This window comes from Mytilus galloprovincialis, chromosome 4, assembly GCF_965363235.1.
Source record: "Mytilus galloprovincialis chromosome 4, xbMytGall1.hap1.1, whole genome shotgun sequence".
Taxonomy (NCBI): domain Eukaryota; kingdom Metazoa; phylum Mollusca; class Bivalvia; order Mytilida; family Mytilidae; genus Mytilus; species Mytilus galloprovincialis.
Window position 1 is genome coordinate 12,523,607 of NC_134841.1, and position 57,747 is coordinate 12,581,353.

General features: G+C 32.8%; 3 protein-coding genes and 1 long non-coding RNA gene across 4 annotated transcripts; 2 read left to right on the plus strand and 2 right to left on the minus strand.

Moving 5' to 3' along the window:
- The first annotated feature begins 395 nt into the window (after positions 1–395).
- LOC143070969 (uncharacterized) lies at positions 396–1,070 on the plus strand. Its single transcript, XM_076245067.1, has one exon. It carries the CDS (start codon positions 396–398, stop codon positions 1,068–1,070), a length of 675 nt encoding a protein of 224 aa, XP_076101182.1.
- Positions 1,071–7,464: 6,394 nt separating this feature from the next.
- On the minus strand, positions 7,465–11,233 carry LOC143071383 (protein fem-1 homolog B-like). Its single transcript, XM_076245637.1, has one exon. The coding sequence runs from the start codon at positions 10,917–10,919 to the stop codon at positions 9,027–9,029; it is 1,893 nt and encodes a 630-aa protein (XP_076101752.1). The 5' UTR covers positions 10,920–11,233; the 3' UTR covers positions 7,465–9,026.
- A 3,079-nt stretch (positions 11,234–14,312) lies between these two features.
- LOC143070971 (ceroid-lipofuscinosis neuronal protein 6 homolog) lies at positions 14,313–33,623 on the plus strand. The gene is made up of 8 exons (XM_076245068.1): positions 14,313–14,478; positions 15,343–15,445; positions 16,260–16,358; positions 26,768–26,956; positions 28,096–28,151; positions 31,984–32,106; positions 33,309–33,375; positions 33,549–33,623. The coding sequence occupies exons 1-8, from the start codon at positions 14,399–14,401 to the stop codon at positions 33,621–33,623; spliced, it is 792 nt and encodes a 263-aa protein (XP_076101183.1). The 5' UTR covers positions 14,313–14,398.
- A 3,781-nt stretch (positions 33,624–37,404) lies between these two features.
- LOC143070492 (uncharacterized) lies at positions 37,405–38,394 on the minus strand. Its single transcript, XR_012976545.1, has 2 exons — positions 37,716–38,394; positions 37,405–37,456 (listed from the first exon to the last, which is right to left on the minus strand). It is a non-coding gene; the product is annotated as an uncharacterized LOC143070492 (long non-coding RNA).
- Between the last annotated feature and the right edge of the window lie 19,353 nt (positions 38,395–57,747).

Genomic DNA, 57,747 nt, shown 5'->3' on the forward strand with positions numbered 1-57,747 from the left:
AACAGGTAGAGGACAAGAACAATGAAATAGAAAATTTTATTAAGGCAACAGATATTGCTAAGTTCTTTCAAGAAGTTTTCCAACTTGAGAATTCACTATATATACCCACACCAAGAACCAAATCATCATACAATTCCATTCCAAAATTTGTTCCAGGGGAGATCACTCAGTCTAATGTTGGAGTCCTACAAAATGAAGTCAGTCAAGTTAAATTAGGTGTTGCGCTCCAAATTATTTCAGAATATCAGACTGAACTTTCTGTTGTAACAGATATAATTCCATGTTCTGACAGGGCAATTTGGATGAATTGTGATACAGATGAAAAGTTAGTGAAAGTAAAATCTGAGGGAAATAATCTCAACATAGTATCTTCTTTCAAGGTCAATATCTATAGTATGGCGATACTTCCATCTAATGAAATTCTGCTGTGTATAGAAGGAGAATCAACTCTAAAACAACTCAATAGTATCACTGGTGAATTGACAGACGCTATGTATAATGTGAACCCTTTTGTTTGTACTGCCGTCCACATTACCAGTGGTAATGAAGTAGTGGTAGGAGGCAATGATGATGAACTAGGTAGAAGAGCCGTGTTTGTGATGAATGAGAATGGAGACCACGAGACAGTGTATGAACATGATCAACAGGACCAACCTATCTTTACCTATCCACAGAGCATTACCAGTACCAATAATGGGAACATACATGTGGCAGATAGTGAGGTGGATAGTGACCGAGGTAGAGTGGTGGTGTTAGGACAGGGAGGTGATATAGTCAATATATATACAGGACATATAAATATCAACAGGGATATACCATTCACACCTGTTAGAATAGTGACAACACCCAGAGACAATGTTATTGTAGTGGATGTAGGCACAGAGGTGTTTCATATTTTAAATTCTACAGGGAAACTTTTATTTCATTATGATACCAAGGTTATGAAAAGAATCCATCCATACTGCCTTGCCTTTACACCAACAGGGCAAATCTATATAGGATGTTCAAAACCCACTAGTGGTAAAGAAAAGGACTCAAGGCTTTATCAAGTGACATTATCAGGCTGTTAACATTAAAAAATATAATGAATAACTAACCTGTATTTGAGTTTAATACATCCAATTTATTATAACAGTTTTTATGCACAAGACAATTTTGTATAATTTCATAAAATTATTTTCTACTAAAGAGACTAATTTTGAAAATCTAAAATACACATTTGGAGAAAAAGAAAAAAAAAGATACACAGTTTGAATTGGTTTTAAAAAAAACACACAAATAAGTCCTAACGAAAAGTGGTCATGTCCTTTATTCTAACAAAACCTACTTAAAGATGTCTATAAAACTATATCATTTAATGGAGATGTACATATTTTGGTCTACATGTGTGTTCACTTTACCTGGACCTCCTTTGATGGGCAAGTGATGATGGTTCAGTTTCCTAGATGAGGTCTATTTCTCAGATACTATAAGCAATGGGTCAATAAAATAGTGTAGTGATATTCATCTTACCATGTTAAATTTGATTTTAGTTGGACCTTTTTTCAGATACTTTCTACTGAAGCTTGTCTGACAGGTTTTATCTCCTTTTGTCTGACAGGTTTTATCTCCTTTTGTCTGACAGGTTTTATCTCTGACAGGTTTTATCTCCTTTTGTCTGACAGGTTTTATCTCCTTTTGTCTGACAGGTTTTATCTCCTTTTGTCTGACAGGTTTTATCTTGCCTTGATCAGCAATTTCATGATTCATTTGTCCAGGTTTAGTTTTCAAAGTTTGGTCTGTGTCTAAGCTTAAAGAAGCAATGGGTTCAACTATATTTGGTGTATGGCATGCTAGTCCGAGATAACTCCGACATCCAACAGCCGTTGGACATCAGAGTAATCTCGGACTAATGGCATGCTTGATGGATGAATGGATGGCTGTAACTGTCCAGCAGCGAATTTAAAAATACATATTCATGACAAGAACAGGTTAATATAAACCCTGCTTTATACTAGACTTGACATACCAAGCTGAATTTTTAAAATGCTTGTTCAGAAGGTTATGAGGAAAATACAGGAAGCAGGTCATCCTAAATTATTCTATATATATAGCTAGCCAACCAATCTTTGCTCTTACTCCTTAATGGTGTTTGATTCATTGACAACCACCACATACCAATTTTAACTGAGTTTTACTAATGAAAACAACGGGAGGCTAGCATGCTACAATGTACTACTGGACCACTGAGGGGCTATGTGGATGTGGTAAATGTCATTAGAAGACCCTTAAAGGCAACAAACATGATTTAATCATGATTAGTAAAGCTGTGTGCACTCCTGTGTATAATGCAATAACATAACATAAGACAATTAACAATACATGTATTTATATATTGCAAAAGCCAAAATCCATAACTATCGTTTTCATTCCTTAAACTTACAAAGTTATTGTTTTTTATAACTTTAGTTCCATGATTTTGTCTTGATAGGAAAAGGGGAGGTTTGTGAGCATGTAAAACTGATTTACACATTACTTCAACCACAATCTGTACTAAAAGTAAAATTAAGATAATCCGGACAATGAGTTGAAGGTTGTTCATTAAAATAAGAAAATGAGGTATGATTGCAATGTCAGAGACACTTTCAAACCGACATCAAATGATTTAAAACAGTGGCGGGTAGGGGCCCACTGACTGACCTAAGAGGGGGCCGCTCCAGTCATGCTTCAGTGATTACCTATATAAGCAACCAATTATTTTCCCAAAAAGGGGGGGCCCTGGTCCCCTCGCCCCCCCCCCCCCTAAATCCGCCTCTGTAAAAGGTTATCAACTAGTATAGGTCACTGTACGGTCTGACAGTGATCAAATCCTATCCCGCTCAACAAGTTATAAAAGGACCTAAATGAAAAATTTAAAACAATTCATGCAAATGTTTGTATGTCTATTTTTCAGAGAAGTTGGTTGTTGCTATTGTTCTTTAATATTGAAGATTAATGTATTCAATATAAACCAAATATTTTGACCTGTCATGCAGAAGGAAATATCTTAACAGGAATATTGGATCATGGTCAGGAGAAATCACTGGCTGTTTATCATTAATATTGCCTACTCTTTAAAAGACTGAGAAGACTTAACATTAAAAGTAGACAAAGCTAGAAAACAAACTAAAAACAGAATACCACCGTTCAACTCTTCCACATACTAATGTGCCTGTCACAAGTTAAGAACCTTGACAATGGTTGTCATATCTGAGTATTCCATGGAATTAGTTGTTGATTTCACTTTTGTCCGCCCCTAAAACATCTATGATAAGAAGCCTTGTAATTCACTTATTAATTTCAAATATTGACTTGAATGCTGTGAAGTCAGTATGATATCATTATCATGATTGTTGGGTAAATAAGTTATATAAAGATTACAAACAAACACACAGTAGATAAAAAAACTTGTATTTATAGACACTTATTCAATAAATTACAATTTCACAGATTAACAGAATATCATACAATTTACAATCACAACAAAAACATTTTAAGCTTTAAGCTCTTAATTAACAATGACACACTAAATAAAAGCATGCTTAGCAGTGGCAAATATTTCAGGTCTATCCAGGACAAAACAATAAAATGATGACAATGAAATTAATAACTAATTCATTTACCATATTTACAATCCATTCTATAACTCAACTGAAAAATGAAGCAATTAACTTTTATTTCGGACAAACAGCGGATCCAGAAATTTTTATAAGTCGGTGCCCAGTGACTGCCTTAGAGGGGGTCATGCTTCAGTGATTCCCTATGTAATCAACCATTTTTTTTCCAAGAAAAGGAGGGTTGGGGGCCTGGGCCCCTCTATAAATCCAAGTCTGGTTGGTAGACAAGTATATTCATCAGTTTCATGTACAATATGCATGCATTACTTTTTGCAACTAATATATTTTCAAATGAAATATTTAGTATGACAAGTACTAACCTGTATTATTGCATACATGTACAATGATATACAAACAAATTGGTTAAGAAATTAATATTTAAAAAGTAGACAAAATCAATAAATTCCATGACATTGGCATGGATATGATCTAAAGAAGGGACCCTTCACTACAATTTAGTGTTTACCAACAAAGATACAGAGGAGGCCTAGGACTGAAATATGGCTACATACATACAATGAAACATGGATAACAACATCAAGCCAATAACAATAGGGTTTTGATCATGATTGCACTGTTGAAATCTCAACAATCATCTTAGTAAACAAATAATTAACTGACATTACATTAATGTTCAGGCAAATAAGGAAGACAACATATAGTAAAATGACTCATTACAAATGTTACATGAATTCCACTTAACTCTGTAAAGTATCACTTGTCAAAATACTCCTTAAAACTATAAGGAGATGAAATGATTTATGTAGATACAGATAATTTTATCAACAATTCAGGTGCCTTTTGAAGGTCAACTTAATTACAATGTAATTACTCATAACACAATAAACAAACTTTACAATAAACTAACAGAATGGTAATTTGGTTCATTAGAAAAAAATGTACTGATTGTTACTTTTTTGTGTATAAACTTTTTAACTTTATCACTAAACAAAATATATGTCAACATTTATAATGTATTTTTTTATTAAAAGTATCTAGATTTGGACAAAGAGAGACAACTCCATCATTCTTACATGTAAATTTCAGATGTAATGAACCCTGATTTGTATATGTACCAATCTGTTTCTATAATAAAAAAAAAATTGGACACAGGAAGAAATCCAATATTTTCTAATAACTTACTGACAAACAGTTAATATAATTTGCTTCATTAATTTGAAATTCATGATCCAAAGGTATAAAATTGAAATAAAACAAAACAGCAGAAAATATAAATCACTTTAGTGCAAAATACCTGTAAAGTAAAAAAAAAAAAAGAAGATACTCTTATAAGAACATACGCAATCATAATAATGTATTTCTCAGAGAATTTTGATGAATTGTTTCTAATCTGCCTATGCATAAAAAAAAACATGTGTTTCTCCAACCCAAGTTTGTAAGCCTAACCTAAAGATTTTTAAGTCATTCTTTTACAAACAGTTCTTCAATCAGACAGTTTCCCCTGTTGAAACCAGTTGACAACTTCATGAAAAAGGAAAAGAAAATATTTGCCTAGTACCAACATTATGTCAACTCTACCAGTAATTGTGACTTTATCTTATTAATGGTGGCCATAAAAAATATGTTGACCATGGTGGCCCTAGATGTCCATCATCATACCCCCTGTTGCTTTTTTAATACACAAGGTATTACTCAAAAACTAGTCAAGGATAAAGGGAAATTTTGTATGCATTGAAGTGTTAAAATTATATAACTTACAGGTCATGTGACAGTGTCTCAGGTAAAAAATATGTGTTTGTCAAATTTAATAACTGTGATTATGACAGGAAATTCAAAAATAAAATGAAATAATAAAATTAGTTGAACAAATTGCTTAATAAAAACTAATTGTTTCATTACTATTGGTTTTCATATAATACCTTTTAAATATTTTTTAATCAATTTAAGTTATTTTTATTTTAAATGTATTAAGTCTATTTTTTGGTAAGTGAAGAATAAATGAATATCATTTTCAACTGCAAACATTTACAATGCCTAACTTTTTCTATTGAAAAGGTGTTTCTCAAATTAATTTTCTAAAATCAAAATGGTTTATTATTGTAGATAGACTGATCTGCATTCAACATTGTTTAACATATATATGTTTATAATTGTCTGAAGACTTGTGTTAAAAAAAATTTAGGCAATTCATTATTTCTCTATCAAATAAAACATAAATATTAGAAATACTCATTACAACAAAATTTGATAATATTTTTATTGTCATATGATATTTTAAACATGATCCATAATTTAGAGGTTAAGCATTTCTTTTACTTTTTGTTCTTGGGTAAGAGACATTTTTATAAGAAGGTAAATAATTTCCAAATTGAAATAGATTATCTACAAATGATCTAAAGCTGTTTTGTTAATTTTACAATCGACAAAGGACTGTTCTACATTGACCAACAAGTGGTACAGTTTACATATATTCTATCCTTTCTAGGAATTATATATTGTCCACTATTTTCTATTTCCAAATTTATGACCAACAATTTTCTACCTATAGACAAAATCGAGTTTACAGTTTTTATCATAAGTTTTTATTCATAGATTTTTCTTTAAATAATTTTTTATTAAGGACTTTTGAAGACTAAATTCATTCAAGTCCCTACAATTATTAACTTTATTTAAATTATTCTAAAGGCCTAGGTTGAGTGAAATATTCTTTTCAGATGTATACCAAGAAAAGGTATCATGCCAGTCCAGCACTTACAACAATATAATACACAGAACAAAATTATGATTTAATTAATAGACCATAAAAGTGTCACCATCTTTAGAAGAGCACTTAATTTTTTCTGGAGACAGATTTGGACAGAAATTAACCAAACTGAAGATAACATATTTAATAATTTTCAAGAAGATTTCTTAAAGTAATTTCTTTTCATAAGATTCACTTTATTCAGATATATATAAGAACATTTTCATCATGATTAGCATTTTTAATGAACATCTATCAAAATTTGATGATGGTGGGCATTTGGAAAATAAGTCTAAATTCAGTGATGGTTTGTGCACAACTCTTGTTTTGAGATTTGAAAATACTTAGATATAACAAAATTATTTTTTCCTAAACCATATATTATGATACTTGCAGTTTTCCTGAATAATATTAGATATTATCAAAATTTATTGTAAAAGGATTGATATTGATCATCTTAGTTTGTTATGAAACTGACCTGTTTAATTACTTTCATTTTAAATAAAAATCATTTGCATGATTATTAGTTATTGATAATAGTAATAATTCATTTATTAATACAAAAAAACCCAATTGCATCAATGTACATCATGTACATTAACCTTTCACTAAAAACAATTATTAAAAGTCTGTTTATCTCAAATGCTAGTCAATAACTTTATCTTTCACTTTTTGCCATTTCTTCTCAAGATTCTTACCAAGAAGAAATTAAAAGAATAAGAAACAAAAAAGAAATAAAAAAACACATCCAAAAATGAAAAAAAACAATTAGAAAAATAAAAAAATTATATAAATTAAAGACAAAAAATAATAATAAAAAATTACAGACTAAAATAATATTTTATTCTACATTTTCCAAAAAAGTTGAAATGTCAATTTTAAAAGAAACCTGAGTTACCTGTACAGGTAAATATAAATGAAACATACCAGCTGAAAACTTCAACCCTGATTGATTTTAACAGGTAACATAATAAGACAAAAAATCTACCTATGTTATGTTTTATGACCCCCAATAAATGGCCAACATCTCAAAATTGAATACCCCAATAAATGTTCACCATTGAATGTTGACCATGCAGGAGGGTGGACATTACTAAGAGGATGTCATGGGTTGTACTGTACAATGTATAGTGGAAACACATATCATTTTTAAGGTCTAATTTTCATAGTTTCATTTAATTTTTTTTATTTTTTATTACCACCAAATAAGGTACTGATACACTAAATAAAGTACACAGTGAATTATGATATGACTTCACACAGATCTTCAAATAAACTTTAATGGAACAAACAGTTTTTTTTTTAAATTACAATATGTAAACTGTATTTTATTCAGTTTATGTAACACAAAGGGACACGTCTTATATCCTGCTTCTGGAAGATCAGATCCTTGTTTAAATTCTCTAAATAAGACTATCTTAACATGCTTAATAAAAGAGAACTATTGTTGTTGAAGCAAGTAGATGATAAACAATGTTAGTTATCTACATGTACATGTTTATTCTTACAGCCCATTCCATTGAGTTTGTAGGTATAGGTAATATCATGAAGTCATTTTAAGATTAGGTACTAAACTACCCTTCTTTAACATGTTGAAGAGTAGACTAGTCTGACAGATAACCAATATACAAACATTGTATATCTGTATGTAGGACTATGCCACATTGTACTTCGAAAGGAGAGTAGTATACCTTACCTAATAATGATTTCAAAGTTCAGCTAGCAAGCAAGCTAACCAAAGAATAGACATTACCTTTACATACACACGCAATGCAATCGGCCATAACAGTACTAGTCAAATAAATAGTTTGAATTCAAATAATTGCTAAATGGAAAATAAAGTTGATCTCTCTCAAAACATTTTTTTTGTAAATAATCATGATGAGTGACAGATGACAAACATAACAAAACAAACAATGGTTGTAAACTAAACATTACATTTGTGTATGGCACATACTTTTTTATAAATATACCATGTACAAAAATGTTATCATGTACACAATTACTAGTACATTTAGTACAATCTATATAAAAGCTAATTAATTTGGAAAGAAAATTTACAATTTAAAATTGGTTCTACAAAAAATATGGAAACTATGCTCAATGTATATATGCAATAATCAGTAAAAAACTTTTTTGATAAACAATGTACCGGGTAGTTTAATTTACAGAACATTATTCTGGTTTTTAAATTAAATCAAAATCAAATACGTACAAATGTATACAGAGTTCACACTTACAATTATAAAATAATGCATACATAATTAATAAAGTGAGATACATGTACAAATGTAATACCAAATCTAAGTTGAAAAAGGTAAAAAATCAAAGCACAGCTGCAAAAACACAGGGTTTATAAATTTCCCCTCCCCCATTTGCAAAAGCATGGTTATACATGTACAAATGATGTACATGTAAGTTCAATGAAAGAATTTTTTTTCATTTGTAATAATACAAATCTTTTTTACAACTGAACTTGAATCTTACATTTGTCTTATGTACATGTAATTAATTATTTTAATCAGTTCCAATTTATAAAATTTAGAGGTTGAATTGTCTGATCCATTATTTAATAATTTGACAATGTTTTCTTTTTTAAATGTTTGGTTTTAAATATATCAGGTACATTTAGTCATTTAGTATATACATTCCTCGGATAAATTTGGTTAAAATCTTGATAGTTTTAATTAATGCATAGCTATAAATTCTTCCAAAAAATCTGGCACTAAATCCTTGAACGGAACCATATTTTTCTGAATACACCTTGCAGCAATGCACTTGAGAGAAATTTCACTGTTGTTCCTCATTATTGAACATGCCACATCAGATTTTGAGCATTCTAATGGTGTTTTCTTCTCAAGATTACACATATCTGTATGAGCACCATTCTTTATTAGACTAAGCATACACTGGCTTAGTGTATCAGGATCATTGTGTCGGACAATTATATGCAATGGTGTGTTTTTCTGACAGTCAATGACATTTGGACAAGCTCCACATTGCATAAAAAGTTCAGTCAACAGTCCATTAGGAAAAGATACTACTTCTTCAACATGAAAGTCATCCACCATGGTTGCGGAATCTACTGCCATATGAAGTGGAGTATAGTTGTTTTCTAATAGAGGATTAAGTTTGACAAATTTGTAAGTCAAGGCCTTGAGTTTTTCTAATTCTTCTTCTGAATGATCACAGTGAAGAGCAATAACTAAAAGATATAAAGATGTGTGAATATTAATTTGAAACAATTCTTTTGCTGTTACATTTTCCACATCTAATACTAACTTCTCTGAATCAAAAACAAGTTCATCTACAGCCTTTTCAAAAACCTGAGCCACAACTGCTATTGCTAATTTTTCTCCAACATGAATCATTTGAGAGAACACTTGAGCAAATCTCAATAAATCTTTCGAAACAGAACTCTTATTCTTCTGACGCAGTTTCAATGCATGAAACCACAACTCAATACATCGACTAAACCTAGCACTATCTGCGTAGACTGCCCCACGATATATCAAAGCACTAGCAACTTCAGGATTGTCTTCACCAAGGATTCTTTCTTTGACAGTTAGAGCCTGCATGTGAATTGCATTACGATGTCCTTTGATTTTCTGTAAATCTTCTAAAGTTTGACATTCCTTAACATTCTCATATGCAGGGACAGGTGGACAATATTCTTTATAAATAATGTTATCTGGATCACTATATCGCACATGCATAGCTTCTTCAAAGTATTGGACAGCTTTGTTTAGGTCATATTCAATTTTGTCATTTGCATAAAAAGCTCCTAATAGTTCTAAAGCATCAATTTTGTCTTTTTTAGTGCAACTAGGTAAAGAAACCATATAGTCAACAACCTCAAATTTTCCAGCCTCGGCAGCAACTAACAATGGAGTCATTTTATGATCATTTTCAATTTGTTTTGCCCTATAGTTTATAAGTTCTTTCACAATACTGACATGGCCACATTCAGCAGCAAAGTGTAAAGCTGTTGCACCACAATGAGCAACAGTGTTTGGATTACCCTTCTTTTCCAACAAATACTTCACTACCTCAATGTGACCTTTGTAGGACGCTATCATGAGACAAGTATTACGGTAAGTATTTGGGAGACTGATGTCTGCCTTATGTTCGACTAAGTACTTGACAATCTCTAATCTTCCATCAAAGCATGCAGCTCGTAAAGGTGTTGAATTCGTTTTAGTTGGGTGATTAACATCGGCACCGTTTTGGATCAGTAATTTAATAATTCCAAAATGACCAGCCCCTGCAGCGCACCAAAGAGCTGTAGCTTTATCGATAGTGTAATTTTCGAATTTGACAGTGCCTGTTTGTTCTATATCTACATTGAAGTTTGATAATAATATAGATACTACTTTTTCGGACCCATTTCTAGCCGCAATAATTAATGGTGTAGTTTTCTGTTCGTTTTCTTCAGTGACGTGATTAAGAACTTCGTGAATAATTGTTTTGTCTGAATTCCACAGCATGGCGAAAATACTGATAGCCATACCATCTCTTGCACAAGCATACACCTTCGCTTTCAAACTTTTTACTGCTTCTTCTGTTATATCCTTTGACATCTTTACCTTTTAATGTCATCGAAATCTTTGAATTTAACTTTACGTGGGAAGGGAGAGAAGCGATCATTGCATTGTGATATTTGGTGGTGTAGATAAATTATGTCTTTCGTTTTCGGGCATGACTCTAATTCGTAGGCTTCTTACAAGAGTTACAAAGAAGAATGAACGAAGCTGTAATCATTCAACATTTATCTAATTTATGATTTCAAGTAATTTCAGAAACATACAGCCGAGCACAAGTCTATCTGGTATTATCTGTGACATATTTGTCTTCATGTTGGCATTGTTCACCTTGAATCACACAACAGAGAGATGCAAATGGAATGTTTGTGTATCCTTTCAAGGGGCACTAACTACGATATACAAAAAAAAAAAAGGAAATTGTTCAATCATTAATAAAAGTAAAATAGTGAAATAATTATTCGCTTTTACCATCCAGTATGGTTCAATTTGGTCAAAATTAATAAGCTAAGAAACATTGCTGATAATTATCCACATGCTTGCAAGTCAATAAATTAATTCTACCTCATTGAATCCGCATTCATGTTACCTTCAATTTAACCCCTAGCTAGAGATGGATTGCGCATGAATCAATTATGCGTGTTCAGACTGTTATCAAAAGAAAAAGTAACCATAGTGTCTACATTGATAATGAAACAAAGGTAAATGATCGTAAACCATTTGAATGACTGATTTAATCCATAAAAACTCATTCTTATACAGATAGAGCGATGATTTACATATATATTTTTACCTATAATATGAATTTAAACAGACCTAGAAAAATCCGATTGCACGAGTTCGCTATCTATTTATATCTATATTGATTTTATCGATTATATAACCATCGGCAGTCTTTGAAGGTCAACTCGATAGTTAATTAGATGGTGACTTGGCTAAAATACACACGGAACTATGATACATATTATCAATCTCATGTCTTGTAAATTGTATATTTAAGACTCTTTATAAAATGGATATACGTTTTGGTATGTTATAAATCAAATTTGATTGTTTAAGTCAAATCGGTGTACATGAATTTGACAGACAATGCCCCTTATAAATCCTTATAGTGGTCCTTTTAGGATTGACCATGATATAGTATGGATGGCATTGGTGTGGTCCTGGTTTGAGTGTCAAGAATGTGATGGATTTTTAAGGTTCCAGAACCTTGGATCATGATTCCCCCCTACATGTCAAATGACGCAAACTGCTTATTTATTGATATTGAAATATGTGAAATCTTATCTTAAACCTGTGACTATTATACTTCACAGGTTAACAAAAAATCAATCATTTCAATCTAGGTTTAAATGATTCATGTTACATCGTGATCATACTAATGTCAGAAATAAAGGATATCTGTTATCCAAAAAAATTAACATTTGTTCATTTTTTTTTCTCGTGTTTAATTTCACATTAGATAGTAAAGATTTGATTAACATTTGAGTGGCAACTGTATTGTTTCATGTTCGAGCAGTGTTCAAATTCATATTGCTCATTTTGGGTTTTACCTTACATCAAACTATATATCTAACTCAGAGGTGGATTAAAAGTCATGTATAGTATACACATCGTGATAAAATGATAAAATGTACCGTTGGAAAAAAGTCTATAAAATTTAGCAATGCATCAGACAAAAGTTTAAAAAAAAGTAACAATCAATAGGAAACATGTCACTGAACCAACAGGAAACATTACTCTGACTCCGTTTTCACCAAGCAGTATTTTCTCTTACAATGTACTTCCTACTGAACGGGTTTAACCATTTAGTTGAGAACCAGAAAATAACAATAATAAAGTCGTAAGTTTCAACTGACCGGAGATTAAACCCATGGCCATGATCTCCCATAGGCACAGCGAGCGCGTAACCACTAAAATCCCGAGCGTTACAATTAGGGACCCGCGTACCAATTTGTTCTTTCTTTACTTCATCAATGATTTGCCGAAGTAACTTCTACAACTTGTATGACCCTCCTTGTGTATACTTAACGTTTGGCTTTAATTCTGATCTTTCATGTTTGAAATGTTATTCCTTTTTTTCACCCTAGACGTGTCCGTTTACAACAAATCCTCGGTTGATCTGTATAATGACACAACCTTACTATTTCAAAATAGCAGTCGTTTGAGGGATCAAATAGGATTACGTTAACGTTTCTATTGCAATTGAACCAATATTGCGCGGCAATGTTTCTTTCTACTACACGTTGTTACCATTAACAGTTCAAACCGTTAACTGTACATGTATGTTTGTATGTTTTGTTCAGCATGAGAGAGTTGCGACTTGGTCAGATAAATTCGCTTGGAGTGCTGTAAAATTTCTTCTTGATCCTTCTTTGCTCGGTAAAAAATTAATTGCGATGTTTATGTTTGCCACCTTTATAATTTTACAAGAGCTTGAGTCATTGTATTTAGACCATTTTCTTCAATACACGATTGATCTGTTCCTCTCGACATCCAGAGTCTCCACCACCATTGCAGTGGTTATACTTTCTTCTCCAACTACCATTTGGTGTGTTTAGTTTATTTTAATTTGACATGCATGGATTGTTTAACTATAGCCGCAGGCATTCGATGTGTAAATTAAGCCCCCCCCCCATAACAGTAAGAAACTGAATGAAATGAAGAAAAAAAATCAGGATAATAGGAAATGTGTAGCAACAACGCGACGTCAATACAATTTCATTAAAAAACGCCATTTGCGAGAGATATTACGACTGGAAGTACAACTGCTAACAAATCGTCGGATGTCACGGCAGATAGGTTCATGCCAAAAATGTTTCTCAAATACTGGGATTCCACAGAATCCCCATACAGCAAAACATATTGAGGTCTACATCTTTAAACTGATAATTGTAAAAAAAAAACCCAACCTGCAATGAGTGAGATATATGTAAGGATAATCATAATAAGCCAAAGTGAACTGGAAACATCTTCCACCGAACTGCTCGACTTCATTGTGTCAATCATTTAGGTTTTGGTTACAAGCAGTCGTTCCAATTAATAAGAGAAGCACCAGTTAGGATATCAGTGATTGACCATTTAACGAGATGTAATCGTTCCAACTTTAAAACTGCAAACTTCATTTATACGTTAAAGTATTGAATGATGTTACCAAGTATTGCATATTTAAAAATGAAAATTGTAAACAAAAATTTAGTGTTGCGTTTTTAAAGTTCGTCAGTATTAATAAGCCGCTTACAATGACAATAATAAATGGACAGTAAATAACATTAAACCGATTTGATAAGATTTTCAAAATATGACCTGAGATTCACACTTATCAAAATATGGCTTTTGTCATCTAACAAATACATCACATACGTTAATCCTGGTATCTTTTTAAGTTTTTATACCTGTACTATTATCTATGTATTACATACCCACATCTATACACTTACAATGTACATGTAATCATACACTTGACAAAATTATGAGATAAACAAACATTTACAATTTATCTAAGCTTAATACTTAAAATGGAGTCGCAAGTACAAGTACGGAAGAGAGGACAAAATCAACCGTATGTAGACGTTGAGGACCAAGACACTAATTTCAGGTGAGTCAGATAAATGCGCGTTCAATTTGTTTTTTTCTCTCAATTTATCTATCTCAACAAGTCGGATGCAAGTGCTGGAGAAATTATACCTATATCAATGTTGAAACACTAGCCGTCAAAAGTGAAAAAAATAGGTCCCTTCTACTGTAAAAATAAATAAATAGATCAATGGTACATGCATAATATCATGAATATAATCAGGAACGTTAGATCCTAAATAACTCTTTCTCGTCGTGTATATGGTTTATATTAAAAGGTCAAGTACAAGCTTTGAGAATTACATTATAAACTGATAGTTGTTTAAAGGACACTGTTTGTATAGAATCGACTATTATTGTTTCTTTCTATGCATGCATATTTTCCTTGGCCGGTAATTGTATGCACATTATAAATGCATTTATTAACCAGATTCGGAAAGGGTAATTCATCTAAAGTTGTATTGAAATTCAGAATAGCAAATTGACAAACGCTCATAAATAATGAAAATGTATAGTAAATGATACAACTGTGGAATAAATGAAATAAGTTTGTCCGTTTTGTTTTGTTTTGTTTTGTTTTTTAATTTTTTTTTAGATACAGGCATTTAGAAATATATACATTTTTAGCCTAGGAGAAGGCAAGAAAGGAATACAAGTTATAAAGCAATTCAGTCAATTAAAACACGATAGCCAATCATCCTGAACTCAACAGTGATTTTAATCTTAGTTAGTTAATTAATACGAAGGTTTGATAAAAGATCAATCTTATGCCATATGAAATAAATTGTATGATTAAATTGTTTGCACGACTGTTTTGTAGCAAGATCAATCTTATGCCATATGAAATAAATTGTATGATTAAATTGTTTGCATGACTGTTTTGTAGCAAAGAGAAGAAACCACTGTCTCATGACAAGTTCCACTGGGATTTGTGGTTGCTGTTGGCGGTGGAGAATTGGCTGTTTGATTTTGGGCGACCTATATTTGCAGTAAGAACAAACATGTAATACTATACAAGACTTACCTAGTAATAAACGCACCTAAACAAACTCTTATTAGAAAATAACAAACATTTTTGGAGTGTCAAATATAATGATTCCTTTAGATATTTTCTATCTTATTTTATAATAACGATGTAAAGAAGGAATAGGATTCTTACAAATTCTAAAAATATAGATCAATCATATTTAATACCAATACAAATGGTAAATACATATACAAATGCATGTATGTAGACAAACTTAAGTTAAAAATATTATGATCCGCATTACTAGACCATATGCAAAGTACGCCGAATTCGTGCTTTGTAGTTTTTGTGTAGTGTAAAAATGCTACCGTAAGAACACAAGCTTGCATAGTAACTACTACTTTTGTTATGACAAGAATCACGCATGTTATTATTCCAAAATGAGAATCTAACAATGTAGAATACGAAGATCAAAGCGATTGATATAGACTTAAGTTTTGAGTTGTCTTTTAAAATAGCGTCAATATCAAGATAAAGTCATAAGAACATTTTACTTGGAATATCTTGAAAACTTGGGTACATTTCTTTACAATTCAAATAATGTTTTTAATCACAGTAATGAATATTTTTATATATATCTTAGAAACATTTTTCAAGTTAGCATAGAAACAAATACAAAAATGACGCTTATAAAAAGATTTGGACCTGAAACCATTTCATTTTTTGAATCAAAGAACACTGAACGTTCTGTTTGAGATGATGCAAAGAAATGTGATACGTATTTATTCTTTATTTGAAAAGCTTTTTAAATGTTTAAAAAACACTTTTCTTTCCAGTTATTTGTGCCCCAGAAATGGTTTCCTATGAACTACCCAAGTGTTGGGGACTATTGTCATATGGCTTACAATGTTATTACACCATTCTGTCTACTCAAGGTATGACATTAATCCTATACAAATTTCTTACAGTTCTGACTGCTAAAGATGATATGGTTGATAAACGAGAAAAGGAGTTTTGAGATAACACCAACAAACAGTGATTAAAATTTATCAAACGTATTAAGATAACTAAAAAAAATAGCGGATAAAATTTATCAAACGTATTGACCAACACTGCCATGCAAGCTTCATCAATCCCGTACATACAAGTAAATAAACTTAATAATACATACTAGACTTCACACAAGTGCATAGGCGTAACGGTAACCAATTTTCTCCTTACCTTAATTTTTTAATATAGTTTGTATTTTGCTGTTGAAAGAAACACAACTGCTACCGATTGTTTGAATTAAAATTTGAGCAATGCGAACTCCCACCAAAATAGAGAGTACTGTAATGATTCTGTATGGGGGTGCGAGAGGCAAAATATCAACAGCTAATAAAATTACGTCCTTTAATGGCACTTCCAAAACGAAAAAGAGACAGTACATGTGATTACGATTACATACATGTATATAACAAAATCATATACGGACTGAACAGTATTTCCGGAAACGCGGATTCAACCCCCTATATATATTACATCCCCCCGACAAAAGAAAAATGTAAATTTTGCTCAGGGTTGAATTCGCTTACAATATATATGCACCAACTCATATACCATCTCAAAACACAGCATGAAAAATTACAATTATCTGACGTTGCGAAATCTCAACTTTTGAAAGTTAGTAGTTAAATATATTTTTACAGATCCGAAATTGTTTCGTGATACATGTATCATTGAGTAATAAATTCAACAGAGCCCCTAACTCTTACAATATTGTGAAGATGTCCTATAATGATCACATTTCATAAGTTGCAAGTTTCAAAAAATATATCAACTATCTCTCACAGAATCATGGCCAAACCCATTTACGCACACACACTCTCATAAAAAATATAAAATTGCTAACAGATAAAACATATCAGAAAGATACAATTCACGGGGTTTATTTATGAAATTATCTCGATATCACTGACATAGATCCTAGATAATACACTCCTCATAAAAGTTCCAAAAGGACGTTAACTACAGATTTCCGTCTTTATACCATGCAAAAAAAAACAAAAAAAAAACATTCTCTCTACATTTTCCTTAATTTGCTCGCTAATGAAACTGTATATCACTATCATGTTTCCTTAAAAATCCACTAAATACAAAATGAACCATATTCATACGATCTCATCAACATATTTCAAAAATAGTAAAGATCGATGTTCAATATAAACATACAAAATTCGGCATTCTTCACAGAAAATAATTATTGAATTACAAATCTGAAAACGCAGTACCAACTTTCTGCTATTATGTTACAAAATTAAATAAATCAAATATTAATGACTAGATAATTCAAACTTGATACTTATGTAAATGAAATTGAAATAAAAAATCTACATGTATAAAAATGCACAAGTGTTTAGCATAATGTCCTGTATACGCAATATCGTTCATTATTTGCATCAGAATAATAGAAAAAAATCAAGCAAACATACATAATACGAATTGTTCAAGTATTTTAAAAAGATAAGTAATATCAACATATGCAAAATAAAAATAATCTTTAGCAGTTAATAAGCAGTTCCCATGTACATGTATATTATATATGCAAACAAACTAATGTCCGTATTTAAAAAAAAAAGAGTTCTTATTGAATAACATTGAAATTGGGCTCCGCTCTGTACTGAATTTCATCTGACATCATAGTAACGGATTGTCATGAGATAAATCTCACGGACAAAAACATGAAAAGTTCGCCAGAAAAAGTCGTTGTACCATCATCATAGGGCATTGTCATGAGATAAATCTCACGGACAAAAAGTTCCAGAAAAGCATCGCTGTACACAGATTAATAAATTGTCATGAGATAAATCTCACGGACAAAAAGTTCCAGTAAAGCATCACTGTAAAAATCCGGGTAACTTGTCATGAGATCAAACTCAAGGACAAAAAGGTTCGAAATAAACATCCTCGTCAAGCATTAAAGTATAAATTGTTCAAATTGGCAATTGTCTTGAATTTTACAACAAAATTCGTTTAATATGTACAATATGAGCATTCCATAAAATTAAACACTGAATAAAACAATAAAAAAAACGGTGTATCATGAGGTAAACCTCACAGACACAAAACGACTCATAGAATTTGTGGAGGTAGTCGGCGTTTTATCAAATCGCGGGTTTTCTTGTCAAAATCGGACTCCTTTAGCCAACGGGCATTTTGAGCCGGTTCTCCAATAAAATGAACTAAATAACTCATTGTTCCGTCCATAATTTTCCTAGCAAGTATTCGTTTAACTTTGTAAAAACGATTTTCATCACTCGAAACAGTTTTGTCTCCTGGATCGGTGAAACTTTCATCTTCAAACCGAGCTGGTTTCTTTTTTAATCGGGTTGATTTCCGGATTGGGGATTGAATACTTTTCCCTTTGCACTTTTTTGTTTGTTCGTCTGTCGCATTGTTTGAATTGTTATTCATCAAAATTTTTCCTGTGTCGTTCTCTGTATCATTTGAATAATTGTCATTTATTTCAGAATGTGACACTGTCGTATTCGATAACTCACTTGTTTCAGAGAAGTCCGATGCAGTATTTTGGTCCGTGGTTGTATTTACATGCATTTTTGTTTCAACTTGATCCATGAAGTATTGTGCAGGATTTGGTTGACGCACGTACGCCGGTTTTATCCGATTAATGTGAATAGGATTCGGAAGGCATTTTTGTGAATCTGGGTCCTTCAAAACTACCATATGCGGACTGTGAATTTTATGAATGATATATGGCCCAGCATAACGGTATTTCAGTTTTTGTCCCTGTCCTGTAGGATTTTTGCTGAGATAAACATAATCATGTTCTGCGTACTGTAGAGGGTTCAAACTGTCATTTACACGTTCCACCATTTTTATTTGAGAAGTTAATGCATGTTCTTTCACTTCTGATCGAATTATTTCTAATCTTGCGCACAAATTTTGAACATATTCATGACAATCGTTTGGAAGCGTGTTTATATCCTGTCTAAAATGTCCGGTTAATGGAAAATTAGGCCTCCTGCCGTAAACTATCTCAAATGGAGAATATCCTAGACTGGCGTTAACGGTATTGTTCATTGAGAAAAGAATACAAGGTAATAAATCTTGCCAGTTCTTACCATCTGCAATGTATGGAGTCATGCGTTCGGCTAAAGTTCTATGCGAACGTTCGCACGCACCCAGACAGTGATGTGCAAAACTCGGGGTGTATTCATGATTTATGTCTAGTAACCGGCAAACTTCTTTGAAACATTTACTGATGAATTCGGAGCCTTGATCGCTGATTATAGTATCAAATACACCAAACTGCGAAACCATCCTGAATAAAACTTCAGACACTGTAATAGTATCGGCGGTAGGAATAGCCTCGGCAAATACAAACTTACTAAAAAGGTCAATCGCCGTGCAAACATATTGATTTCCTGTTGGAGATATTGGATTTATTGGTCCAAAAATGTCGATTTGCCACACTTGAAACGGCGAATCTGGCGTACGGTATGCGACAATTCCGGCCTTAGTGTTGATTTTTGTCAATTTCCTTCTTTGACATGCCGGACAACTTTTTATATAGTCAGAAATTTTCTGCGCCAATTTTGAAAAGAAATATTTTTCCTTTATTAAGTCAATTGTATGTTGTATTCCGCCATGTCCGCCAAGAGATGAGTCATGATACATAGAAATAACGGTTTTCACTACAACTGCTGGTAAAACTAGTTGGTAATTTTTTAGATTTTTAGCGCGCTTTGATTTTGCAATTCGAGAATGAAAAAGTAATCCGTTTATCAACATAAAATCAGGCGATTGCAAAAGTAGTTTTCGGGCCTCTTTTTGTGATTTCGGCAGTTCTCCCTTATCCAAGTACGAAACAAATTTTCCGTATTCTGAATCTTTCCGTTGTAGATTGCTTAAACTTTCTACACTAAAGTCAGATCTCTCGAACAGATCTATCATTTCAACTTGACGTCTCATTTGGTTATCCTGATCCGTATTCACATCCGTTGTAAGATTGAAAATATCCGAATCATGTTCATTTAAAACAGTTGATTGATCATCACTACTACGATCTGTTGATGGTACGCTTATATCGGTATCTACGGTATTTGTCGGATTTTGTATTTCAATATTTTGTTTCATATCATTGTCGGAAACGATCTCTATATCTGTGTTGTTTACTGAAACTGGGTTATTTTCGGACGGATTTATTCTAATATTTGGAATGGAAAGTAATTTTCTCTTTGAAACAATTTTGCGTTTTAGTTTGTTTTGTTTGCAAGGAACATCATCTTCCGTATCGGCATCATATTCTGCTGTCGTTTGTAAGTCGGGTTTGTGTTGATAATCCGGATTTAATGAATTGAAATTTGATGTTAAATTTTGATCAACTCGAATATTGTTTATCTGGTCGTTTTCACTAGAATCCGAATGTCTAAATGATGGAAATTTGTATCCACCTTCAATGTTTATATCACCTACTGTTTCCTCCTTATACGGGAAGTATGGGTCTTCAATATCAGGACTAATAAATCCATCAGAAATCTCCTGCCGCGGAATACGCGATAGGGCATCGGCAACCTGCATATCCCTTGCTGGTTTATAGCGAAGATCAAAATTATATTGTTGGAGTATGGCGATCCAGCGCTCATAAATTGCTCCCTTTAGCTGTTTTTGAAACAAAGGCTTTAAAGCCTGGTGATCGCATTCAACGATAAATCTACGTCCACGCAAGTATACAGAACAATCAAGAATTGCAGTCACCATTCCAAGTAATTCAAGTTTGGTGGGGCCATAAGATCTTTGCCAACGACTTAATGATTTTGAACCAAAACGGACCACTCTGATCATGTCCTCCTCATGTTCATCAGTATGAATCTGGTAAAGAACGTATCCTATGCCCTTACTGGATGTATCAACCGCCAAATGAAATGGTATATTGTAATTTGGAAATGCAAGAACTGGTGAATTTAAAAGCAAATTTTTCAGTTTTTGAAAGGCATTTTCTTGCACCGCAGACCACCGAAATTTCATATTTTTCCTAAGTAATTTTGTCATTGGTTCTATTTCTGAGCTAAAATTTGGAATGTATTTTCTAAACCAATTTAGTAGACCGACGACACGGCGTAGTTCTTTAACAGATTTTGGAGAAGGATAATCCTTGATCGCTTGCAACCTTTCCGGTGGGGGCTGAATGCCTTTGCTGGAAATTAAATGCCCCAGAAAAACGCATGACTGCTGTGCAAAGCTACATTTCTTGGGTCCTAGTTTAAGACCGGCTTCTTTCAAGCGGCCGAAAACAGTGTTCAAGTCATCGATATGTTGGTCAAAAGTTTCTGATGCTATAAGAATATCATCCAAGTAACATAAGCACACTTTAAATGTCAATCCCTGTAGAATTTTATCCATCAATAACTGAAATGATGAAGGCGCAGAACTTAACCCCATTGGAAGTCGACGAAATTTGAAAGTTCCAAAACATGTATTGAACGCAGTGTACTTTTGGCTGTCTTTATCTACAGGCATTTGAAAAAATCCTGAGCTTAAGTCGATTGAAGCCAGATAATTTGGAGTTTTCCCAGAAAATGATTCAGTTAGTTCGGTCAGATCAGGAATAAAATACGAAAAATCTTGAACTTGGGAGTTTAAATAGCGAAAGTCGCAACAAAATCTGTACTTAGCACTGCTCTTTTGTGAATTTTCTTGTTGTTTCTTGTTTCGATCTTGTTTTGAAACCAAAACAATAGGACTGATTATTGGAACATCCTCAGTTTCACTGACTGGCGCTATTATATTTTGACGAAGGAGTTCATCAAGGTGTTCACGTAAGGCCTCTTTTTTATCAGGTGGAAGTCTATAAGGTCTTTGGTTTTTAGGTTTAAAGTCGGATTTCATGCATATTTTATGATGAACAATGTCTGTGTATCCTAAATCTGGATTTTCATCCGTTACAAACAAACATTTATTTGACTGCAAACACTGACTAAGTTTTGATTTTTCAGTATCGGACAAGTGACTAGGTATATCAAAGTAAGATAAAAATTTGCTATCATCACTTTCATTCTCCGTTCTATGACTTAACTGAACATTTTGCACACTTTGCATTTTACCATTGTCCGGTTCTAATGACGTGATTGAATAATCAGTATCTAATACTTTAAAAATTGCTAAAACTTTCCCTCTTTGAATTGTGATAGGTTCATTAGTAACGTTCATTAGTTTTACCGGCACTGAGTTTTTCTGATCAACTGACACTACAGCCTTAGCTGTTAATAAACCTATTTTGTTCATATAGTCACTACTAGTACATATGCCCTGCGTACCGTATAATACATTCTTTCCAAGTTTACTCCACATAAAAAATTCTGAATTTGCAGGGACAGAAATTCGTTTTTGACACTTAACCTTCACAGTCTTAGTATTTATATACAATTTACCAAAATCAAGCACTATCTTGTTAGTAAATAAATAATTGGTACCTAAAATCAACGGATTCGAGGTTTGAGATAGTATGTACACATGTAACCAATGTTTGCCAGTCGGAACTTTGATCTTTATACGTGCTGTACCAACAATATTTATTGACGCATTATTTGCCAAAAGTATCTTTTCGTTTGCACTTTTAAAAGAATTACGGTAATGTTCTGGCAACGAATTAAAAAGTTGTTGTGATATTACATTTATGGAACTGCCACTATCTATAAGTGCGGCTATCTCTATATTGTCTATAGTAACTGGCATATATAAAAATTTGGGGCGAGATGACTCCTCTCCTTCTATTTCAGAACAAGTACTATCATATGAGTCAGATTCATTATTGTCACAAGTATAATTACAAGATTGTACATGTACGTTGTGTTGTCTACTAGGAGAGCGACTACGCCTTCTGGCACTTAAGGGTGGTCGCCCGAGGGAGCGTGCCCAGTGTCCCCCGGGTTCTGACGGTTTCCCTGTTGGCTTGAAAAACGTAAACAGTGTGACGCTGAATGCCCATACTGACTACAGAGCTGACATTGTGAACTTGGGTTAGCCTGACCTTCACCATCCCACATACAATCGCGCCTAAAATGTTGTGGCCCTTTACAAGCGTGACAATAAAAGGGTGGACGATTTTCGGGCCGCCTGTTCAAATTGTAATCCCGCTGTTCTTTAGGGTAATCAGACTGACGGAAATTTTGATAATTTTGCCTGCGATTTTGAGGTTGCTGTCTGGGCTGTTCTGATTGAGCTGAAAGTTTTTGTATTGCACTTGTCAAATCTTGAATTTGTGATTTCAGTTCATGTACGACTGACGGGTTTTGTTCGGCAACAACAGCTTTAGGTGTAATTTGTTGTTTGATGGCAGAAACAGATATTTCATCATGTAACCTGTACCCGTATGCTTCGCCCATTTTGGCAGCTGATAGTGCACTATTACTGTCTTTTTGGTTACCTGCCCTTACAAAGAAAGCTAACTTTTCGGGAAGACCCTTGATGAATTTGGTGAGAATATCATGATCAGCTTTGTGTAATAATTGAGCTTTTTCTACAAGCTGGCAGTAAAAATCTTCGAGTGCTTGACCCGGTGACAACTTTATGTGTTCAAAAACTTCATTTTCTAGCATGATTGTTGGACTTTGCCAATCGAGATTAACATATTTTCTCTTAAACAGTTCAATAAGTTTTTCCCAGGAGCTTTTGTCATTGGATGTTAATGAGTTAAACCACGTGAGGGCTGGGCCCGTTAACTGGAGATGAAAAGCTGCTATTCGCCTTTGGTTTTCATAAGGCATGATGTTATGTAGTGTAGCAAAAGAGTCAAATTCACGCAAGAAAACAAGTCCATTTTCATGGGGATATCCCCCGAATTTCCTACACGGAGCTAATTTTTCAGTGACAGCTGTATGTACTATTCTAGGTATACTTGTATGTTCTAATCTAGGCGTACTTGTAGTGTAACATGCACTTGTGTTATAAGTCAAATTATTTTGATGCAATCTGTTAACCAAACTTATTTGTGGTGTTAAAATTGGCATAGAACGATCTAATTCTTGGTTTTGAGAAGGCCTAGTCGGCACAGGCACTTGTCTCAGAAAAAAAATTTCCTATATACCTTAATATAACACAAGGTACTTAACTAAATTTTTTGAAAAATGACCTCCAGTCCCGAATTCCCGTTATTTTTCGATTTCTCGGTTGTCAAACCTACTTAAACTTAATATGCCGTAAATCTAAATTGATTTATCTACACAATGGTATTTGGCACGACTATCATTGTTGTCGGGATCATTAGTAGCAGGTCTCAGAAGTCGGTCAACGGGATTTTTTTTGTATTCGTCTTAAACTTTGGCAACACCCAGTCCGCATGTAATTTTATACTGGTTTCTCATTGGTCGATCGTCTGGCTAAAAATAAATGTGGGAAATTTTGGTCAATTTATAACTCTACATTAGTGTCGTTGTGTACACGTGTGTTTCATAACAAAATGAATGTCAAACAGCTTATAGCATTGAATCAGGTAAAAAATGATCATAACCTTTTGCTTCTGGCGCAAAGTGGAACGGGGAAGAGCCATTTGGTCTGTACTATAGAACAAGAACTAAAAAAAAAGGGGGGGGGAACGGTTGCAGTCACAGGAACAACGGGAGTGGCTTCCTTGAATATAGGTGGGATTACTGTCCATTCCTGTTCCGGTATAGCAGATGGTCATTTTTCAAATGACGAACTATTACAAAAATTGACTATTGATGAATATTTTCGAAAATACAAGGGGTTCTGCAAGTTTAGGATTTTAAAAATGTCAATTTACCATTCAAATAAGGATTGACATATGTTTTTGTTTTGTTTTCCCTACTCAAAATGATATCAAAATGTTATTAGAAATATACATACCATGAACAAATAGCATTATTAGCTAAATACATCTTTTCATGATACTTCAAAATTTCTCGCTTTTCAAACCTTTTGGAGTTATCTCAATATCTTATGTAAAGTCCAGAGAGAGTCTGAATGATGTCAATAAAATGGGAAAATCTGAGTTCTAAAATTAGAAACTCCTGACACATTCGACAGACCTCAAAAAACACTTATTTGGGTTTGTTTCACATAATCTGTAAACAATTTACAATAAAGATAATAATTTATAGTCAGAGGGAAGCTGACAGTTTTTATTTTAATAATTTTTATGATAATTCAATCACTGCGGGCTGGGTGTTGCCAAAATTTGAGACAAATGCAAAAAAAATCCCGTTGACCGACTTCTGAGACCTGCTACTAATGATCCCGACAACAATGATAGTCGTGTCATATACCATTGTGTAGATAAATCAATTTAGATTTACGGCATATTAAGTTTAAGTAGGTTTGACAACCGAGAAATCGAAAAATAAAGGGAATTCGGGACTGGGGGTCATTTTTCAAAAAATTTAGTTAAGTACCTTGTGTTATATTAAGGTATATAGGAAATCTTTTTTCTGAGACAAGTGCCTGTGCTAGTCGGTGCCAATAAATATGAACTTAAAAGTGAATCGTCGGTAAATTCGTCGTCCGTTTCAACTAATGAGTGTAAACTTAAAGTAGACTCACCATCGCTCATATCATTTACATTGCTATATTTCGGCGCCGACATCAACGAAGAAAAAAAACCAACACCAGAGGCGGATTTAGAGGGGGGCCCAGGGGGCCCGGGCCCCCCCTTTTTGGGAAAAAATTTGGTTGCTTATATAGGGAATCATTGAAGCGTGACTTGAGCGGGCCCCCTCTTAGGTCAGTCAGTGGGCCCCCACTTATGAAAATTTCTGGATCCGCCACTGAACACCGTAATGAGATAAATCTCACTTACAGATAAAAAAAATTAAATGTGCATGTTAAATAATACGCCTGTAATGAGATGAATCTCACGTACAGAAAACTGGGATTCATAAGGCAACTTGAAGAAAATCATAATCTGCATAAAAAATTTGACCACCCAAAATTGCGAATTTTGAAAATTGTGGGAAAAAAAATTTCAGTTCATTTCAGTTCAGGTTTACACAAATAAAGTCCTTTGAATGAAGTTATATTTCGGGTCCTCCGCCATGTAATGATTCTGTATGGGGGTGCGAGAGGCAAAATATCAACAGCTAATAAAATTACGTCCTTTAATGGCACTTCCAAAACGAAAAAGAGACAGTACATGTGATTACGATTACATACATGTATATAACAAAATCATATACGGACTGAACAGTATTTCCGGAAACGCGGATTCAACCCCCTATATATATTACAGTACTATAAGACTTATTACGATAACCTATAACTGCTAACATCTACGTCATTTAGTCTCTGGTAATTATTGCGAATTTTTATTAGATAATATATATATTTATAGCTTTTTGAGAGAAGCCCAAACAAATCCTCAACAACATTCAATATGCTATGTATCATCACATTTGTTATGGGTGCCAGCATTCATCTAGTAGGAGACTCAATTAATCACAGATTGGTGTTGCTAGGATACGAGCTTCATCTGTCAGTCCGGGAAAATCCAATGATGCAACAGATGCAACCACAAGGACTGGTAAGTACCGTTATTTTTTCGTATGTTGTTCAGAGTCATATTTTGTCATAATTTAGCTCAATTCTACGAATGTCATTTTCTCGTCTTTTATATACTTGCATAACAAACGTATAACCTGTATTTCTTCTAATTGACAATTTCGTTTATCAAGGAAATGTTCCTCAAGTCAACTCACTAGCATTTTGAATGCTAATCCTTTTGGCATTGATATGAAATTTGATTGTATCTTCTGAATATTCGAATTATTGGTATTTCGTTTAGGGTCTACTAACTTCCCATCGTAAAACCAACAACAACATCAACCACAAGTCAACATTAACAACAACTCTCATTATCAAAAGTATTTGTGTCTTGAAACTCACATCCACTGTCTAGTACAATTCTGTTTTGCTCAATTTATTGTATTTTGGTTAATTTCGGTTAATTTAATTCTAATAAATAATGACATGTATTAATCAATGAATTCTAATACGACGAATAATTTAACACAGAATATTCAGTTTTAGTAGTTGCAATATTCAAGAGTACAATATTCCACATAGATCTTTACTTAGTGAATATGTTCTTCTGAAGGGAAAACAGATCAGCTTCAATCGCTTAGTACATTGTTGTTACATATAAAAAGTACGAGATTGTCCTAACAGAACAAACCAAAATGATAAATTTGGTAAATAAGTTTAAACAATATTACACATGTTTAATTTAGATTGAATGCATGTATCGAACTGCTGAAATAAAGATTCACTGGATAGTGATCAAGATTGCGCAAACACAAAGCTTTGAGCATTAGTAAATCGATTTCACTGTCTTAGATATAAGAAGATGTGGTATGAATGCCAATGAGATAACTCTCTATCCAAGACAGAATTTGTAAAAGTAAACCATTATAGGTCAAAGTACGGTCTTCAACACATAGCCTTGGCTCACGCTGAACAGCAAGCTATACAGGGCCCCAACAATGACTAGTATAAAACCATTCAAAAATGAAGAAAAACGGTCTAATCTATATAAAAACGAGAAACGAGAAGTATTTATGAACCACATCAACAAACGACAAATACCGAACATCAGATTCGTTACCGATGCGACACCCTCAAATCATTGGTTCATTATATCAGCCTATATCATTTTTATTACAGGTGGATTCTTTTGAACTTTTATATCTATACGATGAAGTTATAGGCCATTTAATGTGGTGAGTGTGTGAATATTGAATCATTACAAGTAATAGCTTTTCTAAAAAGCTTGCCGTATTTTAGCTGATTATATTGAGATCAGTGGTTTGTGAGTATGTTATTTTTATTGGAATATTGCACTCCAAGCAATATGAATGCATAGCGCTTTTTTTCTACTAATTTGTGATTTTAGTTGTATTATTGGTGGACCAGGGTTATATTAATGGAAGGAGACTTGATAAAATTGGGAATGATCGATATTTTGAACAGATATATCATGTTGAGGAGGGGTATTTGCGAAAAATACCAGTCGAGAGAATGTTAAATTTCACGAGCCGTAAGGCGAGGGAAATTCATTCTCAAGACTGGTATTTTTCGCAAATACCCCTCAATAACATGATATATCTGTTTAATTACACCGAATGTTAATGTACTAAAACGTAAAACGCATTGATGATCGTGACGTTACAAGCGTCCAGTCGGATAGAGTATTTTTTGGCAAATACCACGGCAGAGAGGGTAAAAAAGGCATATCCTTTTAGCAAATACCCCGGCGGCGTTAAAAATGAACGATATTCATTTGATAACAGTAAATTGGTGAAAAATACACTGGCTATTAACCAATCAAAACCCCGGATTCTTACATAAGGTGTAATTAATAATAAAATGCATACTGTGTCTATAATCAACTTGATAAAAGAGCATATAACCTACATGTACTTTTGAGGATTACTACTTGACAAAATGGACTAATACAGAAGGCCTTTCAAATTTGAGAATGATACATCTTATATTTACATGTATAGAAGTGATTGATATCTTTAATATCTGACTTTTGTCTTTGAAGATGCAATTAGTTTTGACGGTACAAGTTAAATGTTGTTATTACTTATTTCCAGATGTAGTAATACTTGAAAAAGATGGTTTTATGGTAATGGGATTTGAAATGAAGTATTAATTGCAAATCATTTTCTTCAACATGTTGTCACCTGTCTTATATTTTTGAATATATCACGTTGTGGTTTGTGATCTTGACAATTTTTTTTAAGTTCCAGTGGCGGATTCAAGGGGGGGGGAGGGGTTTGTCCGATCAATGCATTTGAATAAGGACATATAGTTGGAACCCCCCCTTTGTCCTGGGTTGGAACCTCCCCTTTTTAAAATGGCTGGATCCGCCCCTGATTTCTGTAGATGAGAGCTTCATATTAGTATTAGCCTTTTATAGTGCTTTATATTTGGTTGCACATGTAATCAAGCTTTTGTTACTTTGAATATTTATATTTTCATATCTGATGGCAACCATTTCATGTTATACATATAGTCAGGATTATTAGTTAGTTTTACTTGTTAATGTTTATTGTCATGATCAGTGGCGGATCCAGAAATTTTATAAGTGGGGGCTGGTTGACTGCCTAAGAGGAGCCTGCTCCCGTCACGCTTCAGTGATTCCTTGAAAAGGGGGGCCCCCTAAATCTACCTCTGGTGATTGATATGGACTAAATGGAATTGCTGTTTGGTGTGAACCAGGCTTTGCGTCGAAGACCATACTACAACCTATAATGGTTTACTTTTATAAATTGTGACTTGGATAGACAGTTGTCTTTGGTACTTTAATATGAGATCCATTTATATCTATCTACAAGATTGAGAACATTTTTTTGTAATAAATTTAAAACATATATTTAATTCTGTAATACCTGATAATATTTATCAGTTATTTGTGCTTTTTTCATTTGATGTTTACTCTCTGATAATGTCAGTATAATTTGATTGGTTGTGATAAAAAAAATTGGGTCAGTTTGCAATTGTGGATCTTCTTTCCCCTTTCATTCATAAAATTGCGCATGAAATTTATCACAAAAATGCACCAGTAATTTGGTGAATGAAACACTTGTCATATTGTTTTAAAGTCAGAGGCTGAGTTAGAGGGTTTTTCAGGGGGGGGGGGGGGGCTGGGCTGCCCCTTTTATTAGAGAAATTTGGTTGTTTATATAGGGAATCACTGGAGCATGACTGGAGCGGGCCCCTTCTTAGGCAGTCAGTGGGCCCCTGCTTATGAAAATTTCTGGATCCACCACTGAAAGTTTCAGTAAAGTTAGATTAGCTTTTTTGACATATTATGTTGAAATTTGAACAAAAAATGAATGAAAACCCTAATAATTTTTAAAAAAATGCACTATTATTAAAAGCTTTCCTTGCTTATTCACAAGGACGTGACATATCCTCCGTGCTATTCCGATCTGAGTTTTTGTTCATACATAGTCTGGTGCTGTTCCAATGCAAGTAGTCTTCTTTTTTTTCTGTTTCTTGAGAAGTATTTGGTTTACCTGTTCAGTCACTATAAAGTGTTACAATTCATATTTAAAGGCAACACATAAATAGTGACCAAAAAGGTACCGCTATCACATGAGAGAAGCTAGGAAAAAGTAAAATGTATATATTTTAAATATTTTTGTGGGAGCATGAAATGTAGTACACATATAGATAGATATTCATAGACCATAGAACAAATAAGCAAACAAATTCAAAGGAAATGTAAATGTAAGATGAATAATGAAAAAAGATGAGCCATGGCCAGGGGCCCAAACTTGACAGCATTTGGTGTTGAACAGGTTAAATGTCTGCATTTACAATAAATATAGCCTTTGTTAGAGGTGAGCCAGGTCACCTTTCCCTTAATCAGCCATATTAAAGGTAACCGCATATTTCTGGGCTGGGTTGAAAATTAAATGAACATGACTTTGAAAAATGCTAAAATTTTTAGAATAAAGAAATACACCAAATCTATTGGGGAGACATCTATTAATATGTTGGATATGAAGTTGACAAGAACTAAGCTTTTCAGATAATATACATGTACAGACTATAACAATCAGCCTAAAGACTCTTTGACTACTGAAATGTTTGCTTACACAGTGCTTTCCTAAAATGATTTAAAATCAGTGCGATAGTTTTCATGAAGAATGCTGAGCGTACAGGTATTATGACAAAATAATAATAATAAATGTTATGTTACATGTATCTACCCAAATAAGTACAATATAAAAATTCTTGACTTCTAAAACAATGATTAATCTCCTGATTTATATCTTATCACTCTATTTCGATGCTGTGTGAAAAATAAAGAAATTTGACTTATGAGTATGCTTCCATCCACTGATGAAAATTCCATCTGAGTTGATTTATTATTTATTATTGTGCTTTGAATACACCTTATTGCTACAATATGTACATGTCCGCCATTACTAAATGTACATCATGAATGTTCCTAGTCAAATAATTATGACGTCTGGTAAGGCTATTTTAATTTTTTTCTGGGACGCCTTCTTAGAACTGACGTCTGGCAAGGCTATTTTATTCTTTTTCTGGGACACCTTCCTGCGAAGTCATAACACGGAAGCCATTTTTTACATATGGACTTTGAGAGTAAATTTTGGGGGGAACTTTGCGACCTAATTTAGGAAGGCGTCCCAGAAAGAAAAAAAATAGTCTATATATATTTTTTTAAGCAAATAAGAACATTTTGTGACTTGACCCTTCAACAATTCCACAATGGATGGCAAATGAAAGAGTTCACACGAAAGCCAACACATTTATAATTTAACAAATGAAAGAGCTCACACGAAAGCCAACACATTTATAATTTAACTAATTATTAAATCAAATAAATGTTTTCTAAATGCCAGAGATATAATTGATTATAAACCGTTTATTTCTTCTATTTTTTCATAGGATCTTGTTCAAAATGCGAACAAGTGAACAAAAAAACCCATTTTTGTCAAAGTACGTAGTGAATTATTATTATAGCTTTAAATAGATGAAATTTAAAACAAATAATTAATTTTTTTACAGGTATATTCCATTCTTCATCAGCTTCTTCTTATATTTTGTTGGTTGTTTTACTTCCAAATTAACAACTCCATCTTCAACAACATCATGGTGGCTGCTGATGTTAGTCAGTGGATTATATTACTGGTAAGTACATGTAACTACGTAATTAACAACAAAAGTCAATGGTAGTATTCATACAATGGAAACTTAACAACAGAAGTCTATGACAGTATTCATCTAATACAGGTTAATCAATTGAAATTGTTTTTTTGGACTTCAACAATGGACAAGATCACAGTTCAAAATCGCCATATTCTAGAAACATTTGTAAAAAGATTCAATTAACGATAATCAAACAATCAATGTCATCTTCGTTAACAGTTCATGGCAATATACTCATCATAGATAACAGGACCCAAATTTTATATTTACGCAAGACGCGCGTTTCGTCAAAAAAAGACAAATCAGTGACGCTCGTATCAAAAAATGTTTACAAGTCCAAATAGAGTACAAAGTTGAAGGGCATTGAGGACCAAAAATTCCTAAAAGTTTTACCAAATACAGCTAAAGTAATCTATTCCTGAGGTAGAAAAGCCTTAGTTTTTTGAAAAATTCAAAGTTTTGTTAACAACAGTTAATTTAAAATTATGAACATATCAATGATAACTCAAGTCAACACAGAAGTGCTGACTACTGGGATGGTGATACCCTCGGCGAAATAAATCTCCACCAGCAGTGGTATCGACCCAGTGGTTGCAAATAAACTCATCATAGATACAAGGATCAAAATTTTATATTTACGCAAGACGTGCGTTTCATCTAAAAAAGACTCATCACTGACGCTCGTATCAAAAAATGTTTAAAAGTCCAAATAGAGTACAAAGTTGAAGAGCATTGAGGACCAAAAATTCCTAAAAGTGTTGCCAAATACAGCCTTAGTTTTTTTTCCAAAGCTAACCGTAAACTTCTCAATCAGTTTTTGTTGGTCTGTTTTATGTCCTTATTTGTGTCATGTTCACATTATCAAATATGGATTTAGCTTTCTCAGTAATCAATCACTAAGTAATATAAACGGTAATGAGAGGATGGAAACTTTAAAACCAACATACTAAGCATTTGTCTAGTCAATAGTATACAATAATAACAGTACTTTTGATCTCTTACAGGTATTTGGTGACTGAGGGACAAATATTCTCTGTATACATCATAACCTTTATCTCTTACAGGTATTTGGTGACTGAGGGCTAAATATTCTCCGTATACATCACAACCTTTGTCTCTTACAGGTATTTGATGACTGACGGACACATATTCTCCGTATACATTATAACATTTATCTCTTACAGGTATTTGGTGACCGAGGAACAAATATTCTCCGTATACATCATAACCTTTATCTCTTATAGGTATTTGGTGACTGAGGGACACATATTCTCCGTATACATTATAACATTTATCTCTTACAGGTATTTGGTGACCGAGGAACAAATATTCTCCGTATACATCATAACCTTTATCTCTTACAGGTATTTGGTGACTGAGGGACACATATTCTCCGTATACATTATAACATTTATCTCTTACAGGTATTTGGTGACCGAGGAACAAATATTCTCCGTATACATCATAACCTTGATCTCTTACAGGTATTTGGTGACTGAGGGACAAATATTCTCGGTATACATCATAACCTTTATCTTTTACAGGTATTTGGTGACCGAGGGACAAATATTCTCCGTATACATTATAACCTTTATATGTATGTTAGCTATGGTAATAATTAAAAAGAGCAAAGGACAGAAAATGGATGTCAATGGCCGATTTCTATTCTATTCATTTACAACAACCTTTGTATTAGTAGGGGTATGGGTGTTTTGGTTGTGGAATGATCCTATTCTAAGACATAAGTATCCAGGTTTGTTGTACATTCCGGAACCGTGGTCATATTATACTCTGTATTTGAAGCCACATTAAATTCACTCATTATAAAATTTTGTTTTATTGAAATTTTTACATCACATCTTTAATCTTATAGTCTTATAGAATAAAATATGTATTCGTCAAAATAACTATACGCTGTTTACGAACGCCATTTTCTTTTTGGCTTATATCAGTTTATATCTTCTATCGCATTATCACGAAAATATAGAATACATTATTTCTATGTTGTGAATACATGGACACATTAAACAATCATCAACTGATGCCACTCCGTAACAATACACACACAACTGGGCATATTATGTTCGGCAGTAATGATGGTGTGTTTGTCTGAACAAGCACCCATTTAGCTGTTTAAATTGTATGACAATTTGCAGTTTGCGTCTGGTCTGGTTTAGGACATAAAATCTAAAGAAAGTATTGGGTACAAGCTGAACTCTCTGCACATATCAATAAGCAAACACTTAATTATAGGGGTAACTAATGCAAAATTTAAGTTTTGCGTCCTTCATCATTACATGGATTTCCACAAATGCATTCTTCGACATGTGTTATACTTTGGTATACCCTTTACGAAAAACACCACGAGAGGACATATATTGTATGACATTACCATCAGTGATGTTTAATGTTTCTGTTTACATCTAATTTAATACATACTCTGAAATGTATGAATCTTTACCAGTGATCGAATACTATTATGTAATTTCGTATTCAATATGATATAAATCTTCGTTTTCAAATATAATTTAAGATCTTTGAATTGTGTTTCTGAAACATTTGCTAAATTTCATCATTCGTAAATATATAGTAAATCAACATGTGGACATCTTATACGTTCAGGTATTTCATATCCAATATGTAACGGTAATATTCTATACAAAGCACAAAAATGTCGGCATTCGCTCCAAAAGCTAACCAAACTTATAAACAGTCTTATTCAGGTGGGATATAGTTACAGTACTGTTATTAGGTCATTAAAGATGGCATATTTTTGTACTAATATCCAATTTGACTCACACATAGGGTATTTGCATCGGAAATAAACACGTTTGTTCTAAAACTAGTTGTTAGCATGATACGGGTATCATATTTTGCGATGCATTCTTGAACTAAATTCTTAAACCCGCCGAAAATCCATAAGCCTCATAAGGTCCAAAGCCGTATAAAGTAACTCCAAACAAAACATTATCTGTGATATGGTTCACTTTAATCACTGTATTGGCACGCATGCTCATGACAATTGAAGAAGACGTTTCATTGTTTAAAGCAATTTCAGATTTACCCATTGACAGTAAATTTCCAACGAATCGAAGCCCTGAAGCCAGCGCAGATCGAATAATAATCGAAATGTAATGTTCGAGATTCGTATAAGGAAGAAGTGGTGGTGCAACTACATAATTGTGTGAAAAATGGTTGGTTGCTGACAAAGATGTCATGAAAAATCCGTTTTTATTCCGACAGAAAATTGTAACTAGCACTGGTTGCGAAGAAATTACAGTATGACGATAACTGTATTGAAAACACATTTCCAGATTGAATAACTATTGTTTTTGAAAAACGTTCATTATCGTCAATATGTACAGTTGTATTACAGGATCTTGTAGTTATACGCAGGATAACGTTTGTCACTTTTGCCATCATTGGCATTACGAAATACTGTCCCCATTTGTTGCTCGGTAACATGTATTCATACATAGATGCGACATGATAGCTTTCATATGTAATTTTACTATTTCCCGATGTTACAAAAATGGAATTATTTGCTTGAACATTGGCGAGGAATCGACCATTATTTATTTTCAAATGTAAACCTTCTAAATATCCTAACGTAACTATTCCATTTGTTAATGCTTTGATAGTCGTATCCATGATCGTTAAGTCAGTTTCCAAAGGTTCGATCCAAACTTTTGTGTAAGGAGCCGTTGCAACGATAGCAATATGTATGCTAGGATACTCATACATCAATGGGTTATATGACTTCCCTAAACTAGTAACAGGTAAGACATTGAAGGCGTAGGATAAACATGTATAGCCAGGATATGTACATGGTTCATGCTCTCCGTAAGCACTGTAGCACACTACACTAACTGGCTGATCGAAACGAATTTAAATAGACGTGGAAGTTCTCCCAATAGGAATCATTGTTATATGTAATGGTAGGTTAACGTAGGCAACGGCTGATGTTATGTTGACTGTTTGGTTGACACCAGGATAGGCCGAATATATGTTCACCTGTGTAGGAATATCTGCCGTTATAATCAGCTGCACAGCTAAGGCATATTTTGATGTATAATCATGTGAAGGAAACATTGTGATAAATTCTTTTCCTTTATGGTCTGAAAGTTAAGAATAACACAATAAAATTCTGTATTAATAATGAAAATGACGTTAAACATAGCATAAAACATAATACATTTAATTGAAAAATGACAATGTTTTTTTGCACGAGTTTACCGTATTGATTGACATATATATATATATAAACACCAAACGATGCAACAGAGAGGATATTACTGCTAAGAAATGGGTTGACAATTGGAAAGTCATACATCTTGGGCATGGTTCAACTTATAACATTAGCACGTCTAGTTTTGATACCATGTGATATCTTCACTGGACTTTACTGACCTATCAATACAATATTTCACTAAACGAATATCGCCATTTCTTACTTTGTACCTTTTTAAATGAAAGAGTATGAAAACATGCATGTAAGCATCTCATTGGCACTCCCACCACATCTTTTATATCTATGTAAAGTAAAAAATTATCCTATAGATTATTTTCCCACAAATTATTTCTTAAACTAAATAGTTTATATTATTTAAGCCGATTGCCTTTTTTTCGATAGGTGTCACGAAAAACTAGCATCGTTATATTTCATTTATTTATATATTTTCTTTTAATCTAAAAACTATGAAATAAAAATGAGACCTCAGTACAGTTATAATTTTACCTTTGATAGGGACAGTCCTAGTTTCCACATGGTTGATCGGCCTACGTTTTATACCATGCCCAAACCCATCTAAATATAGAAACAGACATTTTTTTTTTATCATAGTGATGTAACATATATATTCGTACGCTTAATACCAAAAATAGACAAACAGCAACCAATTCTGTTTATAGCAAAGAACACATACAAAACCAAATACGTAACTAAAACAATAGTAGGTTACTAATCGAAAATGAAAAAAATGTAAAAAAGGAAAAAAAGAAACTAAAAAACCTGGCTCATCATTATGAGAAAATGATCTAAATGTGAAGTTCTCATTCTTGTCATTGGAGTGCAACCTTTTTTAAAATGGTATTAGGTTGAAAAAGGTCTTATTAGAAAAAGGAAACATTTAGTTATCATAAATCATACTGATTTACACACATCTATAACAACTGCAAGTTGTTATATAAGGTACAATCTACAAAATGTCCATGTTATCGGAATCAATAAGGGGAATAAATATAACAGGGTGGTTTTAAGGCTCGTATAACAACACTCTGTTTAGGGTTCTTCATACTTTATTTATATTCAGGAAATATAATAAATACAGCCCTGAAATAATAATAACAAATATATAATAAAGTTATTAACTATCACAGTTACATATGAAGTAATCACATATTGCATTTATAAAGGCTGACGTCATTTAATAAATACAAAGTTAAAATATCATAGCCATAACGAACGTAAACGTAGTAATAAGTATATGATCTACATTTGAATATAACTATCAAACATTCTATTAACATATATCACGGTACCATAGTATATCAATAATACGTATATCAATAGAGATCAAGATAAGCCTTACCGATTTATGGAATCAGGCTATAACATCAACAGCACTACATTAGCATTATAACCAATGCTCTACTTCTAACATCAAATATATGTCTGTATGATCAATGGGTCCTACAAGCAATGTACAACACAATAAGTATTCAAATACACATTTCAGTTCCATATAATCAAAGCATTACAATGTTTTTAATAATCAATCACAATAGTAATATAAACTTGATTATCATATATTAAAATTACAGGCTATGACGTAGTATCAGTATAAAGCAATGTGACGTATAAGACTCATGACATAAGGGTCAAAGGTCATTCTCAGAATCATTCAAAAATCTATCTCCCTACTTGCAAACTACGCTTTCATATAACTCATACTCGGAATCATCTCTTTTACACACATTTACATAATATAGGGATATAGGGTTATACCTACCAAATAGGGCTTAAAGCGTTTCATACAATTCATTCATCTCTCATTCTACTCAAAGTAAATAAAGTGCATTCTTACCTTATAAAGTGAATATACTAAATTCCATATGTCCAAAATACTGCAAATGACTATCAATGAAATATCATTCCGTTCCAAACCATATAGAAATGGCACAAACTAGAGTAAATATAAATTCTCCATTTTCTCAAACAATATCCATTTCAAAATCTGGGGGTATGTCCCAATTAACCAATGAGAACACAGATAAACTTGAAGAAACACAATATCGTACGTTTTCTATTTGTAAATGATAAATCTTGTGGAAGTTATTGTCTCTTTTTGTTTGTACGTAATGATTGTCGGGTGAGTGCGATGTTGGTGGTTAGTAAGGTTTATTGTTCTGTCATGTAAAATTTATTGTGCTGTCATGTTTTGGTGGTTAGTAAGGTTTTTTGTGTGGACCAATCAGTCATAATTTCTTGCGTGCAGTGTATGAATGAGATAAGCCTTCACTTTGGTAGATAAGAATTGACGGAGTCGTAACCATCGATGCAAATGAGTTGTTGCATGAAAAAACCTGCAGTTTTGTCATAAACAGATATATCCTTGATAAAAACGAAATAACAACTAATGTATTGAATAATTAAACCAAGCATGCTTTACCTTTCTTAGTGCCTTTAAAAAGCCAGAAAGCATACATGTATCTGAATGGTAGTATTTAGACATCTTTAGTAATGTATAATTTTTTATACTGCAATCAGCTATTTTACTATACAGATAAAGGTAAACGTATAAACGTTAGCTTTATACGTCAATGACCTCAACTCACCTATAAGCCCCGCCTACTTACAACGTCACGTCACAACCATGACAACGTATGAAAAAAAAAAAGTAAAATCACAAAAATACTGAACTTAGAGGAAGATCAATTGGGAAAGTCCATAATCACATGGCAAAATCAAATAACAAAACGCATCAAAAACGAATGGACAAGAACTGTCATATTCCTGACTTGGTACAGGCATTTTCAAATGTAGAAAATGGTGGATTAAACCTGGTTCTATAGCGCTAACCCTCTCACTTTTGTAATGACAGTCTCATCAATTTCCGATATTTTTACATTGATGCGTTAAATAAACAGACACAATAAATATAATAGTCAAAATATGGGTACATCAGTCATCATCGTTTAACAATTTTAAAAGGAACAATTTAACAGAACACAAAAACATCTACTATCTACGAACACATTTATTGAGTGTCTGACGTCAGAAAATTTTATACGTCACATAAATTTGTCGTTCAATGTGCGTACAAACAATTTTAAAATTTTCATGGGAATGTTAGCATACAGGGTTAAAAAATCAAAAGTATGTAAGAATAAATTTAAGAAATAGACCGAGATTTAAACTAGTCCAAAAGTTATATATAGAATTTATAAGAATCCAAAAATAGTTAATACCACTACGCGATTGAATGATTTTGACGTTTGTGGTTCAACGTATATTGTAATTCATAATAGAAATATATCATAATGACATATAAAAGAACAATATCATACTGACGGGATCTTTTAAAGTACAGAGTCACGTTATAAGATCAAAAGAAATACAAAAAGTCGCAAATACAAAACAAACCACAAAAAAATGAAAGCCAATACAAACACATTGACGAGATGTATAAGTACCGAGCCACGTGAAACGGATATCACATGAAACCATTTAACAGTAAAAGTAATATTAATAATAGAACAAAGACAAATGAAAGAACTATAAAACACGTTGTTAAGATGATAAACAATATCAGTACGAAGAATCTATACATCAAGACCATCGTGTATTATTTGAGAAGTTGATACGGAATATTTATCAACAAGGTCTTGGTACCTTCCGATGAACTTTTTTAGAAAAAGAACGAGACGTTCTTTGACATACCCCTGTTTCATCAACTTTCTACTCAGACACTGATGACGTATTACAAAGTCTGAGTAGGAGCTGCAAGCTCTTGAATATCGAATAAGTTGGGAAATATATATCCCATATGCAGGTGAAGTTGGTATATTGCTACTAAGGTGGGGGAAATTTATGATTTCAAAATTAAAATCGTCTCGAATTTAAACCTGTTATGTCTTCAAATTGGTTATTTATATACCATGTTTATCAAATGTTATTAATTAAATTCATTTTCCCTTTCGAATTCCTTAAATTGTCAATGCTTACCGCCTATACTACGCTCATAGGGAAATACCCCAAAATGGTACCCCAAGGGGGAAATTCCAAACACTTTGTTTTAATAATATTTGTTTCATATTTTTATTATTTTTTTATTTTTTTATCGATTTCAGTATAAAAACAATATACGTATAGTGTCTTGAAATATGAAATTTATTTGTATTCGGCACGAAACGGGAAAATGCTCGGTAGAACCTCGCATTTTTCCGTTTCCAAGCCTCATACAAATAAATTTCATATTTCAAGACACTATATATCACGTTCATGAATAGACCAGCTTATCAAAAACATGCTGTTAACGTCTTCAGGTAGACACATAATGCTATGATTTGATGAACTGTAGTAAAAAAAGGCGTTGATTTGAAATGAATTCAGAGATAAACGGCCGAACCTTTTTTTCAATGAAAGATGAAATCCCTATTGAAAGTAAATAATTGAAAACTTACCTTTTAAGTATCGGTAAAGCCATACCAGTTTTGCAGTACCGTCATTTTTGAGCTCCAGAAAGTCGGAAACATTTTCTGACGTTTTCAAATTAGACAAAAGTATCGTAGTGATATTTTTCTGAAGTTTGAGAATAGTTGAACGCACCTTTTTGCTTATTTTTCTTTTAATAAATTTTCTAAAATCCTTTATAACTAAACTGTTCATTTCAACTTTTAGCTCGTTTTGTATCTCCTTAAATTTTGCTGAATGTTTAGGCGTTATTTCGTCCATCTCTTGTTCTCTTGATTCCATGGTTTTGTAACCATAGCTGTTGTGTCACTTTTGAATGTTTTTTTCCAGATTTTTACTGAAACTGGATAGGTCAAATTCGACTGGAATTACCACTTTGCTAAATCTGTTGTATTTATCCTCATTTGTTGCCATAACTGCATTAAAAGTATTTACAGATAATAGTAGTAAAACAAACTGTATATGTCCAAAATATAGTGCCATCTCTCTGGTGTCTGATATGATTTCGAAATTTTTTTTCTTTTTTACTGCGTTTAATATACTTTCACATGTTTATAGAATGTCGGTGTGATTATAAACGTTACTTTCTGTGACATATTGTGTTTGTCTACCAAAGTGTTTCCATACGCAGGAGATCTGTGCTCCACTATACTTTGCTACAAGACATTCAACATAAGCCTTTGACGGAAAACAAGCTAATATTAAAGTTCTTTAAATATAGGAAGAATATATATCAAATTATAGAAATTGAGTTTGGTTTTTAGTTATATAATTAGAAGAAAATGTTCTGGTTCCCTGTCGGATCCCATATTTTATATCTCAAATGGAGATACATGAAAAATTCTTGTACCAGATAGTAGATTCAGTGTGACAAGGGTCAACATAAATTTTTCAAAGAGACTGCCAATAAATTTACAAAAGTTGATAAGGCCTTTTGGGTCAAACTATGAAAATAATTAGGTATATCTTCCTTATCTTATTTCATGGCGAGACAGGTGGAAGTTCGTCTCCCGATGTTTTGTTTGGTATTAAAAATCTTGAACTAAAAAAGTTTATATCTAATTATAATACTTATTGAATATATGTGGTCGAATACGAATTCCAACACAATGTTCAATTAACAAAGACAGTTGTTCCAATTTTAACCTTTTGCAATATATGTGAGAGATAGGATGAAAACCATCTTTCACCGATTTTTTGCATGCAGTGTGTGAATGAGATAAGTCTTCACTTTACTTGTATGGCTTTACAAATACATAAAAGGTAAGTTTTCAATTATTTACTTTCAATAGGTATTTCATCTCTAAAATCCAATTACTAGTATATGGTTTGAAAAGAGGTTCGACCGTTTATCTCTGAATCATTTCCAGTCAACGTCATTTTCAGATTAATCGATTACTAATACAGTTCATCATATCATATCATCATGTGTCTACCTGAAGCCATTACCAGCATGGTTTTGATAATTTGGTATATTCATGAACGTAATATGAAATTATAAATTACTAAAGATGTCTTAATACTACCATTCAGATAAATGTATGCTTTCTGGCTTTTTAAAGGCATAAAGAAGGGTAAAGCATGTTTGGTTTAACTTTTCAATACATTAGTTGTTATTTTTTTTTATATCCAGGCTATATCTGTTTATGACAAAACTGAAGGCTATTTTTTTTATTTGATGCAACAACTCATTTACATCTATGGTTACAACTGCGCCAATTCTTATCTACCAAAGTGAAGACTTATCTCATTCACACACTGCACGCAAGAAATCGATGAAAGATGGTAATATCTCTTAAATATACTGCAAAAGGTTAAAATTGGAACAACTGAATCATGATACAATAATGTAACATTTGGGGTCCCACAAGGTTCAATATTAGAACCTTTATTATTCTTAATCTATATAAATGATCTCCCGTTTAAATTAGAACACACAGAGTCTGAATTATATGCAGATGACACAACTATGCATATATCGTCCAAATCTATTTCAAACTTAAACTCGTATTTAAATAAAGACTTTGAAAACGTAATTGAATGGTGTGCTAAACATGCTAAAAACAATATGAAAATAAATAACAAGAAGTCCAAATGTATGCTTATGGGATCTGAGAGAAAACTTGAGAATTGTAACGATGTCTTGTGTGTATTATCGCAAAATCAAACTGCATTTGACAATGTAGAAGTGGAAAAACTTCTTGGTATCCATATTGATAAAAATCTATCATGGTCAATTAACATAGATAAAGTATGTGAAATATTTTCAAGCAGATTATACCTGCTAAAAAGATTAAAACGATACTTACCTCGCGAAGGTCTTATCCTTTCTTATAATAGTTATATATATAATTTATATAATTGATTATTGTTGCACCATATGGGGTTTTACCGCAAATTGCGAATACGAATACGAATATTTTATTCTCATAAACATACATAGTTACAGAGAAATTAGTATACAATTATAATACAATAATTATAGTGCATTGCAACATTGAGCCGATTCATAAACTACAAAAGCGCACAGCAAGATTAATTTTGAATAAGCCTTTTGATTATCCATCAATATCAATGTTTAAAGAACTTAATTGGATGACCATTTTTACTCGGATAAAATATTTTCAAGCCATTTTAATGTTTAAATGTGTGAATGGACTAGCGCCAGATTATCTTAGAAGTAAATTTATTGCATGCAGTGATCTATATAGTTATTCTCTTAGGTCAACAACATCTGGACATCTTCATATACAAAGGCCAAAGTCTGAATACTTCAAAAAGACTTTTCAATATTCTGGTCTAATCATTTGGAATAATTTGCCAAATGATGTAAAGGATTTAAGACATATAGAAAGCTTTAAGATGAAATGTGCTAATCTCTTTATCATGCACGATGACAACCAACTTGAGCATTAGGAGTATTGTTTATTCAATATTTAGTTTTTATGTTCAAGATGGGCATGGAAGAGACAGTAATTACATTAGTTACCAAAAGATTATGATTGAATATGTTCCACATCTTTGATTTTTGATTCACTTTGTAGCTAGGAGAGCAACACATAATAGGTTCATTTTTTCATATGTTTTTTCTAAATGGGAGATGATATAAAGATTTGATAACATGAGGAGCCTGTAATTCAGTGGTTGTCGTTTGTTTGTGTGTTACATAGTCGCTTTTTGTATAATTTTTGGTACATAACTAAGGCCGTTGGTTTTCTCGTTTGAATTGTTTTATATTGTCATTTCGGGGCTTTTTATAGCTGATGATAGGGTATTGGCTTTGCTCATTGTTGATGGCCATATGGTGACTTGTAGTTGTTAATTTCTGTGTCATTTTGGTCTCTTGTGGAGAATTGTCTCATTGGCAATCATACCACATCTTTTTTTATATGTATTTGCTTACTATTTGTATGGTTGTATTTATATTATTTTGTGGTTGATCATCAGTATCATTAGTAAAAAAATGTTAAAATGTTCCTCATATTAGAATACATTTATTGGTTTTTAGTAATGACAATGCCTGACATGATGTTTGGGGCTATATGATCTATGAAGAGAACCTTTGTGCTGATTTTTTTATCAATTCTTTGATAATATCCCCTCCAAATCTGGTCGAAGCAAAGAAAAATATTGACCATTATGACAATGATTTCACATAAAGAACCTTTGAGCATGCTTCAAAGACTCACAACTGCTCCAAAAGTAATATGATAGAATTTCAAGTATGTCAAGTGGATATTATCAACAGCTTAATTAGTCTTAATATGTTTAAATATCTAAAAAGTAATAGTATTCAAAAGGTTATGCAAAATTATTCTCTTTTCATTTTTTTCTGTTATATGGATACTAATATAAGTGATACATGTACCAATACAGTATGTGTTGTGGTATGAAAGTGTAGTAATTAACATTTACTGTATCAATGTTAATTCACACAAATTAAGATGGGGTTCTGTGTATTTACATTGTTTGTACAACTCTCCTTACTGATGCCATATTTTGGAATTTCCGTGACCTAAATGGTTCGCGAAAATTAATATTTTTATATATAGTATAGTAATAATCGAAATTATAGAAAAATGGAATGTTGTTAGTATATATAAAATAGAAAAAGATGAATACTATTAGCTAAAGCAAGTTTAGATGGGGTTCTGTGTATTTACATTGTTTGTACAACTCTTCTTACTGATGCCATATTTTGGAATTTCCGTGACCTAAATGGTTCGCGAAAATTAATATTTTTATATATAGTAATAGTAATTATTGGAAGGCAAAATACAACGTTGGGGAGCTTTAAAAATATAAAAAAACAATAAGTTTTTCTTTACATCTAAATTCCATATATTTTTATGCTTTATTTCGCATTTGATAATCATGCATTATTGAAATGTTTTGCTGTAACAAAAATACCGTTTCATCCAGATAGCATTTTAGACACTACAAAAAATATAGATGGGAATAGTAATGTCTTAAAACAACCTTCAATTCAAAAAGAAATAACACATGCACCTCATTGAGTGTTTACACAAGTAGACATGCTTTTTTGTTGATAGCTGCTGCAGGGATTCTGATATATCTTGTGTTTTTTGTGGTTTTGATATCAAGATTCAGTTTAGGATTCTGAGTAGATGATAAAGCTAACTTATACTTTGTACGTAGATTAAATGTAACCAGGTAAACTGTATTTGTGTATTACTTTTCAACTGTGTCCCTTATTTCCTGAAGCTGAAAGTTGTGTCAAATTGAAAAGGAACTACAATACAAAAGAACAACCATTGATGAAAATTGATAAAAATTCAAAACAATACAAACTCAAAAATAAATATATAAAATATAAAACGACTACTAGTAATATTAAATACTAACGTAATACCATACACACTAAATTAACTAGATTCTATGTTTGCCTATTCACTATGAAAATCGAGTCTCGTAAAGTATGACCTGCAAGTATGTTGCATAAATATATGGTATACATGTTTGTAATTGATTTGTATTCCAATACTACGAGCAGTATATATAGATTTTTTAAATGCTTAAAATATTTTCCTTTGTTTTGATGGCTAGGCATTGTCAAGGCTCTACAATTCGATCTCCGGAAAATATATATTTCATTTAATCGTTCATATTTAAAGGTCACAAATAAAACAACACCGTTTATCTTTTGCAGTCACCTCTAACGTTAGTTACCATGTACTAACTATATTTAAAGCTTGTTGTTTTACAGAAGGGGAGGTTTGTTTCACATCGACAAGTAAGTTTTATACATTTTTTTTCCTTGTCCGAAGTTTCCTTAATAACATGGTTCAGTTGTGACCCCAGTATTTTAGAATGCAGTAATGTAATATAACAATACTATACCCTAAAATTGCAAGAGTACACACGTATCGAAATCAGAAATTTTCGAAAATTGCATTAATTCTATAGGAGAATATGAGCATAGCAACTATCTATATCGTGTAAAACATATACTGAAATAGTCGTCTGCATGATTATGCTGTCAACAGTGACTATTTTGACTTGTTCATACTATTTGTGTTTAAAAAGAAAACGCTGTTGATACAGTTTTCACAAACATATACAATCCTAAATTCGAACTGACGATATCCGGCTTTAGATTAGAAAGTGGTCAAACGAACGAAGCACGAAATATGAGATATTTTTGTATTGGTATGTTGAACTCGTGTTGAACGAAATACATAATTAAGCAATTGAATGATGATTTACGTATGATATATGATGAGTTTAAAACAATTGAATAATACCATGAATACCGCATGCACTAATTTAAAACATGATTATATGTCGAGATAAAAGTCAGTATTTACTTTAACACGCGACTTTGATGTAATGAATGATATCGTATTCAATGTAACCGATATGTTAAGTACAATATAATATCAATTTATAATACAATTTAAACAGATTAAAGACTCAAATTAAACAATAAAGGATGTTTTTCATTGAATAGTTTAATAATTGAAATATGAAATGTAAACCATTTCCATGACAGCAGGACAGTGAGGTGCATACCTTCAACACATGTACCTTCGTCATTTGAGGCCGGGTTCATGGATCTGGGTTGATAACTGTAGGAGTTTTAAAATTACACAACAATAGTACTTTCTTTCATGAACTTTCCTGAAAATGAATAAGTTTCCAAGTTTAAAAGATATTTGAAAAAAATCATCAGACAATTCCAAAATAGCAGGTGCACAATGACAACATATGAAATTTCATGATCTTTGTTAAAACAAACCAATAGGAGGAATTGATCACATTAAAAGTTATATTCTGTTCAGTTGAACTAATATCATAATTATCATAAGAATTGAATTAAATGTATATTGCAAACTCAAAGATGATGCGTTTTATAGTTTGATTTCAAACGTTGATATTACATTTATCAAATCAATATTAAGATGAGATGAATTACGGATTTCCATGCATTCATTATTTTGAGAAAGAAATAAAAAGTCTGTTAGACTTGACAGCACAAGGGAATCGGTTGAAACCAGGGAAAAAAACATCTGCGCCAAAAGCACATGATACGCCCTTGTTGTGCATATATTGAAATTGTTGCATGAATAAAATAGGATATTTCGAAAGTTTTCGAAGTTCAGTATTTTTGTGATTTTGCCTTATAACTCTGAAGCATTAAACTGGGGAAAACTCCCATCACAGTGGAGCTTTTGTTTTTGTATCAATTCTTTGAATCAATAATTTATAGTTTGAAGGAAATCAATCTAGGAATACTAGAGTTATTCGAGAATTAGTGAAAGCAAGTTTTAATACGAAAATATCGTACGAAGTGTTAAAGCACGGACTGAATGGCGAACAGATAGGTTTACTGTAATACCGGCGACGGTTGTATGCATACTTATGAAGATACCAGGCTTCATAAATGACGCTCAAATAAAAAAAAAGTCCAAAAGCCAAATAACGTACGAAGTGGAAGAGCGTTGCCGACCAAAAATTCATAATTCAAAATTGAAAAAAATAAAATTTTACGTTTCAGTAAGGTTTACTTAAATTTACAGCGATATCATCGGACATTTTATGGTAGTTAAAATAATTATGATGGCTGCTGAGGGTATTTTTGTGTTTTGATTTTCAAAGATCCCTCAGGAAGGTGTGAAAGCAAAAACTGAATTGCATTCTAATGCGTCATTATCAATTAGAATATATTGATAGAGAGAGATTTTGCTATGTGTTGAAAATTTCATTGAAAATTAAGACGAATAATAGTCATATAAAACGCTGTTCCTTACTTCCTTGAGTTAAGTGTAGGTATTTGGTTCTATTCTTAAAACTCCCATTGAAGTCAAATACAACCTGAACAATTAAAAAAAAACAGCACACAGGAAATACTGAACGTTTCGAGATGAACAATGTATGCAAGATGAACCAACATTCCTCAAAATAAGGTTTAGTAATTGCACATAACCGATATTTTACACGCATGATGACTGTAAAGCTGTGGTCACACCTTACCGGATAACATACGCAGACGCCTAAAGACTCGGTCACACCTTACCGGATAGCACGAACGGAAGCCTAACTGATGAAAATAAAAGTTGTCCGTTGACACAATTGTTATCCGTTGGGAGTCCGTTGATGTACTGACTGAATTAAATGGAAGTGTAATGAATGCATAACGGACACGCACTAGATATGCAACGTTCGAGAAACGGAAACGTACCGTACAGAACGGATGTCGAACGTTCATCCAACCGACGAGTACCGCATAAAGCGGACACCTAACGGAAGCGTACCGGGTAAAACGGATGAACAAGATATACGGAAAAATTAAAGGCGAAAATAATAATACATGTAAATTACATAAATATTCAAAATGTTTCTGTGTAACTGGTTTTGGTTTGTTCTTCAAACTGCCTCCAAAGGGCAGTGTATGGCCTGAATAAGAGCTGCTTGATTGTGAAGACGTGCCCTTACTCTAAGATCTAGTATGAATAATAAGAATTTATGAACCTTAAGAAATCTGACATACCAATAATTGGCATTTCTGACGCGAAGTTTTAAATGGCATTTTTATCCGTTTTAGATCTGTTCATCATCCGTTTTATCCGTTATACGTTCAGTAGAAGTCCGTTTCTCATTCGTTCAACGTCCGTTTCTCATTAGTTCAACGTCCGTTTTATCCGTTAAACGTCCGATAGCAGTCCGTTGGTGAATTTATCTTCGAGACCTTCAACGGATGTACAAAACGAACGACTACCGGAAGTTCAACGGACATTTGATCCGTTGGACGTCCGTTCAAAGTTTTGAACATGCTCAAAAATTTCCACCGGACAGAACGGACGTTGACGAATATAACGACCTCAAAACGGACAAGCAACAGATATGGACGGACGTCTAACGGATAAGAACGGATGTCTAACGGACATGAACGGATTGAAAAAAAGATATCCGTTAGGCATCCGTTCGAGCTATCCCTTAAGGTGTGACCGAGGCTTAACGGATGAAAATAAAAGTTGTCCGTTGACAAAATTGTTATCCGTTGGGAGTCAGTTGATGTGCTGACCGAATAAAACGGACGCGTAACGAATGCATAACGAACACACATCGGATATGCAATGCACGAGAAACGGAAACGTATCGGACAGAACGGATGTCGAACGTACAGCCAACGGACGAATACCGCATAAAACGGACACCTAATGGAAACGTATCGGATAAAACGGATAAACAAAATATTTGGAAATTAAAGGCGACAATAATAATACATGTAAATCGTATGAATATTCAAAATATTTCCGTGTAACTGGTTTTGGTTTATTTTGCAAATTGCCGTCAAAGAGTAGCGTCCGGACTTACTCTAAGATCGATTATGAATAATAAGAAATCATGAAACTCAATAAATCAGTCAGTAAGGTACACGCAAAGAAAACAAAAAGTCAGTTTGAATATAAAATAACAAATAAAAAAAAAATAAACTACGTACTAAACATACTATCAGTAAGTTAATGTGTAATTTAATTTGTCTGTTATTTTAATTTTAAAGAAGCACTAGTTATAATATGCACAACATTAAAGTTGGAAACAATAAAATGTGTGAAAAGATAACAAGAACAGTATAAGAGCAGTGTATTTAAATATTATTTGTTAACCGCGGTCTCAAACAATGCGATGGTACATCAATATCTTGCCGGTCATAGATTCGACTACATTTGAATTTGTTTGCAGGTGACCTGTGTGACGACCTCCCTCAGTATTTGAACGACTGCGATTGTGCGCAGCATGCTCAGTAATTTTAATTGTATGTGAGTTTAAAAAGCGATGCCAGAAACGACCAGTATGTTTTGCAAAAAGAAGAAAACACTGGCATTCAGGTAAGACGATGATGTTCATGATTATTTGTTAGTTTTGGATAAGAAATCAAACAGAAGAAGAAAAATATAGCTTTCTTACCTTCTAAATCATGTATGTTCATTTGTATCGACAAGATAGTGACTTACGTACGAGAGTCCGGGTCGATAGTACTTGGGATCCATATAACTTCTCTTTTTGGACGACATAATAATTTCATTTTTTCCCATGTTGTTAATTTATTCTAATGAAGATTTTACATAAACGTAGTCAACTACCGTACCGCATGACACATAGTTTTTCCTTCAGATTAATCTTACATTTATTTCAAAATGTCTTTTGTTTGTATGTATATAAAAAAGAAGATGTGGTATGATTGCCAATGAGACAACTCTCCACAGGAGACCAAAAGAAACAGCTATAGGTCACCGTACAGCCTTCATGAATTCGCAAAGCTCATACCGCACAATCAGCTATAAAAGGCCCCGAAATCACAATTTTAAAACAATCCAAACGAGAAAACTAACGGCTTAATTAACGTACAAAAATATGAAAAAATGTGTAACACAGCAACAAACGGCTGTATTACAAGCTACTGACGTTGGACAGGCGAATACATACAGAATGTTGCAGGGTTAAACATGTCAGTTGGATCCAAACCCTCCTCCTTACTAAATTGTCAATCAGTACACACCCAACATCCGATGTATTTAGTTAAAAGACGTCATAAACATTCAAAGAAAAAAAAACCATGACCTTGTAAATGCCAAGATACGAGAATCCTTGTAGAAACATTGTAGGAAAATGAAAGTTCAATTGAATATAATATCTAGTTTGCTTTTAATTTACTGATAACAAAATCAATCAATACCAATAAAAACAATATTAAAAAATCTAATGACTGTGTTGAATTGGTAAAATATTTGTTGCTTTGTATTTTCCCTTTACTTTGCACTGACATTAATTATTGGTCATTTACTGACAAGTTTATTAGATTTTGCATAGGTGTGATGTTTCATACTGGTAAAGAGTTATCCTCTCTTATTGGATAACAAGGGGGTACATGACATTCTTGACTTTTTAGTAATAAATTCTATTTGGTTTTAACAGAAAAAAAACGGAGCAGAAAATTGGTCGTTAACGGACTTTTACATGTTAATAACCAATGGGGCGTGGTTTCTCTGTTTGAGTGATTCCCCTTTGACAAAACGCATTCGCGATTCGTTAATTATAGACTTTATAATAGAAAACTGAATTTTGTATTCCTTTACTGAAAATTGCAAATAACTGAGCGGCATCGACTTACAGTTATCATTATGGACTAGGCTTCACTCTTTCCTATATAAATCATATAATAACACGAGTTTGCTTTTTACAATTTGAATTAATGAGAATTTTTAACATCATAGTTCCTCAATGAAATAAATATAATAGGTATTGAAGAACTGGTCATTATCGCGATACATAGGACGGTGATATTGACTACGTCAGCGATAATGACATCGCTTACGGCTCAGTCGCTATCGCTTTCTTATTCAATACCACTGCCCACAAAACACAAAAACGTTCAGGAAATGTTCCTAAAACGGTTCTGTTTCGTTGTAAGAACGTTGTGATTTAAAGTTGTTGGAACTTAAAAGTGTGGACCGCCAGTTACATTATAAGAACGTTAGGATATAACGTTATGAAAAACCAATGTGGAATTTATAGAACCTTGTGTAACTAAACTGAAACCTTGGTAGAACCTTGTGTGACCAATCAGAAACCTTTATAGAACCTTGTGTAACCAATCTTGGAACCTAAATAGAACCGTGTGTTACCAATCTGAAACCCACATTTAACCTAGCCACAGACAACATTTGTTAACCTAGCCACAGACAACATTTGTATGTTTGCACAACAAGGGCCCGACGTATCTACATTCATTGGCCCAACATAAAACTGCATGAACGTTTTGCCGCTGGGTGTTTAATTATACAAGCAACCAACACTCAATCAATCTTTCTCTCCAGGAATTGTACTTTAGAAATTTACCCATATTCGAATGAATTAAATCCACACATTCATGTTACATTTTTTTCCTTAAATAATGAATACAAAAATATGAATACCAGTATATATTATTTATTTTAGCTAGACAACAAACAAATTGTTAAAAGTTTAATTTTATGTACAGCTATATCTACACGTTGAAAAATCAAATCTAGAATGCAAATCATAAAGTCTATTCATGATAATTCATTTTTCTGTAAATGTTATTCACTTCATCATGTTCATGCAGTTATTTTCCTAGTTCTGTAATTTCACTTCATCATGTTCATACAGTTAATTTCCTAGTTTTGTAATTTCACTTCATCATGTTCATACAGTTATTTTCCTAGTTCTGTATCATAACACGGTTTGTATTCACAAGAGTGAGCAAATCTCCATAAAAATTATTTCAATGCCCCTGTAATAAAGTAATGAATAAATGACTACTCAATGTATAATTCCTTCGAATATAATAAATCCTAAAAAAAAAAAAAAAAAAAAAGACAAACTAAAAACATTGTTTCCGGTGTCCTGGCACAACAATCTAAATATTATTAATAGGTAGAGAAAAGGCTCTTTTCTAAAATTTTACCTAGTCTATACAAGGCACAGTAATAGGGATAGGACATGCTTTACCAAAATTATTAGACTTAGCCGTGTTAGCTATATATAAGTTAACCCGGAAAATTGAGGGTAGAGATGGACACAGGAAACAGAACCATGTAAAAAGAAAAACGTTCTAACTAAATGAATAATTCTTGTGAAAAAAAATACAAGTCAAATCTAAATACAACAGCATTAACGGTAATGTTTAACATTTAAAGCATATATATTTGCGAATTTCTAATACGATGTGGCATAAAGGATGGCTATTATGTTAATAAATTAAAATAATTCATTCTGCTTTTTGCCCCATTCTTTTATATTTGTATGAAGTAGATATAATTAAACAACATTTCTGAAACTGTACGTAACAAGGTACACTATAAAACAGACTTTTTCATTGCTAATGGTTATAAATGCAATCTTCATATTATAATAACAAAGATTTCCGAAATAAAATATTAAAATGTTGGTAAGTATACAATTTGTTTAGTGATACAGAGCAGTCCATATATCACGATAATAACCATTTCTTCAATAACTATTATGTAAATAATGCAATATGTTATTCTTTTTAATGTTATTATATTTAGTTGTGTCCCTGGAGAAGACAATCTTAGTTTACATAACTATCGTTTAATCCTTTTTGCAATACGCTGCCAAAAAAATGTTTAAATTGAAAAAAATTGAGTCCTCAGAAACAAAGAAACAAGTCCAGTATTAATTAGAATTCCGAACTTCTCTGAAAATTAATCAATTGTAATAGGTTCCGTTTTGATTTCATGCAGTACATTAGACCTGCAAATGTTTTTTTTGCTTTCATTGTATATTTTCATTTCAATTCGTAATGTAGTTTTTACCTTTGGGTTTGAATATCTGAATGCTCTGCTAGTATTTCATTATCAGTCTATTTTTAATCATTATTGTTTACATAATTATCAAATATACTTTTTCTATTGTCATTATAATTGCATGACGTTTATTTTGTTATTAAAGCATTGTTTTCACAATATTGTTGTTGAATTAAAGCGTATATACATATGCTTTGTTCCCATGAACGACGCATCTAAAGACAATGCAATTACAGAACCTTTAGATATCTCGAATATGATCAATTACTCCGGACATATTCTCATACCCATGACAACTTATTGTGATCTGATGGTATAGTTTATTACACTATGAGGATTGTTTTGGACAGAAATATATAGTTATCAAAGGTACCAGGCTTATAATTTCTTACACGAGACGCGCGTTTCATCTACAGACGATTCATTACTGACGCTCAGATCAAAATAATGTTAAAGCAGAACAAGTATAAAGTTGAAGAGCATTGAGGACCCTCAATCCCTTCAAGTTGTGACAAATACGCCTTGGAAGAGCAATAATTCATACTTTTGTAAACAGTTAATTTAGAAAAATATTTATATACTTGATATTCATGTCAACACCGAGGTGCTGACTACTGGGTTGGTGATGCCCTAGGCCTCAGGGACGAAACGTCAACCAGCAGAGGCATCGAACTAGTGTTGTAAACCGTTATCAAAGGTACCATGATTATAATTTGATACGCCAGACTTGTCTTCCACAAATTTGCTTCAATATCAACGACCTTGACCTTTATATCTAAGGTTGCAGTTTCGTATGAAGCATCATAATTAGCTTCTCGAAGCAATATTTTTACTCAAATGTCGGTGTATTGTCAGAAACTATGATTTAGTCAATATAACACATCTCATACAATACAGATGCCAGTATTGAAATTTTGTATTTGTGCCAGACGTGCGTTTCGTCTTTAAACGACTCATCAGTGACGCTCGAATCCCAAAAAGTAAAACGCTCGAATCCCAAAAAGTAAAAAAAAAAAAGAAGGCCAAATAAAGTACGAATTTGAAGAGCATTAAGGACCAAAATTCCTAAAAGTGTTGCCAAATACAGATAAGGTATTCTATTCCTGAGGTAGAAAAATTCAAAATTTTGTAAACTGTTAATTTATAAATCTGAGTGACCATATGGTCCGAGACCACAATTGTCGTCCCTTGATTTTCGTTGTTCACAAATATAGTCCCTAGTGTTGACAGTGGGTTACTTGCCATTAATTTTTATACCCCTTCCAAATTTATTTCTCCATGTTTAATGCCTCAAATTGCAAGTAGGGGGGTGAAATTACACTGTAAAAACATTTGGGTCCAGAATTTTAAAGGAAAGTAGTGATTTGGTCCAGCTGAAAAAGGTTGAAAATTAGCACTTCGGAAGCTGTCAAAAGATTTCAAGACGCCCTAAACATAAAATTGTCCATATTTTGAGTTAGAGCCGATGAAGTTTTCTATAATTTTGATATAATTTGTCCCAAAAGTAGTACAACACACTGTAAAAGTTTCTTTGAGAAAGCGCAGGTGGGATTTTTTTTATTTTCATTTATGTTCTAAAAGAAATGCACTACGAAATAATTGTGTTCTCGGACCATGTATATAATGATAATTCATGTCGGCACAGGAGTGGAAGGCTAGATATCTTAAAGACTAGGTTTAACCAACCATTATATTTTGACATCTAACATTGTGACCCCATATCAGTGGACATCCTTCTGTCATTATTCATGATAATTTATCAATTTAAGGTTGCAATCCGTAACGCATTATTTGATATATTACCTGGCCCCACGTTTCTTCACAATGGTGGTCTTTTCTCGGTAATCGCGATCCTGACCTTTGACTTGTGACGTCAAAATCAATAGGGATTTCCACTCTTAATATTTAATCATTCATTCGAGTGGTATGTTATCCGATACAACTGTTTGAGTTAGCAGACTAAACTAAAATGACTAGCGACCAACGGGTCAAAAGCCATTTACTTTTCCCAACAAAGGGTGTGAAAAAAATGAGATGTGGAAGGAACCGATCATTTATCTTTTACGTGCTTTTGAATGAGAAGGAGGATTTATAACATTTTATTTTGAACAGATATATCTTGTTATGGAGGGGTATTTGCGAAAAATACCAGTCAAGGGACTGTAAAAACTCTTTTCCACAACTGGTATTTTTCGTAAAAACCGCTCCATAACATGATAGATCTGTTTAATCACACCGAATAGATTTGGATTGAACCTCTTTGTACAATAAAGATTTTGTTACTTGATAGCTGTTATTCATAAAAATGTTTATGCATAATTTTGAGGATAAGAGGATATTATCATAGAACCGCAGGCATTACACATATGTAGACGAAACGCGCGTCTGGCATACTAAATTATAATCCTGGTACCTTTGATAACTATTTTACACCACTGGGTAGATGCCACTGCTGGTGGATGTTTCGTCCATGAGAGTATCACCAGCCCAGTAGTCAGCACTTCGGTGTTGACATGAATATCAATTATATGGTCATTTCTATAAATTTCCTGTTTACAAAACTTGGCAATTTTCGAAAAACTAAGGATTTTCCTATCCCAGGAGTAGACTACCTTAGCCGTATTTAACACAGTTTTTTTGGAATTTTAGGTCCTAAATGCTCTTCAACTTTGTGCTTGTTTGGCCTTTTAACTGTTTTGATATGAGCGTCACTGATGAGTCTTATGCAGACCATACCCGCGTCTGGCGTATTAAATTATAAGCCTGGTACCTTTGACACTATTTTACACCCCTGGGTTGATACCACTGCTGGTGGACGTTTCGTCCCTGAGGGTATCACTAGCCCAGTAGTAAACACTTCGGTGTTGACATGAATATCAATTATATGGTCATTTTCATAAATTTTCTGTTTACAAAGCTTTGAAGTTTTCGAAAAACTAAGGATTTTCTTATCCAAGGAGTAGATTTCTTTAGTTGTATTTAGCACAACTTTTTTGAATTTTGGACCCTCAGTGCTCTTCAACTTTGTACTCATTTGGCTTTTTAACTGTTTTGATATGAGCGTCACTGATGAGTCTTATGTAGACGAAACGCGCGTCTGGCGTATTAAATTATAATCCTGGTACTTTTGATAACAACTATACTATAATACGCGTAAGCTCGCTTATTTATGTAACGTCATATCCTTTGAAATGAGGAAAAAATATTAGAATATGCGAAAATTACACTTGCTATCAACCAATCAAAATCTGGCTTTCTTATATAAGGTGTTATTATATACAAATATGTCATGCTTACAAAGGGTATTTGCCAAAGATACCGGTTGATAGGTAAACAAATTTCTAAAGGCGTTATACGCTTGAAATTTGTTCACCTCGAAACCGGAATTTGCCATATATTTCACATTTGCCGTGTATTTTGGGCACATGTAAAAGGAATATACATTGTCAGAGAAAAGCAAATTTGTATATACAATGTAAAGCACATTGGTGGCTAATACCATTTTTCTCTTCCAATTAAAATACAGCATGAAAACGAATATTGCAAAAAGACAGAATTTTATATATACTTCGTAAAATGTCAATTAACCAACTAAAAAGGGTATTATAGCGCAGTTATATACTTCAAAACAACAGGTTTTCTTTATTTACAACTGACCGTTCTCAAATGTCTTATTTTATACTCAGAGATTTTACAAAAAAGTTTACATTTTGATATTGTATCAAAACCAACTTCAACAAAAACTTCTAGTGCCAAATATTATTTTGAGTTTATAACTAAATGCATGTGTAAAATATCTCTAACTTGTAATGCGTACTATTTAGACACTTCTATAGATGATTATTCTTGTTTAGTCATTTTAGCCCAACAAGTACGGTAAAAAACCTATACTGACACTCGTATGCTGAAAAAAAAAAGATACGGAGTTCATCAAAATATCGAAGTATTTTGAATACAGGGGCATTCAACATCATAATTTGAAAATAGGAAACTGAACAAATGTAAGCTTTTAAATATCAAACAACCATGATATCAAATTATTCATTACAGATTAGCAAAATATAATAATAGAATCATGCCTGGAAATAGTGATAGCGAACAGACACGAATAAA

Coding starts and splice junctions, on each gene's coding strand:
- LOC143070969 (XM_076245067.1), top strand. CDS start 396: ATGGCGATACTTCCATCTAATGAAATTCTGCTGTGTATAGAAGGAGAA.
- LOC143071383 (XM_076245637.1), bottom strand. CDS start 10,919: ATGTCAAAGGATATAACAGAAGAAGCAGTAAAAAGTTTGAAAGCGAAG.
- LOC143070971 (XM_076245068.1), top strand. CDS start 14,399: ATGGAGTCGCAAGTACAAGTACGGAAGAGAGGACAAAATCAACCGTAT. Junction 26,957..28,095: donor AGATGCAACCACAAGGACTG/GTAAGTACCGTT, acceptor TTTTTATTACAG/GTGGATTCTTTTGAACTTTT. Junction 28,152..31,983: donor GTTATAGGCCATTTAATGTG/GTGAGTGTGTGA, acceptor ATTTTTTTACAG/GTATATTCCATTCTTCATCA.